Below are 71,784 nucleotides of genomic sequence, written 5' to 3'. Positions count from 1 at the left end.
TCAATCCTAAGCATTTTGGGTTTGGTCAACAAATTTGGAATTGCAATCATGACAATTGACCCCACCATAAATACAAGAATAATTTCAACCATAAATACAATAATAATTACGATCGTAAATGCAGCAATGATGAGGCCATAAAGCACGGCAATGATTACAGTGATAAGTGTGGTAATCATTAATGCCATAAAGCACAGCAATGATGACGGTCATAAAGCTCGATAGCAATTATAAGTATAAACACAGTAGTAATCACGACTTATAACCCAAGTTCTACCACACCTATAAATAAGGGGAACGATGACCATGTAAGACATCTCATTCAGTCTTATTTGATTACACTCGACTGAGAAATATACTGACTTAGGCATCAGAGGATTTTCTGCAGGTACCCCTTTTCTCTTCAAGTCGACGGTCAAACATCAATCAACGAGTAAAGGAAGCCTCTCAATCATTCTTGGTCAGCTCCCACTCCAGTCAGCATTCATTGGTGAGTCAATATCATTTTCGGAATTTTTCGTCACCAACAAGCATTTATCATCAATGTCACGCCCTGACTTGATACACATTTACGCAAGCGTACGTATCATTGTCAAGATAGGGAAATATTGTACCCAAGATTATTGTACCACGGGGATTAGTGGCTAACCCACAATCCTTGGGTGATCGGAACTAAAGTCACTAAGCAAACAAAAGAAAAAAAGAAAAAGAAAATAAATAAAAATGCTAATCTAAGGCACCAAGCAGTAGCAATGCTCGGCTTTGGTTTTCACCAAAGCCAAAACTAAGAGCCTAGTGGTGGCTATTTACAATGAGGTAGAAATTGTCATTCAAAATTGTGATTGTAATTTTCTAATAACTAAATTGCAAGAATTTAAATGAAAGCTTTAGCTAACAACTAAATTAAATAAAGAAAAGAAAAGTAAGAAATGGATATTAGGTCACGAGGATATCCTCCTAGCCAAATTCAATGCATAAATATATTCCGACAATGGTCAAACAATGTATAATGGCATCAAGAACCGTACCCAAGGCTTTTCAAGGCTCATTGGTCATTAGATTCCTTAAAGGGTATTCCTACTCCGAATCAAGGGCCGTAGAAACTCAATTGAGACAATTTGGAGCCTTGTTAGGGCCTCTAATGCACCAAAAGGCGAAGAGTCCTAGTATTAAGGTTCTCAAGCTAGCCAATACGGCAATCAAAATTGGTATTATAATTAACCATGTTCTAAACTAGTGTGCTAACCATAAATTAGAGAAGTGATTAGGTCCCCTAACTTGTTCTAGACATGCTCATCTACACATTCAAGAGTTAATCAAGCTCCTAATTATGCATCTAAGCCAAATATAATAGATTAGAACATATGCCAAACACGAAATTAAAAACCATTAAATCAAAACATATTTATTTCAATAAATCCATGCTAGGGATCAAACCCTAGTTTCCCAAAGAACTACTCACTACCCATATTTAAATACATCATCAAAAGTATAGAAAAAATATGAAAGAGATGATAAGGAAGAGAGGGGAAAATTGACTTGGTCACTCCTAGCTATATGCTAGTATGAATCAAGCAATTTCTTCACCCAACTACTCAAAATGGAGGTGTGGTGCTCTTGATGATGTCTCCTTGAAGCTTGAGTGAGTCCTTCTTGAATTCCCAAAAGAAACATAAAAGAAAAGATGAAGGATGGAGGGGAAGGAGGATGAGAGCAGCCCAAAGGCTACCCCCCTTTGGTGTGCGGCAGAAGGGGAAGAGATATGAATAATGGAGAGTGCGGCCCCGTCCGACGAAGAGGAAGAAATTGGAATGAATATATGTGTGGTTGGTCGTGAAGGAAAGAATGGATGATAAGGTGATGGTGAGGTGTCACCATCATATTGGCTTGAGGGAAAAAGTAAGAAGAGTGGTGGCAGCTAATTGTACTGCACGTGCAGCTCCTCCCCTCCTTAATAGTTTAATTAAATCAAAGTTTAATTAAACCAAATCTTGATTGCATCCTTCTTCTATATCTTTTTATTATCATCTTTTTCTTCTTTCTTCATAATCTTCTTCCCAACAAGATACAATTGCACTCATTATCTTCGGGTGATCGGGTCCGCTCTCTTGTTGACATTGACCATGGTTGACTAATGTTGACTTTTTCGTCCTTTTGTCAGAAATTTCATTTTGCTCCATTTTCCACCATTTTCTCTAGATTTCCGCTTATTTCCTACACAACAAATAAAATTGGATTAACTACATTATAATTGGCTCAAGTATTAGCTTATTTCTAGTGTTTTGGATACAATTACATGCATAAAAATGCATGTAATCACGCCCCTGATTTTTAACACAAATAAAAATCGATATATAATCTCATAATTATACATGCGTGATGGTTCAGCCATCAATAAAAAAATACCTGGAAAACTTTTTCTTTTTAAACCAAGTACATATTGATGCCCTGAACCCACAAATCAATACAGATTCGCTCCGCTGAGTCACATATTACAAAAGTTTACAAATTAAATTGCCGTAACAAAATAATAAGTAAATGCTCCTCAGAGCTTACTACAAGCGGAAGTCTTAACAATGGTAAAGTCACAAAATTGGCTTCCTACCGTAATGCTGTCAGCACTCTACCTCAGCTTCAGCCACGATTACCCTGAACTGCAGGATTAACCCCTACACCATTGAATAATGCACCGGGTTGCTACACAACATACCCGGTAAGCTTATGAAAGCTCGTATGAGTAAACTTAAAACCACAAAGCAGAAATACATTCTTAAGTCACCTCAACCTAAACACGATATGCACATATCTCACACCTACAACCATCAATTCCATATCCTTCCATATCGTGCTTACATAAGTCAACTCGTGACTCGTGACTAAAGCCTCATGCTCAGATTCTTAACCTAGCATCCAAATACACAAATTTCAGTCAAACAAGACTTCCTCAAGCAATGCTTGATGCCGTTCTAACGCCCTATGGCGAATTCCAAAATCACACTCATTCCCTCTCCACTAAAAGCCTTTGTCATCAACATGACATCAAAGGTTAAAATCAATGAATCACCTTCCTATCCTCACCACAGAGTACAATTCGTCACCATTATGGCTCTTAAGAGAAATCAACCCATTAATTAATACAATCAAGAAGAAAACAAGGCAATCACAATTCAAAACAAGCAAAATAATTCATGGTAACCCCTGCATATAGTTTAGTTCAGAAGGTCACATTAAGTCAAGCAATTCAAGTCAAAGTAGTCATTGTAACCCCACACTCTGACGTCCGTAGGTAACCCCGACTATCACAGCAGTCTTCTCAATCATTGTTAACTTAATAACAATTCAGCTCTGCTACCGAGCAGTCATCACACTGATAATCGCACAGATAGCCATCATCCTACTGTTCATCACACAGATTCCGAGGGTCATCACACATATAGCAATTGTCCAGCTGATCATCACACAGATTTTGCCGGTCATCACACAGATATCAATCATCTAGCTGCTCATCACACAGATTTCGCCGGTCATCACACAGATATCAATCATCACAAAGATTCATCACACTGATGTCAGTGATTCATTACACAGATATTCCTACACAAGCTTTACATGACAATCATCACAAAGATTCATCACACTGATTTCAACGATACTGAACTCAGTACGTCCTATGCTACCCATATCACAACAATTGCACCAATACATATATATTTCACGTAAATATATATATACGTAGTCATTCACTTATGAATGCCACTAATACCAACTATAGTCATAGTTAACCTAATAACTCTAAGACAATAGGGTAATCTTGCTCATAACGAATATCGTTAGATTTACTCACCTTTGAATCTCTCTGCGTCTTCACACGCTAACCAAAACAAGCACAATCGCCACAATCCGTTCAACAAGTCCAACTGTCCAACAAGCACCTGAACACATAGGGTCTCGATTCAGTGCACGAATCACAAAGTGATTAAAGTTTGAAACCTCGTTTTGAACTCAAATCCCAAAAGTAACTCCAATCGAGGCAGAACTACATCCGAGATCTCCCTAAGTCTCCAGAACACTTTTACGATCGATGTGACAAAACCACAAGTCGATCGGATAGTCGGATCCTCACGGATCGAATAAATCGAACGGTCCGAAACCGTAAAAATCATAACAAATTCATACGAACTCCAAAAATTGCGTATTATATATCGAAACGCTCGTATCAACGAGTAGAAGATATATAATACTAGAAACAGTCCCTTACATGGACGGAACCCCGCCAGAACGCCGCCACAGGCCAAAACTCACTATTTCACAAAACTCCCAACATCAAAGATCTTCATCTCAGCATGCTTATCAACTTTCATAACTAGCCTCAAGTCAGAATCTAAGCAAAAAGGGTCGAAAACTACCTCACAAACCGTGAATCACTGTTCAATCTGAGTTTAACCAATTTCCACGTAAATAGATCCAAACAACCACCACAGATCAATCAGGGAGGTTCCTACGAACTCACAACAGGAAGCATGAATCCACGACGTCGCCAGAACTGCGTTTTCCGACAAGGTCCGAATACACCAAATTTCGACGCTTTGTTGCGCCGTCGACGCTGAGAATCAAGGCGAGAGGATGCCACAGGGAGGAGCGCACAGAGGAGACGAGCTTATCTGGAAAGTTTCACCGCCGGAGCTCGCCAGAAAAGTCGGGTCGGAACACCGGGTTCGGGTAGGGTCAGTCGAGGTTGAGGATCCACTACGCCAATAATATGATCAGACGACAGTTTTTCACTGTCGTCTGATACCCCTCTTTGCTGTTGACTGAGTGAGAGCCGTCTGATGGAGGTATCAGACAACAGCGAGATTCTGTCGTCTGAAGAAAATTTGGACAAGAGCAAGAACTAACAAGGCTGTTGTCTGAACACTAGAAAAGACAACAGACCTCCTAAATAGCTGTTGTCCAAAGTGAATAAAGTCATCAGAATGTAAACAAAATGAACTTCTGAGGTCATTTAGGACAACATTTTTCTCATAGTAAAATGTTGTTTGTAGTCGACTCAAACAACATCTTTCTAGATTTTGCAGTTATTGAAGTTTATTTTCAACCATGATTTTGCTACTATGATGTACTGCTTGTTGAAGTGAGACAATGTTTAATTTGTACTCTATGTTGTTTTGCTTTTGGTCAAACAACAGCATATTTGTAGTTTGGGCACTATGATGTAGTGGTTAATGAAGTGAGACAACAGAATATGTACCTTTAACATTGTGTTTTACAATGTTGGGCAATAGAACCAGTGTAAAAGATGTTGTTTGTTTTGTTGTATAGACAACAGTTTTTTCACTTGAATTTTTTGTGCTCAATTGTCAGACAATGGTTTTCTGGTGAAATTGCATTGTCTAAGATTGGATAAGAAGACATACATTCTGGATATTACATCTAACAAAAACCTATCAATCAACACATTTACGAACACATCCAATATTGATACCAAAAACTTTCCATTGATTCCAACAAGATCTACAATATTCCATTAGTTCGATTCATTCCAACATCGATCAACATAGTAATCAACACCCTGATGCCTACACATATACATTAAAACCAAAAACATGTGCTTGTATAACTCTGTCCAATGCACATTCACCATAATATGCCTATACATAAAGGCCAAAAATGGCAACTAGCTAGGGTGATCAAAATACCAAAAACATTATCCCATGCATTTACCAGCTATGTGTGATACTTCATGACAAACTTAGCCCACTTTGTCCTCACAGCATCAAGATCCTTTTGGGTGTAAACCAGTTCCTTGGATGATCGCCGCTGCCACTGAAACAAATATAGTACTATCTCAACATCACAAATCACATGCAACAAGAAAATGAAGTTACAAAGCAGTTTAGGACTAAATTTCAGGCTTTACCTTTGATGCAAATTCCAGATTCCTATCCTCAACTATTTCTTTCATGAACCGCATGATGAATATGCCACAATCCTTGTCAGTTTGCTGCACCGGAATACCCTAAAAACAATACATTACAAGAGCTCAGCAGTGCACTAACCATCATATGTACCAACCAAAGTAGAAAGTGTAAACCTATAAATGAATACTAGCGCTAGACATACCGCCATGTTTTGCCACAATATTGATTTGCGGCTAGATCTATTCCTGTGATCATTGTAAATTTTGATACCACTAACAAATAAACATAAGAAAGCAATAAGTTAAAATCGATCAATTACAAAGAAACAAACATAGACTTGCAGTGCCATCATTATTGGACTTTGAATCAGGAACCCATAGAACCGTCCTAAGGTAGCTCCTCTGTAATGTTTTTGGGAAAAAATATTGATTGGCAGACTTGCGACAATCATTAGCCTCAAACTCTTATTATTTGGGATGCCATGGCTCTGTTACTCTTCTAGCACTCTGAATAATAAAATAAGTAAGAACCATACAAACATAGATTTATAGCAACCCTTTTCTGTTTTATTTACATTCACATTCAAATTAGCAGAAAGAGAAGCACTGAAGCAGAAACACTAACAAAAAAATGGTAGGGACTAAGTACTAGGAAGGTCCTACTGACCCTTCAACAAAGCACCCAATGTAATTAGCAAAAAGACAAGCTTTACCTCATCCCCTAGTTCAATTAAGCATAACGAACACCCAAAGAACAACCCCCAAAAAGTTACAAGGTTCTGCATCCGGATAGTTCGGACTTTACTACTACCCGAAGCTGACTCAGTAACTCTTCCTTGTGTCTCCCACACTTAGCATTCTGATTTTGATTTTGATTTTGATTCAACAACAACATACCAAAACCAAGTCAAAAATCACAAAACCAATCCAAGAATCCTTGCTAACAAAACAATCTCACTGGAATCAAAATCTGATTTCAAAGCAAGGTTTAAATTTCATACATGAGGCAGGAGAGGAACCCCATAGCCTGAAACTTATGCGGATTCGAAACAATTAAATCATCAAGACTAACAACAGAGGGAGTTTCCCAATCCAGAAAATCTGAAAACCCATCAAACAAACCCAATGATGGTTACCTGAGTGTTTTATGAACTTTTTGCAAGTCTGTTATCCGACAACGACGACATTCGGGTTCCCTCCGGCGAAGAACAACCACGCGCTGCACTGAGGAGGAACTTAAGCCGGCCAACTCCTTAATTGAACCCAAACCCGAATCAAATCTGTATATTCCAAAAGGCCAAAACATATGTTGATGCGTGTTCATCCCATATCTGAAAGATCAATTGGGGGTTTCAAAACGATTCCCCCAAATCTAATCCAATCTTCAAAATCCTAACCCTAGACAATTAAAAAAAGGCTCCAGAGATTGAGAAATACCTGCATTGAAGAAGGTAGAGGGGCGTAGGCTAGAGCGGAGTGGAACCTGAGCTCCTCCTTCATGAAATCGAAGAAGAGCAGAGCGAGAGTGAGCGGAGGAGAGAGAGGCAGTAGTGGCTTTGGTGTTCGTGGAAAGAGAGAGGTCCTTGGGGACTGAGAGAGAGGTCAGAGGACTGGGTTTGAGTCGAGTTCACAGTTTTAGAACTTTTTTTTTATGACAAATGTTTTAGAACATTGGTAAGAGAGTGTGAAAAGGTTTTCTATGAAAAGGGGGAAATTTAATTTTTGGTCAAAAAATGGGCGGGCAAAATGAAAGTTTTGTTAGTCATGGAGGGATTGAGTGAAAAATTTGAGTTTTGGTTAAGTATGAAAACTCACACAACATAAATTCATATCCATTGTCTGAAAAAGAGTTGCACAACAGACTATAGAAACAACAAATAATTGTTGTCTGAATCCATTTGTTTAAAGGTATTTTGCACAACAGAATAAAGCAGCAATAAACGACTGTTGTCTAAACCGAATGAGTCAGACAACATCAAAATATAGTGATTGTTTGATAATACATTGCACAATAGAAATGTAAAAAGAGTTGTCTGAATAGATTTATTCAGACGACATCAAATTTCAACCATTGTCTGAATAATAATGAAACAACATCAACAATTATTATGTTGTCTGAAACTAGCTATTTGGACAACAGCCATCTGAAAATCTGTTGTCCGTTTAAAAAATGCGGACAACATCACACCTATTTTACAATAACTGTTGTATGATTGAATCATACACGATAGAATAATTCTTGCTGTCGTCTGAATTTTTCAGACGACAGATAAAATGTGCGCAGTTGTCTGATGCATGTTGTCTGATTCAAATATTGGCGTAGTGGGAGAGAGAACGGAGAGTTTTTCTGATGTCCGGAAATGGAAAGTGAGAAAATGAAAATAGTAAGTTTCTGAAAATGGAAACTCCTATTTATAGAACTTTCCCAAAACTTCCGCAGACCATAACTTTTTCATACGAACTCCGATTAACGTGTACCGCATGTCCACGAACTCGTATTGACGCGCTCTACAACTTTCATGAAGGACGTTTTCGAAGAAATCTAATGTATAAAACGTCAACCTTTTTGCAACCTCCCTAAAACCATATTCTTCGACTAATAATTCGTTCGAAACACTTCCGCTCCGTCCACGAGCCACGAAACCGTCCAATAACCACAATTTAGATTTCGGAAAATCCTCGGAAAATAATAACGAATTTCTGGGGTACTACAATCAATCAACTCAAGCCCAAATCCGAGATATTTACCAGAAATCATAAATTATAAATTTAAACAAAAATCCAAATTGTTCATCAGAAATCATAAGTCATATGTAAAATGAACTTCAAAGAAATCGCAAATTCAAAATTAATGCTCAAATCCGATATTCTCGTTGGAAATAAGTTAAGATTTAACTGCATTTGAATTCAAACGAAACCCTAGCTTAATAATTCGTCAAAATTCTCGAAAATCTAAAATGAAGTTGCATCGGAATCGGTTAAAACTTCTAGGATTTCGTCAACTCACTAATTTAACGATCTAACGAAAAATCACGACAATTCAATGGTTGGATTATCACGAACCGATATCCGAAAATCCCAAAACAACTCAAATCCTACGACTCACCAAACGTTCACTAATGACTACAAACATCATATTAACATGTTCGTAAGGTTAAGCTCAACCTAACGAGCTAAAACACAAGGCTAGAAAAGGTAGCATACGCCACCACCAGTGGCGGTGTGTGGCCCCACTTGTCACTCCCTCAATCCCAAATCGGGGGTCGATACCTATGCCAAAATGTTCATTTCAACAAGCCTACAAACTTTTACAATTATCACACAAAGCCTAATTTCAATCGAGTGAGTCGAAATTTACCTTGGTTCAGATTCCTGAAATTTCAATTGTTTGATTTGTCCTCCTCAAGCTGAATTGGTGCACGAGGTTGATATGGGTGGAACAAGTATGCTGATGGCTTCAAAACCTGGGTAGTGGTGCGAGCTGAGGTGGCCAGGGGAGGGATCTCGTTTCGGGTCAAGGCGCACGGCCTGCCAAGGCTCTTTTTAAGTCGGTTTGCTTCACTGGGAGCCTGTTAGTGGAAGGTGAGGCCGAAAACCTCACCTGCGTGAAGAGGTACTCCGATTATGACCGGTACGGCGGTCTAGGGTAGCCTGACAGCGAAGAACCCATTGGGTTTTCAGATTTTGGTTGGGTCAGGAACTAGGTCTCTCTCTATCTCCATCTATGTACGGTCTAAGGGAAAGGAGGGGTGTCCCAAACTGCTAGGGTTCCCCTCCTTATATACTTAAGATATAAAATATCAATTTTGCCCCTATGAAAGTTTCTTAAAAACTCCAATTAAATAATTCAACTTTCGTAAACTGTATTTTATTCATACGAATTCCCTTTTTTGTGTGTTGCATGTCCATAGACTCGGTTTAACATGCTCTATATCTTTCATGAAGGAAATTTCCTTGAAAAAAATGAACCGAAGAAAAAGTCAATGTTGGAGTTCCCCCTAAATATTCAAAATGAAAGTAAAAATAAAGATTTCGATCGTTTACCATCCAAATAACCAGTAATTCAGTAAATCTAAGTACGGGGCGTAACAATTGTCAAAACATTATTAGAATATATATGAACTTTTTATCTTCTTTTTTTTCACTCTTTTCTTGTGTTGCATGCAATATGATTGAAAAAGCGGGAACACCTTGTTGAAAAATTAGGATAATATATTTGAGGCGTTTGTCAAATTTTGCAAATCATCTTCATCTACTTTCTCCACATTCTCAATAACACGGTTGTCTTATATGTTAAGAATAATCATTAAATTCTCTCATTGAATTTTGACAGAACAGCTGGAGTTACTATTAGTTCATGATGATCGTGAATTGATTATAACTATTACTAGATGAGGCATATTACATAAAAGTTTAATAAGAATTACAATGGAAATCCAAGTAGCATAATGAGAAATTTACAATTAAATGCCACTACATAAGTTGCACAATGTTAGTTAAGTGTCACTACACGATAGTGTTTACGGTTCACATTAATGATAGCATTTAGATCTCCAAAAATATCTATATAATATTTTGTAAGTTTTATAGTAGTAAATATTGTAAATCATATTGATTCAAACTATAAAAGAATAATTGTGTTTTTGGTCCATGTATTTTGGTAAGATTACAATCAGGGACGGAGGGAGGCAGGGGCCCACTGGGTCCCGTGCCCCACTCATATTTTCAGAAAAAAATTAATATATGTATATAGTTTAATATTATATTAATATCATATTTGTATTATAGATTTTTATATTATTTTTTCTCAACTTAATCTGAAGTGCTTAGGTGCTCTTTTTTTGTTTTTTATTTTTTATTTTTTTTTATGGGATTGTTTGAGGAGGCACACGTTTGAACTTTTAGTAATATTATATAATATTTTTTTTTTCTTAAATTTCTTTGACATCAATAATAGAATTTGTTACGATTAAAGATTCATATTTCTTTTTACTTACAGAATTTTAAATTCAATAAAAAATTTCTAAAAATATATAATACAAATTTGTGACATATAGTTTATACCAAAAAAGATGTGACACATATTCACCGATGTACTTACTTTTGTTGTTAGCATAGATTGTATCAGTTGCGACTGCAAGTGTAGAAATAGTATTTTCTGCTATGAACATTGTAAAGACTCGTTTACGCAGTCGAATGGGTGACAAGTTTATGAATGATTGCTTGATTTCATATATTGAGAAAGACATTTTTACTAGTATAGATAATGAGGCTATCATGCAACGATTTCAAAATATGAAATCTCGTCGAGGACAAATCATTGTAATAGATAGAAATTACATTTAAAGATTTTGTATGTTTTTATATTTTTATTTTTTTGTGTGCCCCAGTAAACCTAAATTCCTGGCTCCGCCACTGATTGCAATTATAATAACAGCCGCTAGAAGTGAATAGACTATTAGTGAGAGAGAGTACTAAAGAGAGTGATTAGTGAAGAAATTGGTGCAATGATTTTCAAAGTTTATCTGTGCAAGATCAAGTAGAGGATCAATGACCATGCCACGATGAAATTTCTCAGCAATGAGTTCCGAGAGAAGCATAGATTTCAGCTGTGGTGTCGCTATGCACGAAACAGGTAAGGATATGATTTTTTTTTTTTTTTGAAATGGGGCTGGTGCGGCTGCCCTCAAGCCTTGATTAATGAAACTACAGAATACAAGGGCGGGACATAAAGCCTGAACCCCATATTACAATAAGCATCAAGAGAACATCCCGAAATAATACCAAGAGTACGTCTCCACAAAATCTATGTATTCTAACATGCACCAATTAGCAAAGAGTGCACGATTGGATACTCCATTTGCTTTGACATAGCGGTGACATACCGGAAAGATAATTCTATTACTAAGAAGCATCATTAAAAATAGCACAGCTTTCCCACTATGTTGTCACACGGAAACATATCCGGCGACACATCGTTTCATCCTACCACTAGGAGGTTGCGTCCATTTGATCAAGTAAACGGCTCGCCGCCTAACTAGGCCAGACAAGGCACACTGAGGCACAACGCCCACGTCTCCTTACCCTAGAATGACAGGGACTTATTACCAGCATAAAGCCACCTTTAACTATAATTAAAAAATAATAATACATAACAATAAAATAGTAGGAGCCCAAAGGCAAAGCCCAGACCCAATTACCATTAATGAGTTGGCCAGCCCAACATCTAGCCTAGATAACAATAAGAAAACTCGAGCCCACAGCCCAGGCCCAACTTTGCATCAGAACCACCACCCACTACATGCCGTCGCCGCCGCCGCCACACCACGTACGCCGGTACATCACCCTCGTGGAAGGGAACCCATCGCTGTTGCACCAGCCTAGCTAGCATCTAAACCCTAGCAGAACTGGGTTGAAACACCCAACCGGCACCACGATGAGATTGAAGACGAAGCAATTGACAGACTCGCCTCACCGTTCTACCCCATCGTCTCCACCCAGATCGCCGATCACCACCCACCACAGGTAAGGATATGATAGAGATGAATAAAGCGAGGGCTTGGCTTTCTGTGCTTTCTTTATTTTTGATTTGATGTATCAGTCAGGTGTTTAATGCTTTCTAAAGTTGACTTATCTCAGAAGCACCGCATTTAATAATGATTGAGTGAGTTTGGAACAAAAAAAAATTTAAAAAATTTGCAATTATAATATTTATTTTTACAATTTTTGTAATTTTGTCATTTTCTTCACTTTAGAGTTAAAATGAACATGTTTACATATTGAGTTTTTCTGTTGGGACCTCCAAATTTTCTCACTTGACCTCCATCTCTTTTGAATTATTGAATTACATATATATCCTTTTATAAAATGACAGTTATAGACAATAAATAATAAGCAACTAAATATTTGTTTAAGGTTTGGTGGAGGATGGGAGTTTTTTTTTTTTCCCCGTTCCAGAGGTTTTGTTGATCGATGACTTTTACTTTCTTCAAAATGAATTATTATCCAAGTAGTAAGCAAGAGATAAATTATGAAAACTCCCGTAATAAGAATTGCAGTGAATAATTAGAATCTTAGACAGATCATGGTATAAATTAATGAAAAAATAAAATGCGCGCGCACACACACACACACACACACACACACACACATATATATATATATATATATATATATATACAGTCCGGCTACACTAAGGATGTCCTTAGTTTTTCTTAGGTACGAATTTCCGGTTTTCACCCACTTTCCGATCAAATTTTCACATCTTAACCGTTCAGTTTTTAGGTCCTAATGTATAGATCACCTCTGCAAAATTTCAGCCAAATTGGTGATCATTAAGGCATCCAAAACTGCAAATTACAACAATGTAAACGAACGGTTCCGGTTCGACAGATTCGGTTCGTTCGTGTAAATTGCAGTTTTGGACGCCTTAACGATCACCAAATTGGCTGAAATTTTGCAGAGGTGATCCATACATTAGGACCTAAAAACTGAACGGTTAAGATGTGAAAATGTGATCGGAAAGTGGGTGAAAACAGTAAATCCGTTCCATAAGAAAAACTAAGGACATCCTTACCTGAGAAAAATCCTATATATATATATATATATATATTTATATATATTTATATATGCTAGCTACCATTTCATGCAATTTCAAAGCTTTACTATTATATATGTTGCTCCCTTACATATATGTGAAGCCTGAATCGAAATTTTTTTTGTCAAATCGTGTGTTTCTGGTTCAATTAAATGAGAGATTTATGATTTTTTAATTCATGAACAAAATTTAGAATTTTTTTTTGGTAAAGTTTTTGAGTCTGCCTGAAAAAAAAAAAATCGAGGAATGGAGGTGTAATGAGTGAATTATAGGTATAATGAGTAATTTATTGTTTTGTGTGTGAATAATATAACTAAGGTTGCTTTAGGAATTTAAAAAGAGGTCTAGTGAGCAAACTCTTTTATTTAAAAGGAAAAATGAGGTGTAGAGAGTATGAGATGTCAAGTGAGCAAATTTGGAAATATCAATAGAAATTCTCTTACATATTCCAATAACATCGATTTCATTATGACATCAAAATAGAAGCATGATTAAAATCACAAAAATTGTAAAACACATAGACTAAAATTATAAAACTCAGAACACAATGACCAAATTATAATACATGATTATGAAACTTGTGATTGTAATCATTGTTCAAATTATACAGTAAAATCATCTTGTTTATGGATAGTAATTAGGAGCTGACAATCCTTATTGCAATAATTGTATCTCAAACTTACCAAGCTCGACCAACTACACCTGCATGTTTCCTGAAACGATAGAAGGGTGAACTAAAACGAATACAACAAGAATCGGAAACAATTATTGAATCGAGCTTCTGGTGGCAGCACATCTAGTCACAAGGATATGCTTTCCTCCGATCCCACCATTTGTGGGCTCTATGTGGTTTGACAATAGACATGGCCATGAAAATTTTATTTTATAGTGATTTCAATAGATTAGTACCACTAAAGTACGTTGTCTTCTTGCTTGTTAAATATGTGGAGTTAACAGTCCATGGCTCCTGACCACATCCCTCGTTTAGTGTTCCAGGTTCGACCACTTTCGCACTCTCATTGGCTCTTACGTATTGTTCTTGATTTTGTTCTTTCATTACGGCCACGAATCCCCACTATATAAAAACAACTTTGATTTCTTCTGCAAACTCCTCCCCTTCACTTTCTCTGTTCACTATGTCTAATAATTACTTGTGTCTGCTAGGAGCCATAGATAGTCTCTGGTTTCACCAAACCATTCTTTTCCCAGAACCCATTTCATTACTTGGCCACGAATCCACTGAAACACCTCAAGACTCCATCGCAAATAGTTCTTTCACGTACCCATCATCCAGCTTGGTCTCCTTAGCAGTTGCAGATGAAGAAGTCTCATCAAATTTCTCAACCATGTTAGAACCGGAAATCCCATCACCGGGTACACCAGATTCACCAGAAATTAGTACTCCACAGGTAAAAGTTATTTACCAGTTGGTACTCTTAGCATAGTTTCAATTTACACTGTGTGAGGAATTTTCACCTTGGTGTGCATAGCTAATTAATGTTTCTGTAAACAATGACTAGGATTATGAGAGGAAAAGACCAACAAGATTAGATATTCTGGCCAACAGATTGATGTTAATTCGCTCTCAGTCATCATCCCCAATATCAAAGGATCAGAGAAGTCCTCGAAAAAACAGAAACTCTGGCTTATTAACAAGGAAGCTGGAGAAATCCATGAGCATGAGAAGCTTGGGGGAGCTAGAACTTGAAGAACTAAAGGGGTTAATGGACCTGGGCTTCACTTTCGAGAAAGAGAACTTAAACCCACGCATGATGAGCTTAGTACCTGGATTGCAGAGACTTGGAGTTGGAGTTCATAGTAACAACAAAAGGATACAGAACTCTAGCGATAATGATGATGATCAGGTAGTTGCAGCTAAAGGTGATGATGGTGTTGTTGATGAGGATGTTGAAGTTGAGAGGCCATATTTATCGGAGGCGTGGCTTATAAAGAGGCCTGATTCGCCGCTGCTGAATCTAAGGTTGCCAACCAGAGTGTCCTCTGCTGCTGACATGAAGAAGCATCTGAAGTCCTGGGCCAGAACTGTTGCTTCTGAAATTCAACAGGAATCTTAATGTAAACTGTAAAGTATAGATACGAGGGAGGTTCAATTTGTTTTACCGGCAGATTTTCAACTGTAAAAATGTCTTTTTCACTGTCAGTTAAAATGAAATTGCGAAGATTATGAATAGACAACTGCAAAGGTAAAGGCTAAAGCACTTGGTTTTCGTTCTGGTTATTGTTTCGATCTCGGAACAAAGGATTCCGATCACAATCGGTGTTGAACTTCTTACACTTCCATCTAACTTATATGTCTATGTAAATAATATTAAATTTCAAACTCATAATGAACTTTCAATCATCTAAAGCATGGCATAATTTTGCATATATAAGAAGCTTAATATTATTTCAAGAACAATTAAGTTTACCACTCAAATTGTAAAATGACATTTGATTTAGTTTGAACGGATAAAAATTTCTTTATACATGGACGGCCCAGTTCATAAAAAATTTATCAGTGATTACATTTGGCTTGTACTATTAGAAAGTTATGGTAATTCAATATATTATATTTTATTCTGTAAAATTCTTTTAGTACAAGCGATGTGTAATTATGTGAGAGTTTTCATCCTCTTCAAGAACATACCTATGTGAAGTTTTTGTAACCTTAAGTATATGGTTACATTTCTTGAGTTTGCTAAATATGAGGTTCATTCCGCTAATTATGAGGGACACTTGCTTATGTTCTTTTAGAAATTCTTCTATGCACCGACGGTGTAAATGACCAAACACTTATAAGATGATCTCAACCCTTGATATTTATAAAAATGTATTTAATGTAATCTCACAATTCATTTATGTCGGTGCACTTATTCCTCCCCCATGTTATTGTAGTATCTACTTTTCAAACTATTTAGTTTATCAACTTATGAAGAACAAATAGTAAATGTAAACAAAGTTCAATCTCTCACAAGACTTGTTAAAATTAAGATCAATTTGAACCCTACACATCATGTAAAATAAAGACAAAAAATACGCAAAACAACCAAAAACAAATATTGTAGTTCTAGTCAAGAACATTTATTCATGTACAAAATTAAAAGGATATACTCACTTCTTTTATGGTTGAAAATAGAGAATATGCCAAATGCATATATGGGAATATAGAAAGGTAACACAGCACCTATCATAGCGTGAATTTGAGAAAGAATTTCAGCCAAAGAACAGACCCCATGAAAAAGTCTCTGTTTTAGAAAACCATGTTCAGATTTTCCAGTTCTCTGCTCTACCCATCAGCATATGGTTGTTTTTCCCTTCACGCACTATTGGGCTTGTGATTAGTTTTTGGGTTAGAGCAGCAAGTTTAATATTTGAACTCGATACGTGGCCTCTCAAACTTGACTCAAGTTTTCAAGTCAAATTTTTCTGGTTGGGACGTATCACTACACCAAAAATTGCATCACACAACGGTGAAAAAACGTCGTCTGATTTGAAGACTTACCGTCGTCTATCTCGATGTTGTCTGATGAAAAATCAGACGACGGTGAATTCACCGTTGTACAATATAAAGTCAGTTGACGTATATTCCTTAACACCGTTGTCCCAGAACTCGACAGATGCCGGACTCATCCATGCGCAGCAGTTCACACAACAGAATTTGCTTTTTTGCCGTTGTGGGTTGAGATTTTCATACAACGGTTTTGTAGTTTAGCTGTTGTGTGATTTAAAGTAAGACAACTGTGTTCTAGTATTTTCTGTTGTATGAGCTTAAAACGAGACGACGTAACTTATTGAAATCCATTGTGTGATATATATAATTGCGTTGTGTGAATACCCAAATTTTGAATGGATATAAATTAATAGTGAACAATTGGAATACAAATTGAATGCAAACCATCAAATGATCAATATTTGTACCAAAATCATTGTGATACATCAATTCATCAAATATTGAAATTAAGGAACATTGCTAAAGCATTCATACATCTCATAGACTAAAAAGCATTTAAGTTTCCTGGTTAAGTTTTACATGATGAAAGAAAATATGGCTTGCTGCATTGCTTTGTACTCCACGCTCGATCTCGGAAAGACTCTTTATACAACATTCCACCATTTAGTTCCTGGCACAATTAACAAATGCAATGAAAACAAAAGGGATAATGCCTTACTATGTACATAATATACAAGCATTTTAGAATTAAACAATTTATAATATACAAGCAAGAAAGAAACAGAGAGTGACGTTCTAGCAGTAATTAAAAGTATGATGCCATAGGTATAAATTAAATGCAAGAGCGCAATCACTTGCAACAAAGAAAAAAGTATGATGCTTATCAGAAGTGCCAATACTCTACTAATGATTTATCATATTCTGCAATTAGGAAGTAGGGTGCTGAAAGCTCCAATAAGATGGAGCATGCGACTTGCATTACTTGCTTAAATCCAAATACACATTTACCTGGGAAATTCTTCCTCAGACACTTATTAGAGCTGAAATAACAAAAAAGTTTGCAATTGGCCACTTCTACCTATACATGACTGTACATAGTTGAAGCACCATCGCTTTAATCCAGACTAATCATGTCTAAATAACCATTATCACCAGGATTATGAGTATCTCCATCAAAAATAGCAATTACAAAGTTTGTGCATAGATATCTATAAGTAATCACCAACTATAAAACGTAAGCCGTATTAACCTCTTATGCCTTGCATGTAATTATGCAAACTTTTGGAAATCAGTTGAAACCTAAGTGCTTATCGGGGGAGACATCAACCAACAGCAAAACCTCAATAAAGTACAGCAAAACTAATACTCATACAATTTAAGTAAAGGCATCAAGGCCACTGGCTTGAGAATATGAGAAAACATGAAAAGTGGTAAGCACACAGAGCTCATGTACCTTTGACTTAAAGTCATCCTCATCCCTAATAATATGTGGATGTATGAAAGGGATCACTGTGAAAAATCGATTGCTTGCATCTACAATCAAGCTATCTTTTATGGAAGAGCCACCATCACTCTTTAAGAGATTCTGTATTTCCGTTCAAACCCTGAATAAAGAAAATAGAATACCGGAAGAAAGCTGTAAAGATTTATTATGCAGATTAAATCTGAAACAGACAGTTTAATATATTGAGCTGTGCAGCAAATTAAAGGTTATGTTTTTAGTGCTTACCCTTTTGGATATTGCTTTTACTCAGTTTTCCAAGTGGCATCTCTGACATATTTATCTCAAATTCCATCATGGCAGCTCTGCAAAACTTAAGGCTTAGTCTCACATTCACACACACACACACACACAGATGTATATATAACATGTATATAAACGATTGGAGGGGGAAGGAGGGAGGGGATAGCAAACAGTTTAAACAAAATTCAATTACCTGTATGTTTCAACGTTGAAGAGCATCTTCATCAACTCTGCTAACTGAGGAAATAAATATAGAGAACTGAAACTGCAGTTAAATGATAACTCCCACAGGTACTATGAAATAAATAGACATAAAGAAAGGGAAGAAGATCATGCCATGGATTCTTTTGGTAATCCACGAAAAGAAACTTTCAAATCCGCCAAGCTTGCACCAGACTGAGATTGGCCATTAAAAGCTTGACCTCCAGGATTGTTAGATGATGGCGGTGGCAGTATTCGTGTAGGTAAATACGAATACTGCAGAAATTGATTATCCCTAAATAAGCTACATGACACAAGTAGTAGCTAAATACCTTCTGCAGAAATTGATTATCTGTATCTTCTGGGATTTTCCACTTCCCTTTACGACGTTCAGGTTCATGAGTAGAGTAAGAACACTTGCTCCATGCAGTCAGGAACCCATGGCACCTGTACATGGCTCCAGAATAGTGAAGATGACTGGAACAGAGTGGGCAAGTACTAAGTGCTCCAAACATCATTCCATCAGCGCTGAACAAGAAGTATAGCAATAAAGAGTTCATGAGGTGAAAAACTTGGGATCCACATAGAGATAGATAGTGATCAACTGATAACAACTAATTACTTAATCAAGCATAAGTAAACACTCTCAAACAAAACTAGAAAAGAAAAGAAAAATTGAATAATAGTGAACTTAAGTACCTTTCCTATGATTTCACTTCATCATTGGAAGCAATAGCTGATCTATATCAAAATCACATGCCAACACAAAAAAATTAATTAATATTAAGCATTAACATCTAAAATGGACTAACCAACCATCAACAAAAGACTACAAGGACCAAAGTCCAAACTTACAAGTTACACGAGAAGAAACAAGAAAATTGGGGAAATAAGAAACTAATAATACAAGTTACAACTGTCCTCAAATTGAATGACAAAGATCCTTACTCTATTTAAATTAAAGTCGAACTCCAAATGAGTTGCATAAATGACAATGCATTTACTAATTGCAATTCTAAGAACCTTGTGCTCAAAAACAATATTCATAAAATGATCAATGAAGACCTATAATTTGAATAAGGTGATTGAGACATAATAGGGCTCATTGTGTACCTTTCCACAAAGAAGAAACAAGCCGTCGTGGAGCTGCTATTGGTTCAAAACCTTAATCTCCAATTCACTATCTGCAAACTCAACTAAATAATATCTAATATTTCTGAAGCACCATAGGTCTCAATTTGGTTGGTTTCCAGATTAGTTTCTCTTAAAGATTCCCATGCCGGTTCAAACCACTCCCAGATTACTACTTTCATACAGGTTGCACAGAAGGAGGTTAATTCAAAATAAAGTAATAAAAAGTCATACCCTCGTATTTGTGTGTAAATCAACTAAGAAACCGTATGACTTCATATTACTAAGGTTATGCGGTAAGGCAAATCAAGTAAACACACCTTATTCAAGTTGCTTCCAGGTATACATGGCAGACATAAACAATTACATAAATTAAAGTCTAAGACTTGCTGGGAAGAACAGAGAAGACAAACCAATTTTGACAAAATCTAATCTTTAACATGATTACTCTAATTCAGAAGCGAAGCACAGAGACCCATTTCAAAATTGAGCTCAAGAAATATGCAATAAACTATGAATTTAAAATACCCACTTCAGAATCATCAATATCAATGCCAAAAATAAACATCCTACAAACAAACTCGAAGAAATTATTTGAGAAAAAAAAAAAAAAAGCAAAGTTGGTACCTTTAGAGTAGAGATATATAAGCATAATCGAATAAGAACCAGCCTATTTTTCATAAGCACTTGAGAACAACAGAAGAAGGCTATTCAAGGAAGAAAAGCTATAGATCAAAGTCAGTGATGCGCGATGGGTGATTGAGAATCAGAGCACATCGATTCGGAGAGCGACTTACCTATTTTTGTACAGAAACTTACCCATTTATATCCTTCGGCTTTGAAACGAATTCTCAATTTGCTACAGCGAATAGGGCGAGTTTTGGGATTAGGGTTTCTGGGCATATGTTGAAGAAAAGTTGGAGCGGGTAATTGAAGCTGTGAGACAAAAGGAGTAGTAAGGAGATATCTGCTATAGATGAGGATTTCCGATTTGAGTGTTCGGTGTGCTTTGGGTCTGGGTTTTTGAGAGAGAGAGAGAGAGCGAGCTATGGCTAACTGAGATACTAAGGATTGAGAGAGCTGCTAGAGATCGTGGTGCAATAGAGATGGAGAGATCTGAGCTGCTACAGATCGTGGTGCAATAGAGATGGAGAGATCTGATATTGGAACTGAGTGAGGAGAGAGAAGGGGTCGGGAGGAAAAGAAAGAGAGAGAGTTTTAGGGATTTAGTCGGCTCCCTGTAAAGGTGGAGGATTTAGGGATTTAGAGGGTTGAAATTAAGTGTGGAATTGGAAACTGGGGAGAGAGGGCCGAGAGAGGTTTCACGAGCCAGAGAGCTTTCGCGGAGGACTAAAAGATTCACGAGAGAGATCGAGGTTTCATGAGAGAGAAAGAGAGGCGTTTCGGGGAGGCTATTCGAGAGAGAGGGTTGAGAGTCTTTGTATGTCGTCCTAGGTTTTGTTTTTCTTCTCTCTTTGTTTTCTTTGCACCACAATGTGCCATGACAATTAAACCTAGAAAAAAATTGTCAAAGTTACTCACACAACAGAAACCTCACCCAACTGTCGTCTGAGTGTCGCACTAAAAATCAAAATGTGAAATCATGGAGGGAAACATGGCGCCTACATCATTTTAGCTCAAAATGTTGCCGCCCAGTTCCAAGTTCACACAACAGAAAATCTTAATTCTGTTGTATAATTTCTACAGCTTGCACTAAGCCTATCTAGGGGAAGACATTCAAGCAAGCTTCCTCAAACTTTGGTGCTCAGTTTTTCAATCATACAACAGAAATCACTATTTCCGTTGTACCTAGTACACCAAATTTCAGTGTTTCAAGAGGCAACCAAGACTCCAAAGTGGAGGGAAATCAGCCGCTAAATTTTTTAAGACTCAGACGACGGACAATACTTAATTCCGTTGTGCAATGTAGTTCTGATAAAAAAGTTATCACTTTATTGACATTCACACAACAGAACATCACTAATACCGTTGTACAATCGAGTTTACTTAAACACACAACGGATGATTTCTGTTCCGTTGTGTGATTAGTGTTGTGTGATGCAGTTTTTGGTGTAGTGTATTACCCTACTATTTGTTTATTTCACTTTATTTGTTGATCTCATTATTTGAACCAATATTTGGCAAGACTCACGTGGCAGATAGGTGGGCCCGACCCACAAGGCGTAATGAATTACCGCGGCTAATTAACCGCGGCACATTAAAGATTTACAAAGTTAATTATCAAATTTATGATAGAAGATAACGTGTTCGGAGAACCGTTACTGAGATCAAATGACTCACAAGGCTTAATGAATGACCGCGGACCCACAAGGCGTAATGAATGACCGCGGCTAAATTAAAGAGCATGATTGTCAGGAGAAACGTTACAAAAGTTTGGTTTAATCAACTTGATAAGCATTAAGGGGTTTTACTGCTAATGATCAGTTACAAGGCCTGGTTGATTCTTTCATTTGATTGCTCATGAAAGAATCAATCATTGATAACGCCAAAAATATCACAAACATGAATACTGTTCTACTTGTAATCAATGCGGTCTTAGCTGTAAAGACTGGGATGACTTCTTTTCCTTCATTCAATAGTTTAGCTTCACTATAAAAAGGACTATAGGATTCATTTTTAAAGGTCCTCGACCAAACGCTCTACGCGATTACTCAAATTTTATCTCAATATATTTCAACAATCCAGCAACACTTCTCAATATTTATGTGTTTATCTTATCATTTTGTTTACCGGTAATTATCCTTCCTGCACTTTATATTGTTGCTCTTTATATTCATGCAATTTATCTTTTTGTTGTTTACTTTGTATGCACTTTATTTCCCACGGTTTACATTCTTGTTGGTTATCTTTATTTGCTACACTTTTATTTTCTCTTGTTTACTTTACGTTATTTACTTTATACAAAATCACAAAAAAGAATCATCATTACTTCACTTTCACCTCAATCACCGATTTACACAGCACTGCGGCTAGGTAATGCCGATCCGTGCTAAAGTTCTTGCATTCAAGGCAAAGAGAACCCCGTGGTCGAGATCGATCCTTCCTCGGCCCACAATCAACTTATCATAAGTCAGATTGGCACAAGATCTACAATCTAGAACAAAACCTCGCTTGGCCTACTGGCCGCGAGTTGGCACGCCCGAACACACGTCACCACTCCAGAAGGACACGTGTAAGCCAAAAAAGCCCTCAGCCCAGTGACACGCCGGCCGAGATGATTTTTTAGCGAACATCTTTTGGCACGCCCAGTGAGACCACACTTGGTGAATGTTAGACCATTTAGTGAGACATTACATATTATGTATTTTCAATAATGAGTTATCATGAGCCGAATTTACCTGGCTCTCTTTCAATAAATGATTACAGTGACCAATATGGCCAAAATCAATTGTATGAGTTATCAGATATAGCTACGATGCGTACCAAAGTTTTGTTAATTTAAACTGCCATGCATCTTCGGATCAACAAATTCCCACAATACTACCTCAATATGGCTTTGATCACCGAAATGGCTATGGTAGCCAACATGGTTATGGGTAGGCCAACGAGCCGTATGATAATTGTGGGCAAACAGTTAATGCACCATGCAATAGTTATGATTCAAATTATCATCATAATAATCAAGACGGCTACAACCAAATAGGGCCCTACAACAATTTTGATGGCTTGAGTTGCCAGCTTGTATGGGAGACTCCACTAGCCGCGCTGCAGCCCCCGTACGATCAACAAGTTGGTCACAATCAATGGTCGAAGGAAATGTAAGCTCTTGGGGAGGTGGTGTAAAATCTTTTGAAAAAGCCATGAATGTGAACAAGATCATTAAAAAGGGGTGGCAGAAATAGCCACACAATTTTCTATTTTCAGAGAAGAGATGAAGTCACACCTGAATAAGATGAAGATGCTGAGACATCAAAAAATATTGAAGGAGGCATACCACTGTAACCGCGACCATGACTTCAAAAAAGAAGTATTTATTGATGATCATATGGAAACTCGGCCACCTGTTGTTCTTCCCTAAAAAATGGAGGCAAACATGGTAGGTCAAAATTTGCAAAATGTCAAGGAGAATGACCATCACATGGTTGAGTGTACAATTAACGAGACTATTCATATGGATATGGTTCTTGAAAAGAAAGCCGACCTCAACAATCCGCGGTAGAGGTGGCAAACGGGCCGGCCCGGCTAGGCCCATTTTAAGCAGGCATAGTCGTGCTTCGTGCCGTGCTTGGGCCGGCCCATTTATTATCGTGCCGGGCTCGTGCCGGCCTATTTACTTAAACATTAAGCCCGGTCTGGCCCATAGCCCAAACCCATATCGTGCCGGACCAATAAATGGGCCGTGCTCGTGCCTACCCACTATAAAGCACGATTTTAAAATCTTAATTTGGATAAATAAAAAATAATTTTATTTAACTATTTAGAAAATTCAAATAAATTAAGTTTTACAATGTTTTTCTCAATCTTAGCTTTTTAAGATTAGTTTTCTAATAATTTTTTATATTACACTACAAGAAAGAAAGAAAGAAAGAAAGAAAAAAATAACTCAAAATATATTGCTTTTAGTATATTATTGTGAGATTAATCTTTATTAATATAATGAAGATTTAGTATCATATTATTATTTCCTTCATTCTATAGTTGTATTATTATGAGATTAGTCTTTATTAATAAACATATATTTAATATTTAGAAAAAATAGTTTACGTCAAAACAAGGCTATAATGTTTTATTTCACTATTTTGATAACATAAAAGAAATAGCATTGGTGGAATTGTCATGAGATTTTAAATAAAGAAGTCTAATATTCAAATCTCATCATTGTGGTTTTTTAATATTTTTAAAAACAAAATGAAATTTTGTGTTTGTAACGGGCCGGCCCACAATATGTCGTGCTCTGGCCGTGCTGGGCCCATTACTGGCTCTGGCCGGGTCGGGCCAATGGGCTAATATTCCTAGGCCCAACCCGACCCGTTATTCTAACGTGCTCAGGTCGTGACGGGCCACTAACGGGCTTGGGCCGTGCCGGGCCACTTTTAAGCGTGCCGTGCTCGTGCTTAGCGGCCCGTTTGCCACCTCTAATCCGCGGCTTGATGAAGATCTTAATCTTGTAGCAAAGGAATGTCAGCTCACTGAGCATAATGTGGTCAATGGTGATGATCATCTAATTCAAGATGTCATGCATGTTGATATGATTATTGGAAATAAAGCTGACTTGGAGAAGCCATGGTCAGATAAAGTGGAACCGATTACATTTGAAGAACATATAATTTCGGCTCACATGAAAGTGGAAAAGAAAACAAATTGCAATCATTCCCTTTGGTCAATAAAGATCGTCCTTGAAAAATTCAAAATCCATGCCGAGAATACAAAATGTTCAAAACTTGGGGTGAAACATTGTTGGCCACCTCCATAACGGTACACAAGATTTTTACATTTTATTTTCTTGCTTTAGTTTCTATAAAAAATAAAATAAAATAAAATCAGTAAAAAGTTGTGTTTCTAGGAGCCGTTTAATTACTCGATAGACATGAAACTGTAAGGCTGAAATATTTATATGATTACGGCTAGAAAATATTTTGATGTCATTCGACAATGAGGTCGACTTTGTTTACCAGTTCTTTCACCACTCAGCTCGAGCCGAGGCTCAAGGAATTAGGGGAGGGCTACATATATATCACGAACTTAATGACTAGCCGCATAGCAAAGGACAGCAGTTGAACGGCCGTGTTTAGCGAAGGGCCACGATTAAATGGCTGTGGCTGGCAAATAAAGGTAGATGAACGGCTGTGGCGAAATAAAGGATTGCGGTTGAACAGTTGAATGACTGCATCTAGTGAACAGCCGTGGCTAGAGAAGGCTACGGTTGAACGACTATGGTTGGCGAAGGGGTGCAATCAAGTGGCCGTAGCAAGCGAAGGACCACGGCTAGCGAGTAACAACAGATGCATGGCCACGACATAACTAAAGACCATGTTTGAATTGAACCATGGTTAAATGGCCATGGAGTAATGAGCTTAGAAACATGCCAAATATTGAGAGATGTCAGCAACATTAGGTAAGAAGCGTATAGAGTATACCTTGCCAATTAAGCCTATAATATTATCCTTTAGTCTCTTCACCACTCGGCATCTATGCCGAAGCTTAAGGGATTGGGGCAAGCACTGTTTGAATTCAAATTTTGCAAGCCCTACATGGAAGACAGGTGGGTAGGGCCCACAACGAATTTGGCATAGAACCGCGGTTAAACGGTTGAATAGCCGCGTCATAACAAAAAACCACGGTGAGTGACCGCGGCATGATGAATGTTAGCAACACTTATAATAGAGTGTGTTCCTTGCCAAGTGAATTTTTTGGAAATAGTCTTTTAGTCCCTTAACCATTCGGCGTCTATGTCGAAGCTCAAGGGACTAGGAGGGACTCTGTTTGAACCTAAAATTGGCAATGCCCACATGGCACACAGGTGGGTAGGGCCCGCAAGAAATTTGGCTTAGGACCGCACTTGAACGGTTGAATAGCTGCGGCGTAACGAAAAGCCGCAGTGAGTGGCTGCTGCGTAAAGAATGTCAATAACGCTTATAATAGAGCGTGTGCCTTGCCAAGAGAATTTTCTAGAAATAATCTTTTAGTCCCTTAACCACTCGGCCTCTATGCCGAAGCTCAAGGGACTAGGAGGGCTCTGTTTGAACCAATATTTGGCAAGACTCACGTGGCAGATAGGTGGGCCCGACCCACAAGGCGTAATGAATGACCGCGGCTCGGCACATTAAAGATTTACAAAGTTGATTATCAAATTAGCCGCGGCACATTAAAGATTTACAAAGTTAATTATCAAATTTATGGTAGAAGATAACGTGTTCGGAGAACCGTTACTGAGATCAAATGACTCACAAGGCTTAATGAATGACCGCGGACCCACAAGGCGTAATGAATGACCGCGGCTAATTAGCCGCGGCACATTAAAGAGCATGATTGTCAGGAGAAACGTTACAAAAGTTTGGTTTAATCAACTTGATAAGCATTAAGGGGTTTTACTGCTAATCATCAGTTACAAGGCCTGATTGATTGCTCATGAAAGAATCAATCATTGATAACGTCAAAAATATCACAAACATGAATACTGTTCTATTTGTAATAAATGCGGTCTTAGCTGTAAAGACTGGGATTGCTTCTTTTCCTTCATTCAGTAGTTTAGCTTCATTATAAAAAGGACTATAGGATTCATTCAGCAACACTTATCAATATTTACGTGTTTATCTTATCATTTTGTTTACCGGTATTTATCTTTCCTGCACTTTATATTGTTGCTCTTTATATTCATGCAATTTATCTTTTCGTTGTTTACTTTGTATGCACTTTATTTCCCACGGTTTACATTCTTGTTGGTTATCTTTATTTGCTACACTTTTATTTTCTCTTGTTTACTTTATACAAAATCACAAAAAAAATCATCATTACTTCACTTTCACCTCAATCACCGAGTTACACAGCACTGCGGCTAGGTAAGGCCGATCCGTGCTAAAGTCCTTGCATTCAAGGCAAAAAGAACCCCACGGCCGAGATCGATCCTTCCTCGGCCCACAATCAATTTATCATAAGTCAGATTGGTGCAAGATTTACAATCTATAACAAAACCTCGCTTGGCCTACTGGCCGCGAGTTGGCACGCCCGAACACACGTCACCACTCCAGAAGGACACGTGTAAGCCAAAGAAGCCCTCGACCCAGTGACACGCGGGTCGAGATGATTTTTTAGCGAACACTCACCTTACAACAATTTTGAAGTTGACTCATTTAAACTTTTTAAGCTTCCCAAAACATCCTCGTTAATGTAGAAAAATCTTTTTTTTTCTTTTTTTCAAGAACCATTTCTCAAATTTCAGTCTAAATGAGATCCAATTATAAGTAAAAGAAGCTTTCCAAGTGTTGGAGAAATTACTTCAATTAGATTTCAGACATTATTACACTAATTTTTCTGTTTTCTTGGAACATGTTCTATTTCTAGGTTTCATTAGAGAATTTACAGAGAAAAAGGAATTCTATTAGTGAAAAATGAGGTTCTGATTACATGAGGGAAATGAGAGAGAGATGCAGATACTTATACTATGAGCTAGGTGTACAGATCAATGACACGTGGCAAACAGCTGTAGGCCACTTATGTAACTAACCACACACAGCCTAATTCAGCAAAACTAACCATGTAACTAGTTTATCTAATTATAAGAACTGCAGCTACTTGATAATGCTAACACCCCCCCCCCCCTCAGCTTGATGATTGGATACAATCTTCAAGCTGACACAAAGATATAGATGTCGAGGTGAGCACATATAGGCTTTTGGTGAAGATATTAAACCAAGTTCTTTAACCAGGAGAAATAAGTGGCATGGAAGAACAAGAACTTGGTTGACCAACAATGGAAGCAGACTTGGGTTGAGAGAAGTTGTGTGACTGCTGTTTATATGTGCAAATTTTGGCAATGTGTCCAAACATCCTGCATATTTGGCATTCCACATATGATTTCAAAGCATTATTCTGAGGCTGAGAGTTTCTATGGTGACATCTTTGTGCAGTGTGTCCATGTTTTCCACATATTTGACATACAATAGAGTTTGAGCAGCCTTGATTAAGGTGAAAATTCTTATTGTTGTTGAAAAGGTCACCATCTTGAGAAGAGATATTAGTTTGCCGCTTTATGAACCCTCCATTGTGCTGAAAACCATTGTTTTGCTGCACTTGCTGAGAACTGTGATAACTACCTTCATTTGGATCCTGTGAGTAAGGCTCATAGTTAGCATCTTTTGAGTTGAGATTTCCATTGCTAATTACATTGCCCTGTAGGTGTTGTGAACCATTATAGCTTTGTGCTCCATTGCTAATTCCAATACCATGTGACCTTTGCATTCCTTCATTTTGTGCAACGAAACTAGTAGGTTGAGAGAAACAACCATAACCATTTTGTTGTGTGGTACTATTGTATGATGCAGAAGGTTGTGAAAAACTAGGTTGCTGCCATAATCTTGAAGTCTGAGGAGAAAACAGTCATTGTGCACTTGTGATATTCCACCATTGGTTGCGTGACAAGGAGTGAATGTAGAGAGAGTTACACGATGCAATAAGTAACTATTGGTTTGCATTTGAGGCATATGAGCACCAAATCGTTGAAGCATACCACTATTGTTATGAGCAAAGAAATCAGTAGGTTGGGTGAGACATGTATTTGCACTTGGTTGAGAAAATCTCATATGAGCACTTGGCTGCAAATAATCAACAAGAGTGGGAGTACAAGGCAATGAAGCATTTGTCATGTATAGAGGTTGAGGTCCAAGACTAGTAGTAGATTGTGAAGGACTAGAAAATTGATGTACAAAGCCTCCTTGACACACATTGTTCAGCACAATATTTGCAACATCTATAGAATCCATTTTTGGAATAGATGCAGTGGCAGAATATATTCCATTAGACACATCAATATGAGCATTAGGAGCATCACTCATCATATGCCTTGAATTAGACATGGAAGGCACAGTATATCCAATAGAAGAGGCAACACTACTTGTAGGCATCATAGGATTAGCATCATTTATGGCATTTGTAATAAGAGTTGGTGCAGGAGCATACTTTCTGGTGCTAAAATTTCAGTCTTGGAAGGCAAGGATATAGACCTACGAGCTTCTTCAACTTCAGCTTCAGCAATGAGCAAAAGCGACCTCAATTCTTGTGTTGAAGGGTTATGCTTGGCCCTGATTATAGTTTTCATGGTAGTATAGTCTGATGGCAAACCAAGAAGAACAGAGACAATTATGTCTTCATCAGTCATATGAATTCCAACATTGGTCAACTAATCACAAGCCATCTTCACCCGATCCAAGTACTTGCCAATAGAATCTGAACATTTTTGGAGTTTGTAAAAGTTGCTCTTTGTTAAACCATGAAGTAGAAGCAAATCTCTCCTTCAGCAAACACCAAAGTTCTCTAGAAGTATTACTTCCAACAACAAAAGAGAGAACATCACTAGATAGAGTAGCAGCAAGCAAAGTCATAACAGCATAATCGTTTTGCTTCCAAGTAATGTACTCTGTTGTCATTTCAGATGTAACACCATCTTCTTCTTTGATAATGTATTGTGAAGGACAAGGAAGCAATCCATCGATATATTTCATTAGGCCACAACCTTTTAACATTGTTTCTAACAAGAATTTCCATGTGACATAGTTAGTACCATCTAAGCAGACTGGAATCAAATTGCATAAATTGGATAGCAGATAGGTTCTCAGGTCAAAGTTGTTATTCATAATGGTAGGTAACACGGTAACACAAAATGATGTCTTGAATGAATATAGATAGAGACCAACACTTAACTTTCACCACGAATAAATTCCAATGTGTATTTGATGAACAAAATCAATCTCTAAACTTGTAGTGGCTTGAGCAGCTAGCAGAAGGAGTAGGTCGAGCCATATAAAGTAAGACCTTCAGATAAAGGTAGATGCAAATATGAAACTAGTGCAAAATTGGAGTATGAACAAGTAGACCTGAGAGCTTGAATCAAATTGTAGCCAAAAAGTGAACTAGATTCTATAGCAAGAAGGAATGAGTAAACTTGAGGAAGTATCCGAATGTGAACGGGAAGGATCTGAGAGCATGAACAAGAACAATTATCACTTGCTGAAAAGAACAAATCTGAAAATCTGAGTCTTGAACTTCTTGTACCACAGTTAGGGTTTCAATTCTATTTCAACCTGCAACAATCACCATGAATCACTATGAATCTTGTACTAAAACTGTAGCATAATACTTCAAACACAAATCCGAGGCTTCAAAACCAGAATTTATCAACAAATTTCAACTTTCATAATTCCAAATTGGGAAAATTTCACAAACAGTACACCAAATAAAGGCCACTAATAATTTTTATACATAAACTTCTAAACCGATCATTTTGGTACACGAAATCTGAAACCCGACCCACTATCCATACATGACGTTAATGACACCGTGAGAACCTCTGCCACCTGGCATAATTTGAGGGGTAAATTGGTCTCTCCCTCTCTCTTGCTCTGGCCACCCATCTATTTCTCTCTCTCTCTTACTTTGGCCACCTCTCTCTCTCTCTCTCACACCCATATCTTACGTTGTCCACCTTCTCCTCCACCTACCACGACTACGTCTCCACCATCTGCTCTACCGTCGACGTCATCGCTGTCTCCGTCGAGTGCGGCCTCTTCCCGACCCGGTCCATACCCACTTGCTACGAGGACTCCTAGGCCTCTCTCCAATGGGTCGCCACCCATGCGAACGAAACCAGGCCGGATCAATGGCTAAACGAGTACGCCGACTTGAACCGCGTCTTCGTCGGCGGCGACAGCACGGGAGGGACCGACAATGAGATGTGGCTTTACATAAACAAGGAGAATGGAGGGTTGCAGGATAGGAGGTCGATCCATGTGTAAGAAGGTGTTGGTGTTTGGTGGCGGAGAAAGACCATTTGAATGGAGTGGGGAGGAGATATGTGGAGGAGCTGAAGAAGAGTGGTGGAAGCGTCAGGGATTGGGGGCTTAGGGTTGTGAAGAGCGGAAGAGGCGGTGGTTTGGGGGTTTTGAGAGTTCTGGGTGTACTGAACTTGGAAGGCTGAGGCTGAGCTTTCGAGTTCGATTTTCGAGACGAAGCGGTGGAAGAAGAAGAATTGGGTTTCTTTCTAGGAGCCATGAATTGGTAGCAGGATTTGAAAGGTGGAAACCCTAATTAAACCCCCAAATTTGAAGTGGATTAGAAGAGATGAGACTGGGGAAAGAAGGAGAGAGATTGATGAGTCTTGTTCGAATGAAGTGGAATGGGTTGTGGTGGAATTAGAAGTGGGATTGAGTTTGATGGGTGTGGATTTGGAAGGTGGAGGAGGAGATGCGGTGGTCGCCGAAGAGTTTTCTGGGTTTGGGTGTGTGGAGAGAGAGAGAGAGAGTCAGAAAGAGAAGATCCTTTTTTTTTTGTTTTTTTTTTTTGTTTTGACCAAAACGAAGAGTTAGAGTGAGAGAGTACTAAATTACCCCTTGATAAATGAAATATTACATAAAGTTAACGGCGTCATTAACGTCGTGTATGGATAGTGGGTCGGGTTTTAGATTTCGTGTACCAAAATGATCGGTTAAGAAGTTTATGTATAAAAATTATTAGTGGTTTTTATTTGGTGTACTGTTTGTGAAATTTTCCCTTCCAAATTTAGAAGAGGAACTTATCTCAAACTTGAATCTTTCTCTAATATGGCTGAATCAAAAACCAGAAACGAATAGAAATGAGCAATAGCTTGATGAACCTCAAGCAGCTAGGCCTCCAATATCGAACTCTGATCCCGATCGAACCTGGCTCTTGTTGCCATGAAAGCTTTGTAGGAAGAACAGAGAATTTACAGAGAAAAATGAATTCTATTAGTGAAAAATGAGGCTCTGATTACATGAGGGAAATGAGAGAGAGATGAATATACCTATACTATGAACTAGGTGTACAGATCAATGACACGTGGCAAACAGTTGTAGGTCTTCACTTATGTAACTAACCACACACATAGCCTAATTAAGCAAAACTAACCATGTAACTAGTTTATCTAATTATAAGAACTGCAGCTGCTTGATAATGCTAACAGTAATAAAGTACATTATTAAGTCATATAAGACTATTACACATCCAAACATGAAAATCAAGAATCACAAGCGCATGTTTAGCCACTAAGATCTGGATTCTTTCCTTGGCACCTAACTGTCCTTAGTTATCCTTAGCTTTATATCCCGGCTGTCACAATAACTCATCATCCTTAGCCATTCAATGTCTCAAAACATGACAAATCAGCAAAAAACTTTGAAGATAAGACGACGTTAAACAAAAAGAGCTTAAGGGCGTAGAAATAATTTTCATTATATTTCGTCCGAAGACTACTTTTTCTCTTTCTTCAGTTATCTTTTGGATTTATACTCTAATTCATGGCTGCAGACATGCAAACACAAAAAGAGGCATCTCATCTATCTCTTGCTCACCTCCTTCAGATGTCTACCAATATATTGAAATCTCATAGCTAATTTCATTTTACCTCTCTAAAATTTACATATTAAATCAATTGTAGGCTTGTAGCCCTGCACTTTTAATTTCACCACATGTACCACTATCCTCTTCAATTTAATCAATCATGTCCAATAATTCATTTTTTTGTCAAGTACTTTGTAAATTGAAAATGTGGCTCTAATGAACTTCTTTGTATGATGACGGTTCACTAATGTGGCATGCAAAATTATATCATATGTGACTACAATTCAAATACATAACACAATAGTTGGCAAAAAAATCAAGGAATAGACAATATTGATTGAGATTGATAAGTACAGAAGCACGCATGATGAAATTAAAAGTGCAGGGGCACAAATAATTTATGGTGTAAAGATCATAGAGGTAAAATGAAATTTACTCAAAATCTCTCAAGTAGATGCAAATCATGCAATCAAAATCCATATGGATCCCTTGCCATAATCCCAATCATCTCTCTTCTTTCCCTGCAAATCCCTAACCCTATCTATACTTGTCTTGATTTTATTCCCAATTGGAGAGACCAGCCATTTCCAACACCTTGAGGATTGGTACAAAGGTGTTGATTTGCATCTATGGGCTTTTTGCAGCAAAAGGAAATGATATATGGACTTCCAGATCAACCGATAGCAGAAGAAATCCAACATTGATTCATGAGAAAATGCACCAACAGTCCCTCAACTCTTGTGCACCGACCAGTTTGATACCCAGACTCACAAAGCTATCAATGTGATACCTAAAGTCTTATATTGCTATCAACGACATACTTCCGTTAAATTTTCGTAACGGTTCCGTTAAAGAGCTGACGTGGCAAGCACGTGGAGAAAACAGAGATGGCAAATGACCAAAATAACCTCAACTTCTACCAACAATTTAATTCTTTAATTAAATAATTGTTTTATAATTTTCTCTCTCCTCTTCTTCTTTCCGTTGTTACTGCGATGAACCCAGCCATGGACTTGTAGGGGAAGAGGAGGGAGTTGAGGTCGTGCTCGTTTTGGGTGGCACGGATTGAGGCGGTGAGATCGTCCATGTCGATGCTGTGGTCCAGGAAGGTGGTGCCTTGGAGCTTGCGGCGGTGGCGGAATGGTTCGGATGGTTGGGACGGCGTCTTTTTGGGGTGGGGTGTTCTTCTCCAGACATCTTTGGAAGCGGAGGAGATAAGGGGGAAGCGGAGTCTGGGTTTGTGGGTGGTGAAGAAAGAAAATTCATCAAATTTATAGCTGGTAGAGCTCCGATTGACGAAGAATTACGAGAGTAGATCCCAAATTTGTTTTCTGTCTCATCAAATCTGCTTCTCCCTTGATGAATTAAAACCAGATGTAAAATCATTTGGGTTATGGCTGTGAAGAAGATGATAGATGAAGGCCGGTGTGGACTGTGGAGAGAGTCAGATGAATTAAACCCAGATGATAGTCGTTTGGTACTTTGGTGCAACTCGTATGCTGTTGCGTTGCATTCTTTCTGCAGTTGAAAAGTAATAGTCATTTTTCCGTAGTAGAATCAATTGTTAATTTGTTTTGATGGCATACTTGAATGAATTACTATTATGGATGTCAACTCTAAAGTTGACAAAGAAAGAAAAACGTCGCTTACTTTGTTTGGATGAAATGATTCTACATCTGTGTGATATTGCTAAAAGGTTTGTTTAATTTCTTGGGAATCATTAGCAAACACGATGAATAATGAAACCCAAGATCTCAGTCTTCTGGACCCTGTTTGCAGTTATAATGTTACTAATGAAGATGGGTATCCATTTCAAGAAAAAGAGTGCAGCGAAGATGATGACAGTGACGAAGAGTATGCTAGCATTCAGAGACCTACCTGATCTGCATGAAGAGGGCCGATTTCGGGTCACGTTTTGCTTAAATAGGGCCGATTTCAGGTCTACTTTGGACAACTGTGTGATTCTGGGTGCTTCCTCTGTCAGTCAACCTGGACCTAACAAGCATTCACCTGCAATGACGTCGTCTCCGGCGGAGGGCTTGACGACTCCTTCATACAAGCCCTTTATTTATTTATTTATATTTCTGTCAATAAAAAAAAACCAATTAGGTCTGCCATTTGGGTAAAAAGACATATTTGTCCTTTTTATTTTCTCCACGTGTTTGCCACGTCAGCCCTTTAACGGAACAGTTACGAAAATTTAACGGAAGTATGTCGTTGATAGCAATATAAGACTTTAGGTATTACATTGATAGCTTTGTGAGTCTGGATATCAAACTGGCCGGTGCACAATAATTGAGGCACTGTTGGTACATTTTTCTCTTGATTCATTGAATATGATCGATCAACTTCACACTAGAGATTGTGAAGACATTTAAAATCCAATTAATCATAATTGTAGATTATGGCTTTTTGGTTGTTGCTTATGAATGGAAAGAGATGGGTGGTCGGGTGGAGACTTACATGGATCATGGATGCTTCTGCTGGAAAATGAGATTGTTTTTTTTATTCGTTGAATGAGAGAGTTGGTGAGGAAGAAGAAAGAGAGCTGCTCGTCAATTAATATTTTATGAGTATTTAATGTTTTTTTGCTGAGTTGTCATGCTCGTCAATTCTTCTTTTCCAAAAATGCTCCTGCTTCCTAAATGTACAATACCCAAAAGACCCCCCTGCTAGGCAGTGATTGGTCTGCCGCATTGCCACGTAGTGCGGGTGCCCCGCGCAAGTCTTTCTCTTGAGACATTGGATTTTATTCTTACGGCAATATCTAAATTGTTATCCACAGTTAGTGCCAAGAAATGGATCCGGATCCTAGCCACTAAATGCTCTGGCTGATGACCTTGCTGATGACATTGAAAAATAACATATTAAATAAAAGAATAAAAAGCAAAAATAAGTTTTAGACTTTTAGCTAATTCAAGAAGAGCACCATAACCTCCGTCTTTAGCAAGTTGCAAACCCAAGCAAGCTGTATACAATTCAGTAGCTCTTGGATGTTGGGCATTTGTATGTATGTTTTATTAATTATTGGTAGTTTTTTTTTATTTTTTTTTATTAGCTTATTGTCTCAATTGTTATATCACTAGTTAATGTGATTTCTTTCGTCGTTCATTAATTATATATAGTTACTGATTATCTCTGTTTGTAAAGCCATGTACGGTAGAATTTTCCGCAGATTGTAATGCTGGATACATTTTGGGTTACGGCAGCAATATTCTTTACCACTCAAATAGAAAGTCAATTACTTATCTGAAAGAATTGGTGGGCTGAAAGAATTGGTGGGCAACTGGATCATCAGTAGAATAGAAAAGAAAAAATCGATCACTAACCATATATAAACAATCGCCGTCTCCCACCTACAACTTCTGCTTTTGTTAATCCTATGTAAGCTTTCCATTGGAAGATTATTTTCCAACTATCCATCATGATCATGAAACGTGATTTAGTGGCTAAGAAATATTAAGTGGCGTATTGAACCTCATCCCTGATTTAGTGGCCACGTACTATAGCATCTGATGATTGATCGCCAACCCAAATTTAGAGGCTAATATTAATTAACCTTCAGTGTGATTACAACATGACGACTTATAAATTCATTTATATTTCTTTCATATTTCATATCTGGTTACTGAGCTTCCTCATCTTAAAAGCTACTAATCAAATTTGGCACCACTAAACCCTAAACTTGCACTCTCGCATATATGTATGTGCATGCACTGAAAAGTAAAGTCGGTATATTCATAAATAGCTTTACGTAAGAGGAGTAAAGTCCATGAAATATACTGCTTCATTTTTCACCTGGTTCAAATGTATATATCAAAGTCCATGAGTTACCTGTCATAATTCTGCATATGATACTTATTCGCGAGTTGTTACAAAATCAGATATAGCAACCCAGCTGATTCTTCCATTATCTCAGTTTTCCTATACGCAATACTCGAAATCCTTCTTTTCCTTTCTTTTGCTGGACATTTTCTATTGCTTCAATTTATATTTTGCTACGGTTTGGTAGTTGAACCCTTGAGATCACCAGAGACAAAATTTCTGCACTGTATGCATCATAGTGCTTCTTTAGAGGGCGCAATATCAGCTTTAAGGACTTTGCATTTCCACGCCTCAGCCAAATCTTCTGCAACTTCTGGTAATCTTCTTCTTGTTATTTTATTCGTAAGGCTTTATCTGTAGCACGCCCGTCTTCAAGTGTTTGACATATTGTCAGATTCTCCACGTATCTTACAAGCTACTCGATCTATATATTATCTATTAGGTTGCCGCCCCAAAAGAAAAATATACGTTCTTCAACCGTCCATTCTCATGCATTATCTATTATTGAACGGAAATTCTGTGATGTCAAGAGTCATTCATTTCTGAATTTAATATGATAAAAACATGTATGTGTGTGTTCAAAAAATTTAAGCAATAATGTGTTAAATAGCAATAAAGCATATTCACCAAAACTTAATAACTAACAAGTCAAAACCCAATCCATTGGTCACTAATTGCAGGCCAGACTATGTACACAGAGAATGCTCATTACAATAATGTGTCTAATTAGAAATGTAAAATGATGTTCACTAAAAGATTACGGACTGCTTCGTAAGTGAGGTTTATGTCTCTTAATCTCCAGAAAACTCATAGTCTGTCCTACCGAAAGGAGCCTCTCTTCTGTGTGCCCTAAAGATCAAGGGATCAACATTATTAATTTTCTTTACCTCTCCGCTACTTCCTGTAATCTCATCCAACATCTTCCCTCGACCGTAGACATAAAAGCAGAATCATGTACGTCCTTTGCATTTGTGTTCTATAATTGGACGAACATATCTGATGCAGTAGATCAAGTGGTATTGCTTTCATTGACCATAATTTTGTTTCACATATGATACGTTATTGGTACCTGATAAATATATTTGACTAATTCTAGAATTTGAACGATCAAAATATGAAAAATTCTTCTACGCACCGGGGATGTAAGTGAACCAGCAATTCTAACAAATCTGAGTAGTTGATATTTATAGACAATTTTTTTTTTAATAACAGAAAATATACTTAATGTTATCCAACCGTCAATTTCTATTAGTGCAAGTACACATCGGTGCATTGAATACTCTCTCGAATATAAATAATTCCGATTTATAGGACCGTTCCAACTCACAAATTAATTAAGTGGTATTATAATTATATGTTTACTGACCATTGACATATTATTATTTTTTGGTAATCATATTCCAGATAAATGTGTTTGCTTAATATAATTTTTGAGTGGCTCAACTCTCGCGCGTGGATATTTTGTCGAAAGGTCAAAGAAAATGGCTCGGTGGAGAGGCTCTGAATCCTTCCAAGGCACTGAGGCAGCTTGGGATCCTATATAAAGGTCATAGTTGATAGTTTATCCAAGAAGCCGAAGAAGAACTTGAAGCTGACGAAAGATAAATGGCTTCCTATAAATATAAGCAGCACTCTTTGGTTTTAAGCTTCGTGATCACGTTATTTCTGTTGCTCTTGCAATTTCAAGTTGGTATGTAACTCTTTCCTGACTTATAATCAGTACTATTTCTATGTCACCGAGTTCAGCTTCGATCTCTCTGCTTAGCTTCTCAAATCGTATATGCACTGATAAATTGTCGTTTACCAAATACTTTCTGAATCTGAAGTTCTGAACTAATGATCATATAGTACTTCGATCTGTACATTCAGAATATCTAACAATAGTACGCTATCACGAAGAAATGCATACAAAAACGGTAACGGTAATTATTTGGTTGGTTCAAATATATACAGGTATAAGTGAGCTGCAACAGAACTATTATTCCCAGAGTTGCCCTAAAGCTGAAGAAATCATCAAGCAAGAGGTCACTAACCTTTACGAGGAACATGGAAATACCGCCGTCTCCTGGATCAGAAATCTCTTCCACGATTGCATTGTTGAGGTATTAATTGATCAAGCTATATATTTTGTGCCTTTGTATACCATAATTAATTAGTTAAGTAAGTACAACTCGCAGTAAAATTTGTTTTGAATTATGTGCCCGGGCTGCATGCAGGGATGTGATGCGTCTCTGTTGTTAGAAGCGGCAGACGGCATGGAGTCAGAGATAGCGTCGGATCGGAGCTTTGGGATGAGAAATTTTAAGTACGTGAACACCATCAAACAGGCCCTAGAGAAGGAATGTCCTCTTACAGTTTCTTGCGCTGATGTTATAACTCTTTCTGCAAGAGATGGCATTGTCATGGTCTGACTGCATTCTTTTTTCTATATATCAACCTTATTAAAACCTTACATGATTAATACTAATTAATATTGGTTCAAATATGTTAAATATACTTGGTTGCAGTTAGGAGGGCCTCGGATTGAAATGAAAACGGGAAGGAGAGACAGCAAGGAGAGTCATGCAAGAGTGGTGGATGAGTCTATACCTAATCACAATGATTCCATCTCCTTAGTGCTCTCTCGATTTCAATCGATCGGCATCGATGTTGAAGGCATGGTTGCCCTTTTAGGTACGTACGAGTGTAATAGAATTCGTATCAGCCTAGCTAATTGTTGATGACATTTATAATCAAAGGAATAATTATTTGTACCATAGATACCAATCACATTTCTCCATGTCACTTTTCTTCATGCAGGAGCTCACTCCGTGGGTCGAGTTCACTGCCTGAATCTTGTGCACAGACTCTACCCTACTGTTGATCCAACTTTGGATCCCGACCATGCTGCGTACCTCAAAGTTCGCTGCCCGACTCCAATTCCTGACCCGAAAGCAGTGCAGTATTCAAGATTCGACCGCGAAACACCCATGATTCTGGATAACATGTACTACAAGAACGTCTTGAACCACAAGGGTTTGCTCATAATCGATCAACAACTGAGTTCTGACCCAGAGACATTGCCTTTTGTGGAGAAGATGGCTTCCGATAATGGATACTTCTACGAGCAGTTTTCGAGAGCTGCAATTCTTTTGTCGGAGAACAATCCACTTACTGGAGACCAAGGAGAGATCAGAAAGGATTGCCGCTATGTGAACGGCAGTTAGTTATGTGATGTATAAGATCACTGTACTACTGTAAAGTAGTACCAGTGTATGTGAAATATATAACGTACCAGTCTTTTTGTATTGGTAAATAAGACCAACTTCTGTTCTTCTGTTCTTTTTGTTTTCTTTTTTCTTTTTGGTCTTCAAAGTTTGTTGGTAACCCAACTTCTTTTGTGTGCTTGCAATTACAATTCCATTGACTAATAAAGAAAGGTATTGTATAAATTGGTTTTGACAGGTTCTTCAACACAAGTTTGGTCCAAATTAATTTCATACGTACAAAAGGAGAAATCTAGATTTAGTTCACTACTACGCCCTTAGTGGATTTGGTACTACCTCTCAGTATGTTCTGGAAAGCATTTTGCGCCACCACCAAGGAAAATAGCTAGCAAAGATGCTACAATTTAATTAAGTCACTGAATCGTAGCCTCCAACAGAATTTATTTTTCTTAATCTAATTAATTAGAGATATGTTTTTTTTTTTTTTTTTTGATCGGGTTAGTTGTTAGTAACTCACACACCCATGCAGTGGTATCCCAGCGCCAGGACACCTGCACCGACATTGCGGCGAAAGCCTGGTAAAGCCAGACTAATCCACTGCACCGCAGACGCACGAACCCAAAGGGTCCCTCAAATCTACTGGCCACGGGATGGAGCTGGGATTCGAACGCTAGACCTGGGGGTTCCAGACTAGGCCATTCGACCAACACACCACACCACGTGGTTTAAATATTAGAGATATGTTAAATGTTATTTTTGAATGAGAAACAAATTACATAATATATGTTTTCTATAGTGATGTTCATCTATCTGCTCACTAACTTAATAAGAAAGTTATGGTCAGTTAATGTTAAAAGTACAAAAATATATATCACTTTGCCATTGAGATTATTTAACTATTTTCAGTGGTAGAAATGTAATTAACATCTTTTCCATCCTTTGAACTTTCAGGAGTCCATTAGCATTCATCTAAAGGTAAGAAACCTAGTCGTTTGACCCTGAACCGCCAGATCTCATTCAAAATTGAGCAAGGCAGAAAAATTAATCTAGAACCCAAGAGAGGAACTATATTTAAACCCAACAGAATACCTCTCACCAGCTACAACGTTACCATAAATCCACCAAGAGACTAAATTTTTACTTAAATCTTGTTTGGAAAGGAAAATTTTTCCTTGATCGATCTTTCTCATGGGATAGGAAACAAAAATTCCCATAAATTGTCTTTTTTGGTTTCCAACACACTTGGGAACTTGTCAAAAAAAAAAATTGCTAGACAATTTATAAAATTAATGAAATAAAGTAGTGACAAGTTAATGTAAGGAAAGAGTGAGGGAAAATGAATCCCTTGATGTTATTGGAGGATTTACTTCCCCCCACCTTTTCCCTTCCTCCGGAAAACATGTTCATGCATGTTCTTGTGCTTACCAATCACAGGAAATGAACTTTTTCACTCTCAAATCCACGAAACAACACACAACCACGCTTGGTTTGCAGAAAGAAACATAATTTACTTGTCTTTTTCATGGGATGAGAAATTAAATTTTCGATTAACTTCTCATTCTGGTGTTTGGTAATATAAGAAAAGTTATCAAGAAAGCTGTTAAAATGTTTGTAATTAATACAATAAATAATGAGAAGTGAGTAATAAATGCAAGGAAAGAATGAAGTAAAATGAATCCCTTGTATGGAAGGAACCACTATGTCACCCATATTTTTCTTCTTTCAGGAAAATGTTTTCTTTCCTTTTACGGGATCCCTCCTTTTACATCCCAAACAGAAGAAAATGAATGAAGTTTCTTTTCCCAATACTCAAATTCCGCGAACCAAACGAGATTGTAACTCATTTAGCTGAAGTTTTAATTTTATTTTCTATATTTTTGTAACCGATTTTTTTCTTCCTCGAGAGAAACCCTAAAACCCAAAAGTCCGGTCTTTTCCATCTTGAGTATTCGACCTTGTCCGGCGGCTCCCCGAACGGTGATGGCCTCAGGCCTCGCCGTCGTCTTGGGGTTTGCTGCCGAACGAGTATTCGATCGATATGGTCTGAGGGTCTTCCTTGGGTGGTTGCGCTCGGGATTGTTCTAGATGGCTCGGGCTTGGTTTTTTCAGGCCGCATCTCAACCGGCGTTGGGTTGTGCTGATCAAGACCGGTGAGATTCCAGATGGCGTGTAAACGACGTGAGTTGTGGCGGCGTGGAGCCCGGCGGTTTGGGTTGAAGCGACGAGAGGTCGCGAAGGCATGGATCACAGCAGTATGGATCGTGGCAGAGCGGGTCGAGCAGCGCCACTGGGCTTGTGGCATATGGCATGTCGTCAGGGGCACTGAGCTTGTGGCGTACGACATGTCGTCGGGGATGATGGGCTGAGATCAGGCTAGCTTGATGGGCTCTGGAGTTGGGCTATTCCTTTGGATGCTCTTGGGTCTACTATGTTGGACTAGGGTTGATGCCCTAGGTCTTTACTATGTTTTAGCTTTGTCTTTTACAATAAATTCCTTGTATTTAGGAACCTAAGCACTAAGGTGCACCCAATATCTCTCTAGCGTCTCTAGAGTAGTACCGAAGGAGGATATCCGCTATCTCTAAGTATTTAAATGTCTAATGAGTATGACCATATGTACGTACCACTGTTGGGTACTATCACTAGCTTCTTGTCTGTCTATGCCCTTAAATGATACTGGAAGGATATGTAACGGCCTATTCTGGCTTGTAATGAATATATTATCTCTTTAACTCAATTTTTTTAAAATTTTCTATATGTTTAAAATTAAATAAAAAATTAGACAATATTATCTTTTTAAAAGCCATTGTTATAGGATACAAGATTTTCCATTTTTCCTTCTTTTGTTAAGCTTATTAACTTACTGTTACGTCTGGGTTATTTTTCTTAAATGCTAGGGATACAAAAACCATTAATGTAGTACACGCAAGAAGAAATAAAATAAGAACTGAAAAAGAATTGCTAAACCCGTTATCTTCTTGTAGGGACAAACAATTAGAATAGCTGTTTGTCGAAAGAAAAAAATCATTAGAATAGTTGATCACACAAAATGCAAAAGATTCTCTCCAAATTACATACAGTTTTTTTTTTTTGATACGACTCCAAATTATTTACAGTTGTGATTTAACTAGAATATAACAGTGAGATACCGAAAAAAGAGAAATATCTTACCAAATGACATTCCTCCAAGCATGCATCATTGGTTTTACACTGAGAAAACTACAAACTTTGATGCTACCCTGCATGTTGAATTGTTGTTTACTCCCAGAAATTTCGTCATCTGCACATGATCGAGCACATGCCTGAACTGAGAAACCAGCACGGTTTTCTTATACGCACGCAATAAACAAAAGGGAAAAAGTCAGGAATGGTCACTGAGTTTTGACATATTCGACACTTAACTCACTGTATTTTCAACAATATCACATAACTCACTCAATTTTAAAACCGTCTATCACATAACTCACTACCGTCTACATGGTCATATTTTAAAGGGTATTTTCGTCTCTTCACTATCTTAAACCTTTATCTTATTTTTTTCTTCTCTCTCTCTTTTCTTTCTTATCTTCTTCTTCCCTCTCTCTCCTCCCACCTTTTCTCTCTCTCAAACTCCTTCACTTTCTCTCTCTAAAACTCATCCTCACTCTCCGGAAGGTTCTACACCTCCCACTCCTCCTCCACCGACTTCGCCTCCTCCACTTCCAACTTCTCCACCCCCTCCGCCGGCGATTTCTTCACACGCGTCGCCTCTCCCCCGCACGTGAGCCTCGCCAGATCCTCCCCGTCGGCTCAGTCCGTCCGGCTCTCTCTCCACGACCGCCCTACCTCCCCCAGCCGCTCCATCTCCGTCTCGCCCCACACCCACAACAATATACTTGTCTAATGAATCTGTTGTAATTTGGTGCACAACAACCATACCCAGAAAGCATGAATAAGGGAGGGGGCGGGGGAAAGAAAGAAGAAGATCTGAGGACACAACACCCAAAGGAAAAAAAAAAAAAAAAAAACAAACAAACAAACAAACAAACAAACAGTGATTTAACGGAAAATTAACCCAAAAAAAAAAAAAAAAAAAAAACACAACACCCAAACAGTGATTTAACGGATAATAAACGTTATTAGACGATAGTGAGTTATGTGATAGACGGTTTCAAAATTGAGTGAGTTATGTGATATTGTTGAAAATACAGTGAGTTAAGTGTCGAAAATGTCAAAACTCAGTGACCATTCTTGATATTTTCCCTAAACAAAAACAATAGGAATGAGCAAGCCAGACGACTATGTCAGGCACGAGAACAGATGCAGTGAAACTGTGAAAGGCACTCAAACTCAGAGAAGACTAAAGGCTGTAGCTGCCAAACTTCAATGGTCCTCAAGCCCCCACTGACATTAGCTCACCCGGACCTTGCAATGGAACCAGAACATATCAAAATGATTAGATATCTCATTCATCTCCACCTAACTATGGGTCCCCGTACACATATACATAAACAAACGCCACTCCAATCCAAGTACCCAAGTATATATATCACTCAACTTGCAAAATCTTATTCGAAACCTAAAATCTGTGCGATCGGATGTTTATGATTGGACAGTATTTAGGAGTTCATAAATTGACCAAAGAATTATTAGTGTGAGTTTATTAGACTTCGACAGAGGGGAGAATCGGTAGGGAAAAGTTGAAATGGGGATGAGTTGCTCCTATATATAAGATGTTTTCGAATATTTAGAATTAGCTAGAATAACAATGCATGGATAAGTGTTTTCAAGTATTTTAAAAAATATGGTAAAAATTTAGTAGGAGAGTTTACATTTGTACGGAGTATGTATTTGATCCATGAATTCCTAACACTGTTATTATGAGTCTGAAATTTCATCTAAATGATATGACAAGTTGTAGGGTTTAGGGCATTATCCAAGTCAACTATCAATTGCTGTAACAAAGAGATGGATGGGATTCCATTCCTTACCGAGTTGGTGCAACTTTGGAGTTGGAAGGGAATGGAATTATGGAGCAACCCTGAAAGCCACGCAATAAGTGTAAAAGCGTGCTGGGTGATGATTGATACTTGTGCTTATGTGGAAGCAAAAGCAAGGTGGCGTGAGGTGGATGTGCTTCTGGTGCTTAACTACATTATACCATTAGCGGCAATAATTTATGTTCTCACTGTTTTATTCATGAGCAAGGAAAAAATTGTCATTTCCATTATCTTCATCACTGGCCTAGAAAGTACTGATCAAACTTTAGATTGAAGAAAAACTCGAAGTTAGGGATTATAAAGGTTAGTGGGGCAAATTTAATAGACAAAGATGTCTATATACTAGTAAAAATTTGACAAATAGGTAAAATACTTGTAAAATAAGCTAATAACGTGGGATGATCCTTAAGCCTGTTGCCTTCATTAGAGGTGTTAAACAAACCGACCTAATAACGTGGTTAAGAAAATCTACTTGCTCATACCTAAAAGATCATGCATGTAGATTCAACATATATTCCATCCCAATCCCATTCATTAGCATTAAAACTTTTACTTGATTACTACTCATTCAGGAGTACAACCCTTCACTATCGCCGTAATGGTGAACTACCAACGTCGCTGCCATGACTATCAGTCTCCAACCGCCACCGTCGTCCACACCAATCTCCACAACCCTAATTAATTCCCTCTGATTAACATCACTAATTGACAATTTAGCAGCCACATTAGACCTTGGATTAAAGCAAAACGGATCAAAAGGAGCGTGAGAAGCACGCGCTAGTCGTTATCGTTATAGCCAGTTAGCCACGTGCGAGAAGAGACTGGACACATTGTGCATGAGACTGTGAACCGAAAAAGTAAAAGAAAGCTGGCTTTTCCATACCACTGAAAAAAAATAACCGTTAGGACCGGACACGTGGCGCAATGCCGACCCACCTGTCACCTTTGGATTCTGTATCCCACCCCCTCTATACTCTATTCCTTGTCTCTTCCCCTCCGCCTTCTTCTGTTTTAAGCCAAAACAAATACAACCCCACTCCTTACACACACTCTCGTGATTACATTCTCATCTTCATCATCTTCTTCTTCTTCTTCTTCAACTCTCCAGAACCCACCACTAAATGGGTCTTCGTCTTCTTCGCCACTACTGACAATGTCCCAACGGATTCGCTCCGTCATCTTTACTACTGTACTTCACCTTTACCTCTGCTTTTCCAACTTCCTCATTACGTCAGCCGTAACCGAATTCGACTTCGGAACCCTCACCCTCAGCAGCCTCAAGCTCCTCGGCGACGCCCACTTGAACAATGGCAGCGTGAGTCTCACTCGCGACCTCGCCGTCCCCAACTCCGGCGCCGGCAGAGTGCTGTACTCGAAGCCCGTCCGCTTCAAGCAACCCTCCACTCCGTTTCCGGCCAGCTTCTCCACATTCTTCACGTTCTCCGTCAGCAATTTGAACCCCTCCTCGATCGGCGGCGGGCTGGCTTTTATCATCTCGCCGGACGATGAGGTTGTCGGAGACGCCGGCGGGTTCTTGGGGCTCCAGAGCGTGGAGGACCCGGGTTCGGGTTCCGGGTCGAGCTTCGTGGCGGTGGAGTTCGACACGCTCATGGACGTGGAGTTCAGGGACATTAATAGCAACCACGTGGGCCTGGATCTCAACTCCATGGTTTCGTCACAGGTCGGCGATCTTGGCGCTGCGGATATTGATCTCAAGAGCGGGGACCTCGTGAATTGCTGGATCGAATTCGGCGGGTCGAGTCGGGTCTTCAACATATCCGTTTCGTATTCGAATCTCAAACCCAGAGACCCGCTCCTCTCCTTCCCTCTCGATCTTGATCAGTACGTCAACGACTTCATGTACGTCGGGTTTTCCGGGTCGACCCAGGGAAGCACCGAAATCCACAGCGTTGACTGGTGGAGCTTCAGCTCGTCTTTCGATTCAACTCCCTCAACAGGCTCAGCAGCACCGCCCCCTCCGACGACTACTCTGATGAACCCAACCGCCAACTCAGTCAAATCTCCACCGCCTTCTTTGCCTCCAACTGGGTCGGCTTCAGCTTCTAGTACTAGTACTACACAGAAGAACAGTAAGTCTTCTTGCCATAACCAGCTTTGCAAGCAAGGTCCGGGAGCTGTTGCTGGTGTGGTCACAGCTGGGGCTTTCGTTTTGGCTCTGTTTGCCGGTGTTTTAGTTTGGGTTTACAACAAGAAGATTAGACATGTTAAGAAATCAGAGTCTAGTTTTGCTTCGGATGTGATTAAAATGCCCAAGGAGTTTAGTTATAGGGAGCTCAAGGCAGCTACGAAGTGCTTCAATGCGAATCGGGTTATTGGGCATGGTGCATTTGGGATTGTTTACAAGGGAATATTATCAGAGACGGGTGACATTGTTGCAGTGAAGAGATGTAGTCATAGTACTCAGGGGAAGAACGAGTTTTTGTCCGAGTTGTCTATTATCGGAACTCTTAGGCATCGAAATCTTGTTAGGCTTCAAGGTTGGTGCCATGAGAAGGGTGAGATTTTGTTAGTCTATGACTTGATGCCTAATGGTAGTCTTGACAAGGCATTGTTTGAGGCGAGAATGCCATTGCCGTGGCCTCATAGGCGAAAAATTCTATTAGGGGTTGCTTCGGCATTGGCCTATTTGCATCAAGAATGTGAGAATCAGGTGATCCATAGGGATGTTAAGGCCAGCAACATTATGCTGGATGAAGGGTTCAATGCGCGGTTAGGGGATTTCGGGTTGGCTAGGCAAATTGAGCATGACAAGTCGCCGGACGCCACGGCAGCGGCTGGGACAATGGGGTATTTGGCGCCAGAGTACTTGTTAACGGGCAGAGCTACTGAAAAAACGGATGTGTTTAGTTATGGAGCAGTGGTGCTTGAGGTGGCTAGTGGGAGGAGGCCAATTGAGAAGGAAGTCAGTGGAGTAGGGAAAACGGCTGCTTGTAGCAATCTGGTTGAGTGGGTTTGGAGCTTGCACAGAGATGAAAGGCTGTTAACGGCAGCTGATCCAAGGCTAGAGAGTCAATTCGACGAGGCTGAAATGAGGAAAGTGCTACTAGTTGGACTCGCTTGCTCTCAGCCTGACCCAAATGTTAGACCTACAATGAGAGCTGTGGTGCAAATGCTAGTGGGTGAAGCCGAAGTCCCAATTGTCCCAAAAACAAAACCCACCGCAACTTTTAGCACTTCACATCTCTTGTTGAGCTTGCAGGACAGTGTTTCCGATTGCAATGGCATGATCACCATCTCCACCTCCTCCTCCGAAAACAGCTTCAACGGTATCGGTGATGATCATATCGTCTGATCAAACGTCTAGATTCATTTCATTTGTTTCTGTATGTATCACACAATAACATCCGAGGTTAGCTTACGCAGCAAAGTTTTCCCTGTTAATTTAAATTATTAATCATACATTATACTCTATCTCCATTGTACGAGTGAAAGTGGGTCTTATTTTGATGGAGAAGACGATGGCCATAAAGAAATGGGTTGGGGTCATTTTCTTTGTTTGATTGGTGGGAAATGGAATCGTGGGCAACTGGTTTCTTTCACAAGCAATCTCAGCAAAAGCAGACATGTATGAGTAGCGTTTTGGTAAAGTATTGTACCATAGGAAGAAAAAATATGCATATTTATCATTAACCTTTTTGGAAACTTCTCTGATTTGTTTGTTATTGGTGGAGGTGGGTGTAACGGCAAGAAATGATCATATATAATTGAAGTGGGATGATTTTTCCTTTCAACAAAGTTGTAATTTCATCGAAGGCTCTTCTTGTTTCTCTCTTGTTTTCTTCTCCAGCTTTGAGCTGGCGTTTACCTTCTAATCTCTCTGCAATCGGGTATTTTCTTATCATTTACTCTGGACTCAATCATGAAGGTCTATTAGATCACTTTTGCAATAGGGCTGTTGAAATATCTAGTATTCACCCATGTAATCTTATCCATATACCTAGCATGATGTTACTCCAAAATGATATTCGACAAAGTAGTTTATAAAATGCAGCTTCACCTTTATACTTTCCTTCAGGCTTTCCCATTACTTTAAGGAAAAAAAATATGGAAAAAGAACATTTGGGAATAAAGGGAAGGTTAACTTTTGAAAGTTCAAAGGATAAAACATGTTCATAGATAAGACTAGGATTTATGACACGTTTACTTACTTGGAATGGAAAAGAATCATGAATCGGAGACAAGTGGAATGGGAGAAGAAATGAATCGTTATTGATTCCGGAGGAATGATTCCTAAACCCATCTCTCCCCCTTCGTAATCGAATTCCTGAGTATTCAGAAATCGATTCCTGATAAGGAGGTGGGACCTACATCCATTCCGATTCATTCATGTGTTAGTAAACGCATGAATTCTTTTACCCGAAATCATTCCGATTCCTTTATGTGTTAGTAAACGCAGGAATGTTTTTACCCCGTAATCATTCCCTTTCCTTCCAAGTAAGTAAACGTGCCCTTAGAGTTTTAGGTTTAGCCACTGTCGGTGATAAAAAAAACTAAACTCGCACTCATTAACGGTTCATAATTGATCACGCACATTGTTCTTGAAAATAATAAATCTGGCTCACAAGACATTGTTGAAATAGATTTTATAGTGCAAAATATATATCATACGAATGTTGTTTAATCATTGGAAATAAAAACTTACTGAAAAAAATCTAGTTGATGATATCCAAGACATACAAAACCTTGCATTATTAGAACTTCTATGAACTTATCCAGACATAAAAGAAAGAATTTCTAACTTCAACTAGTACTATACTATATTCAAGAAGATCTTCAATGAACTAAAAATCAACTTCTCAACTAGTTAGAGTACAGGACATTGAAGACAAGTTTTCCTAAAGTGCTCCATGTTAGGCTCCCTGGTCAATGGGCCCAGATCCAGCACACCATGTCGTCGGTACCACATCCAATTGAATGGCTAAACTCCTTCGACGTCCCTCTATAAATGTTCTTAAAGTCCATGGCTCCATGCCCTTGATAAAAAAGAGGCTATATTTCTACTTTTGAGGCTGCATAGTCGTACGTAGTTGTACACTTGCACCTAAATATCAACAAACTCTCTGTGGAGCTCTCTAACTATAGACATCAAACTTATCGGTGAGTGAAAAACAGTTTGTAGAAGTTTAATTTTCCGACTCAAATGTCAAAATAATGGAGATCAGGTTTGAAAGAAAATGAATGGCAAAATTACTAACTTATTTCACACTTTGATTTAGAAAAATGTATGGAGATTTCAATGAGTTATCTTTACAAGATGAAGAGTACGTAGTCGTACACTTGTCATTGTTGTCAATATATTATTGACAAGTGATCCTTACATGTGATTTGATATTTTTCAGACAAGATGCTGTTTTTCTTACTGTTGACTATGAGGTGTTATGGAAAATATTGATATTACCCGGTCTCACAATAGCTTATAAAAAAAGTTGAGTTGCGTGGTTAGAATTTAGACTAATCAGCTAATCTAACCATCTTTCTTTACAGCTTGATCTATATTTCTTTCTGATATGTGGATGTGTCCAATTTGAAATCCGATTCGCATCAAAATTTCATATTTCCTTTCAAGAGTGGAACTTTTTTGGGCCATGAGAATCACAATGGCAAAACTAATTTGCTGAGGTGGCATTTTCCTATTGGATGATCAAGTACCATTTAAAAACTGATATATTCTTTCAAAGCCCAGAATCTTATATATAGTGAAGTGTGCCTGCGACCGTATTATAAACGACCGTTTTCTTCTGGCACGGGACCATTGTAGCTTTGTAAGGTTTACAAACATGTGTAGTTGAGAATATCTTGTCTCCAAACCAAGTAATGAACTAAAATACATGAAAAATGATTAATATACATTACACATTGGCACAATATTAGCCTATTAGGTAAGGAAAAATCAAATGTCAATTGGTCCATGACAGCTACTTTTTTTTTTTTTTTTTTTTTTGAGAATGGACAACTACTTAACTATTGGGCATACTTAGAAAAAGAAAACCATTATCAAGGCCTTCGTACTTAGCATTATAACCACTTTGATGCTAAGAGTTGAGAAATAAATGGGGCAGCCATGTTTATTTAGGCCATGGCAACCCATGTGGCTACTATTCTCCTAGACTTGTTTGGCCTCCTTAACGCTAAAGAATATTTTGAGTTTGATATATGACTGGAGAGAATTTCAATGGTATTTATGAATGACTTGGTAAACATGGTTTGGTTCAGGTTTTGACAAGAAGTGAAAAAAAAAAATGAAAAAAAAGAAGTTATTGTGTGCAGAGGATTTTTTTAACAAGATGTATGAGACTAGGATCCGGCTCCTCTAAAGTGAGGAGACTGTGAATTTACGTAAATTTCATTAAATATGTACTCTCTGTCTAATTAATCTAAGGGTCAATACAATTGGCACATCACTCTTCCATCAATTTTTAATTTTTCATTTAAACCCCCAGTTAACTTTGCCTTTTAACTCTTACAAAAAAAATTGGGGATTTTGATAACTAGCTTAAACAAACTTTATGTAAATTCACAACCTCCATGAGATTGAAACCTACAATAACAAGTTTTGTGTAAACAAGACAAATGAGATTGAAACACACTCAACAATAACAACTAGATATCTCATACAACCAATCACTTTAATATCTTGCTTAATGATAAGCCCATGCTACAAGACTAGGCAATATAAAACTTTAGCTTGAAATCTTATAAATCAGTCTATCACTCAACATGTTTCCGAAATGAGATTAAAAATTGTCATTCTCTAAAACAAAGCTGCATATAACAATAGTATAGGTTTTACAATAGTCCCAGGCTACTATTTCCCAACTTTGATAGAACTCCTATCCAAGGACTAAAATATCGAGTTTCGAGGAAATTTCGATGGTCCCGGAAACGGAAATTTCGACGGAAATATCGATTTCGATAAAAAATCAAGAAAAATGATGGAAATTTGAAGAAAAATATGGAAATTTTAAGTGAAACTTTTGGATATGTTTGTTTTATCAGTTGTCTACTATATATGAAAAGAAAACCTTGAATAAACATTATTATATAGTAATTTGTTATAATTTAACATAAAACGGTAAATGCTGAATCGCCGACAACTCTGAAATTTTTTGAAATAAACATCTAATTTTTTTTTTATGGCTAGAAACCCAATGGGAGGCTAGGCCATCACGCCTTATATACATTCTTTATACATATCATACATTACACCTTGAATTACATGAGTAACTTAGAACCACGTAGAAGACCTATGAGGTACAAAATCTTCACTATCTTCATCATCTCTATATGTAGAGTCTTGAGTGTATTGTGAAGAATAGTCATTAAATGATCCTCCCCTCTGTAGTTTTGCATGTATTGACTTACATGCCAACCATATGGGTCCGGGGGGATTGGCTGCGGGTTTTGGTGCTGGTAGTTATAGTAGGGATCATGCATTGCTCGACTCTGGCCATAACCATAATCATTTGAAGATTGTCCTTCAGATTGTGTCCATGAGTTGTCACTTGATTGCATCCCATAAGGCGTCATATACGCTGGGTAAGGCATTGCCAAGTTTTGCCCATAAGAGTAAGGTCCATAATTGCTTCCTCCCACACCAAATGAGTCAAAAGTGGGAGATAAAGAATCATCTTCATGCCTTGACATGCTTCCTTGACCTCTTTCCTTTGGTGTATAGTGTTTTCCTATAGCACCAATACCTAATCCTGCTCTCCTACTCCCATGATCTTCATCTTGTGTTGCATGTGTGAAGTTTGGCTCACCAGTAAATGGGCTCATGTGACCAATTTGACTTCCATTATAACCTCCAACTCTATCATCACCTCCACCTCCGCTGTAACTTCCACTATCTCCACCTCTGATGCTTGATGAGCCTCCTGATCTTGTGCTAGAGCTATCATTTGTCCTTGAAGGAATATGTGAGCCATGAGACTCTCTGCGAGAGGATCGAGGTAAAAAATTAGATCGGCCCACTAACGCTTCAATAGATTCTCTATCAGGTCCTATAACCTCTTCTTGAATTACTTGCTCTACATTTATTCCTTCTGCACGTGCTTGTTCAGCAACTCTGGGAGATGGATTGCGTTCATCGTCATCCAAATGAAGTGGCCTGATCCATTCATAAAGTTGATCACTCTCTTCGTCATCTAACTCAATACCAATATCAAAGACATCCAATGGATCTTTTTGTTCCACCTGAGAATGCGCAGCTTCTCTGTCTCGAATTTTAAGCCTCATGTTGTAATAGCAGAATACCAATTTCTCTAGCCTACCATATCCCAACTTGTTTCTTTGCTTAGTATGAATTAGTGCAAATGTGCTCCAATTCCTTTCACAGGCAGATGCTGATGCTGTTTGTGATAATACTTTAATAGCTAGCTTTCTCACAGTAGGTGCACTACTTCCATACATAACCCACCAATCGGCTATCATAAAAATTCATTTGCATAAGTTAGACATCTTAGCATAGTAATTATGTGGACTCATATGAAAATATGAAATATTTTAATATATACTTACTAGGAGACATCTCTGTTCTGGCTGCAATTGCCGTTGGCGTGCCAAAATTTAGTTTTGCATCTTTAAAATAGGTAAGCTGAACATCACACAAAAACAAAAACAAAACCAAAAACAGAACAATTTTGACTCTTAAAACAAACTAACAAGTAACAACCTAAATAATAACAGAATTGTAAATATCTTTAGACGGTGGGAATCAAACCTCTTTTCCGAATTGACCTATTGTTGGAGAGTTAGGGTCCAATTTAGAAAAAACTTTATGCACAGCTTCAATAAGCATACAATCATCTCCGACGCCTGATCTATAATTGTATCGAGGATTCAAGTAATTACCTATATTAAAGAAATGTATATAACAATTAGTAAATTACATCTACATTTAATAATTATAGTTTGCTAAATAATAGGTGTAGTATGTACCTGCTGAATGCAAATCGTGCCATAATGTTTTGAACCACCGATCATTGATAATTTTTACTACCCATTTTGCTCCATGCTTTCTTTCTAACTCTTGCTTCACTACACGCAACAGCTCATAAACAGCACCCATGGTTGGATAGACTTCTGTGTCGACAACGCGTAATACTTTATAAAGGGGCTCAGAAATTTGACACACATTTTCTGCTTGATTCCAAAATGCTTGATCAAATATAATAGCTTCAACAATGCGACCATGATCAGTGCGACTAAAATTACTGTTTATCCACCAATCACTTGAAAACAATTGCTTCAATCCTGACTTCTTCTTGACCAAGCTTTCCAATGAAATGAAGTTGGTTGCAAATCGAGTTGGTGCGGCACGAATAATTTCTCCTTTACAAAAATCCCGCATCTTGCTCAACAACAAATTATGATTGTAAATGTATTTTGAAATAATTTTACCTTTGTCAATCACCTTTGCAATTTGTTCTTTCTTCCCCATTTCTTCAAACATGAGATCAATGCAGTGAGCTGCACAAGAAGTCCAATAAATATTATGGTGTTTCATCAACTTCTTACCAGCTTTAACATAATTAGCAGCATTGTCAGTCACCACTTGAACCACATTGTGCTCTCCAACCTCTCTGACAACTTCCTTCAAGAGTTTGTATATATAGTGATGCTTTTTTTTCTCACCAGAAGAATCAACTGACTTGAGAAAAACAGTGGTACCTTTGGAGTAGACCATGGAATTTATGATGGACAATCTAGTTGGCCCTGACCATCCATCGCACATGATCGTGCATCCACAAGTCTCCCATGTTGCCCTCAAGGTGTTGACATATTCAGAAATGTCTTTGAACTCCATATCCAAATACTTGTTCCTTATCTCATAAGGTGTGGGGGGTTGAACTCCTTCTCCTGCGCGCTCTTTGGATTCCGATCACCATATTTTGATAATGAGGACATGCTGCTTTCTCTGCAGGAATATTACCATGGATGAAAAACTTTGCGATCAAACGACCCATTACCTCCTTTACTGAACCTTTTGAAAAGAGATTTTTAATACTCTTTTGGCGGGCTTGGAAGGATTTGCTAAGATTTGGTGCCAACGGTTGCATTGGTTGTGATTATCTGGAACTTGATGCTCGTTGCATATGTGTGCCTCTACTAGACCCAGAAGATTGTCCTCTGTTAGGAACTTTGTGGAGGTGTTCCCTTTCCCATTGTGCTTGTTTGGAGTTACGAATTGCTTGTCGGAATGCTGCTCGTTCCTCAGGACCCATGTCATCATCATCATACACCTCATCGTCGCTATCATCTTGTGAGCCAATTATGTCTCCACGAAGCTCTGCTCGAATCTCTTCCATTGTATGTGCTTTTTGTGCTTCATTTTTTTTGTTTATTCATCAATAAGGTTTTGATGAAATTCTTCACTTCTGTTGGGACGGCCTCACATCGTTGCACATTGTTTCCTGGATCAAGTCCACTGAGATGGTATTTAAGACGTGTCACTCCACCACTTTTCATCGTAACCCCACAATATTTGCATATGCTGCCATTTTTGTTATCAGGGATTCGTTCTCCGTGCTCCCATGCAGGATCACGTCCACTTCCGCCACTAACCATTGTATTTTCTTATCAAAATTCCTGCACGTAAATTAAGTAAAGTTAAACCCTAAACCCAAATAAGGTATGCAATTAAGTATTGATAATTTGATATGCAATTAGGTATGCAAATTTCGGTATGCAAATTAAGTAAATTAAGGAATGTATTAAGATACCAAATATTAAAAGTAGTAAATGTCAATTAATTAGAAAAATAAAATAAACAATAAGAACTAAATGGTTAGGTTAATAATATTAATTTATTACTTACCAAAATTATAGAGTGAAGAAAATAGTAAAAGAAAGAAGAAAGAAGAAAGAAACTTATTAACCTAACCAAAATTTCGGGAAAGATGATTGGTATGTTACGGATATATCGACCCCTCAAAAAAAAGAAATTTTCGACGAAATTTCGCCGAAAGTTTCGATTTTTCAGTCCTTGCTCCTATCCTCCCAAAGTTTTCTAAGAAATAGCAAGATAGAGTTGTTCTGTTATACCCAGAAACCTTCACAGAGGAGCTCAACGTCAAACCCAAGCCCATAACGAGTCAATTCCGTAACGAGTTATAAAAGCCCATATATGGAATACTCAAATCCATATGTGGCGGGTGATAGGGCCCAAAGTTATATCCGATTCATATTTATACGTTACTGGTGTGACTAGATCTGGCTCTTAATTGTGTTCTCCAATCTTCACTCTGGTCCAGTTGACGCAGCGACCCCGGATCTCTCAAATCTCAGGCTCAGAGCGACAGCCATGGCGGACGATTTCTCGGACAAGGTCCCTCCCTCTTTCGACGCCGCGGTATGATCCACCGCCTTCAATTTGCTCTCTGATTTCAGATGTTGTATTCGTGAATCGGAAATTTTAGATTTCCGATTTTTAGCTGGTTGCGGGTTTCTGTTCGTCAATGTCTTGCATGCATGGATAAATCTATTGGAATTTTACGTGTATCGGTTTGTGTTTGGTTGATCTGATCGAAATTGTTTCGTCGAAAATTAATTTCCGTGATCTGTGAATTGGTTGAAGATTCAAGATGCAACTGATTTTTTTTTTTTTTTTTGATAATTTTGTCTTAATCTTCTTTAAAGCACTAAGATCCCCCTGTTTTTGTCATTATATATGAGCTCAATGCATGATCAAGAATTCTGGCGTATTTATTTCATCTTGTCTTCATGATTTCGGTAGTTATGGTGCTTGTATTTAGATTTTGATTGTGATTATTTGAGCTTGAAATGCATGTAATTTGGTGGAACCTATGTGCATGAGTGTGTTTGTAGATTTATGCAGAAATCGGTGTTATGTTGATTGTGAGATAGTTTTCTAATGCAATCCGTCATATTTTCATTTGTGAATTTGGGGTAACATCAGTAGGTTGTCTTGGTGGGTTAACCATTAACTACTTTATCCCGCTAAACTGATATAGTGGGTCAGGATGAGAGTGAGTTTGGATTTCGTCCCTGGCATGCCTGAGTTCTTCCTTTCAGCTGATTGTCAGTGCTTGTGAATTCGGGATTCTACCATATCCTTTGAGCTATGTTCAGCTTACCCCAAAAAAAGAGAAGTGTATTTAGTTTGGTTGATTTTTCAAGTACAAAGATTTCTCAGACTTTAGGATTCACTTTACGTATCAGTGTGAAGTTTGTGCACGGATGCTTTCTAGTCAATCTGATATGTATTTCGTTACCTGCATTTCCTAAGCCAAGATTGGTATTGGCTCTCCTTCTTTAAATGTATTGGCTCTGTTCAAATCTGACTTGTCGAATAACATGGAAAATATGGAACACCACTTAACTCGCTAGTTTTCCTTTCAAATAAATCTTATGCAACTTATTTGTTCGTTTGTCACATTTAAGCAGTTAGTGCAGGCTTGTTATGTAGAGTGAGACCTTTTTGGATGCAGGTTCATGCTTTTAAATGGTTGTTCCTTGGTTGGTTCTTTTCCTTTGGATGCTGTTCTCTTTTTGCTTTTTCAACTAATGGCAAGACAGCTAAATGGCTTTGCATGTGTAATTTCTAAGCCTTGTAACCATAGTAGTGTTGTAGTATAATCAGTTTGCAATTAATGAAAGAAAAAAAAAAGATTGTTACGGATGCATAAGGGAAATATAGCTTGGGGTTGCAGCAGACTTTTGATTTTCATCCATCTGATTATTGGTGTGAAAATATAACTTACTGTGTTGGTTATGCAGGGGACAAAAGGGTTCAACCCTGGATTGATTGTTTTGCTTGTTGTTGTTGGGTTACTGGTGACTTTTCTTGTTGGAAACTATGCACTTTATGTGTATGCTCAGAGAACTATTCCTCCAAAAAAGAAGAAGCCGGTGTCCAAGAAGAAGCTGAAGAAGGAGAGGCTGAAGCAAGGCGTCTCTGCTCCAGGGGAGTAAATGGAAGAAAGATTGCAGCTATCCATGTTGAAGTCATGTTGAGAAGTTGGTTCTTTCATTTCCCTTAATACTAGATGGAATTGAACTTAGTAATTGGAAGTAACCCTGTATCGGCATAGCCACCAGGGAGTGAGAATGCTGTTTCTAAGACAGTTTTTATCTCTTAAATTTACCATCTGTACTTGACTTTCCTTTCTTAAACAATTAGTCAGAACTTAGAGAGAGTTACTTTGCCAAATCTATTTGGTTGTCTATGCTTTGGTTCGAGTTTTCAGGAATATTGAGTAGATTGTGCATTGTGGAATATGTTTGGGATACTAATAGACACAGGGAAAAACTTGGGTCGGACTTGTTGCGAAATATATGGTAAAGTGACGGATTGCGGTTGCCAAAAGAGGTTGAGGTGCTGTGGCGGCTGGTCAGCCAGTTCGGCGGGTGGAATTGGAGGGTCATCACCTTGGCAATTCCGGGCAGTCCGGCTGTGTAGTCAGCTCTATCCCGCTTCAGGGGCCTTTGTATAGACTGTTCGCTTATTCGAGGATCCCACCAATTCTGATGAAGAAATATGCCGTGCACGCTGAAATGCCAACCAGTGATCCGACTTTGTGCGGAATGCTCTGTACTCCCTCAACCTCAGCATTTGAAAAAAAAAAAAAAAACTGATAAAATATGCTTGTGTTTTGTGAAAGTTGATATTAACTATCATGGGATTCAGTGAGACAGTGAGTGGGCGAGGGCATCAAGTTTTATGAATCGGTGACCACAGAATTTTTGATCGCCTAGTGATTTTGTGATCATCTTGAATAAATAGGTATCATCTGCGTAGTGCTTCAAGTTGATACGCTTACTTTTGTAAATGTGTCTTACAAATCAAAATAAAGTAAACTTTTTAAAGATGTAATCTAATTTGTTAGATCATAATTAATATGGAAATCTAACTTTGCTATTAGCGAAATTAAACACATTTAAATGTGAGCCAAATCATGAACTATAAAACGTGAGACCATGATAAGGATTCTATTATACATACCCTCAACCGTCTAAAAACAATCATGGGTTGGTTTGCAAGAAATGTATCACTGGCAATCATGCTTGCACTATTCCTAACTATATGTGATGCTGCTACTAATGCATAAGTGAATGTTAACATCACTATGATGTAGTTATGGGTGGAGCTACCACTGTCAACATTCATTGTAAAACACAGAAGCATGACTTTGGTGGTTTGGCGATCCCCTATGGATTGCACTATGAATTTGTTTTTTCAAAATACATATTTCCTAGGAATACAAGATTGGACTGCAATGTCGAATGGAATAGTATAGTTCACAGGTTTCATGCATACAAACAAAAGAGTCCAGTAGGTAAACAAGTAATGTAGATCAGGAATTTGTTTGTGAAAGTTAAGAACATCGATGTGTGTAGGTTTAACTACGATACAAGTGATTATGATTGCTATCCGTGGGAATTCCATAATTGATGTTGTTGAATTCTCTATGTACTTCATCTTGAATCATAAGCACTGAAAGAACTTCATTGTTCTTATATAGGGCTAAATACTAGTTAGTACCCTGTGGTTTATGTCTCAAATCAATTCAGTCCCTGGACTTCTAATTTCATCAAAAACACCCCTGCACTTTCAATTTTGATCTAATAGATCCAATCCGTTAATATTCTTTCAAATAGTTGGATTATTTGTTGAAAAAATATTTATTTTTAATAGTAGGACTCACTCCTAAATTGACAATGCAGACCACCTTGACACCACATCATAAAACATAGGCCATATATGATCCACATTAACAAGTTAAATAACTCAACTGTCGAAAAACTAACAAATTGGACCTATTAGATCAAAATTGAAAGTGCAGGGGTGTTTTTGATGAAATTAGAAGTTCAGGGACTGAATTGATTTTGGACCTAAACCACAGGGTAGTAATTTGTATTTAGCCCTTCTTTTAATTTATGATTTGGATTCCATAGTTTACATGCAATGCATTATTGTACATGTAAAATTAAATTTGCTTCTCGATCTATTACATCGGTCAATAGCTACTCAATCCCTATTTAGTAAACTTAAAACAGTTGGTAGACTGTAGACATTAGCTCTTTTTGTGGTCTGTATATCTAATAGTAAGAGTAGAGTTCATAGCATAAAAGAAACATGACTTGGTGATATAATCGGTCTCTAAGAAGGCCATCTCAATCACTTCCTACTATTATCAAATTCTATATCTGATCTTTATATTGTGGTCAGCTGCTTGGGTCCCTTTATCATATCAGCTGTTCCAGTGCTTATGCACCTAATATATCGCCTATCATGTCTGATGAGGTGATTTTAGGATATGGTTGTTGATGTCTAATTTGTTTCTCTTTATTCTAGTCGCTATGGAAGCATGTCTTGGTAATTGCAAGGACTATTCACTTCAAAAATATATAGTAATCTTTGCAAATGAGTTACAGAAGAACGCATAGGTCATGTAATACCCTGCAAACTTGTGATACAAACTATATAATTAGCTAATCTATGTAAGCCCCGGGAAAATAATTCTTGAGATTAATTTTATTATCTCAATAATTATTAAAGACGTGTAGGACAAAATTTCTGAAATTTTGATGACTAGTAATGTCCAATTTGAGGACTTGGTAAGCCGGTATTAAAGTTCGTATTGAGATGAGTCTGTGGAAATTTACGTGAAATTTTTCAGATACTCAAGCTATTTATTATGATTTTTTTTTTTTAAAAAATTGAGAATTAAGAAATTTTATTTGAAATAAAGGAAATTTAAGTGATTGAATCTAGATCGTTGTTTACCACCGCATCATCTTGACCGTGAATTTAAGTCTATATAAGTTTAGACTAGTTGGGGGAGACGGAGCAGGGAAGAATTCTCTCGTTGTATCTAGAACTCTCTCTCCCTCTCTCCTCTCATCTCGCTGTTGTCAGACCAGTTTCGGTGTTCTTAATCTGATTTATTGTTCGATGATGTGATCCTATCGCTCACCCTCTGTTTATGAGATCACCGATTACGATGAAATCAAGGTCGGGGGGAGGGGGGATCTATTAGTTTCAAAGGTTTCCTGTACTTTTCAATCGACTTAGGTATCATGTTCAATCTAGACAACAAGATCTATATGATGATGTGATTTAATTTCATCTTGATATATTGTTGAACAATATGGTTTTTGGGTCAAATATTCCAATTCACCCTTAATCCGAATTCATTTCGATTAATCCGGGTTGGGGTGTTACAAACAATGACCACTAACGACTCTTGTCATCGAGATCGAGAGAGAGAGAGAGAGAGAGAGAGAGAGAGAGAGAGAGAGAGAGTCTCATGAAATAAGAGGTGGCAATTTTGTAATTAGATAACTGATGTTATTACAAAATCGTCATTCCATTTCTGGGCCAAGGATCCTAAATAAAGATAGACAGTAATATTCACACTGTCACAAATGTGATTCAATCAAGGATTTTGTGGTAATATCATTGGATTTGATATCAAGGGTTAAGTATAAAAGAATCAATTTTAGGTGTTTTAATCTCAACCATTCAAATTAAATTTAAGGATCGGTGACTATAAAAATTTTCATCTCCTGGTGAGCGTGTGACCATCACTGAATAAATAGATATCATCCGCGTAGTGCTTAAGTTGATACGTCTAATTTTGGAAATGTCTCTTATAAATCAAATTCAGCACCATCATGGTACCAGTCTACCAGATAACAAGTCTCCGAGTCCAAATCTAGAGTTGGAGTAGTTGTGGTTGCTCTTGCGACACAGATTTTGATGACATGCATCTAATAAATAAGCGAGGAGCCATGTCGACTGCTCTATAGTTTCTTGTGAGTTGTAATGGCAGCCGATATCCTAAATGGAATGTAACGACGTAGGGATCCATATGTAAACGTAGCACCTATTTAGATGCACTTGAATAACCCCTTGTAATGTATAAGTACCCAGAAGTTCTCTAGTAAACTTTCGAGCTAGAAAAGTAATGCCATCAGCTCGAATATTTCTTGTCAGATGATCTGTTGAGTGTCTTGCACAACCAGATTTCAGTACTGCCAACTCATGTGACTTGAGATTATTGGTGTGGAATGCTCTGTACTCCCTCAACCTCAGCAGTGAAAAAACATTGACAAAATATGCCCGCTTCTTCCTCCATAACTCCAAAGCACCATTGCATAATCCCATTATGCTTCAAGAAAGGCTTGGGTAGAACCTGTTAACAAACAAAACTTTCCTGCATAATTGTGCTGCCTATAATCTAACAAGATAATACACAAAATTCATGTATTCAGGTGTCCTTAATTCATGTAGGGTATATAAACACACATTTCATCATAAGGTCACAAACTCACAATTGTCTAACACGATGACATTGTTTAATAAGGTTACAAACTCACAAGATGACATTGTTTAACATTAATTTCACATTTCATATAATAAGGTCACAAACTCACAATTATCTGTCAAACAAGTGTCTCCAGGATCTATTTTTCACAAGCCAAAACCAAAACAAAAATCTACTTGTGCATTTTATACAGCTACATTCAAAAAGTTCAAGAAAGGCCATGTAGCAGCTGATGGAATTCTCGTGCTCGGGTATTTGTTTTAAATATATATACAAGTACACGTGCTGACGTCTATGCGTAGCTTTTTCAAAATCTCCGGTACAAGTTGCTCTGGTGCAATCCAGCGTGTGTCCCTATTACAACTTGTTGATCAAGAAACTTGTTGCTCACGAATCCGGAGTTCCAGACTAAAAAGATACTTGTTGATCACGAAGTATCTGTAGTATATATAAGTAGAGTATGTCTGTTAGTCTTCGGACCTAGACCGTTGTCTCTTCTAGCCAGAAATTAATCAAGAAGCTAGCTGAAATTCAGAGCGATGGAGAAAATTGCCTGGCTGATATTGGTGTTCTTGATTGGCAAATGTTACATCAACTCATCAGAGATAAAAGTTTTGCAGGTTCAAGTCCACCAAATGAAGGAGGATACGATTTCGAAGCTGATGGAGACTCTTAAGCAAAATCAGCTTGATATGGAAAAGAGAATCAACGAGAAATGTGATCCTGTTAAGTTGATCCGGAGTCAATTGGATGTAGCCAAGGCGCTTAACGGAATCGCCAATGGTTCTAAATAAGTAATTTTAGTGTGGATCGATCCAAATTTTTGGAAAATGTCATTGTAATAATCACTCAAGTTTAGAAGTTCTTTTTCCAAACTAAACATATCATTTGGTGAACAAATTAGAAATGGCGTAGCTAAGTAGAGATTCTTTCTTCACCAGGTGGATATTAAAATTGTGTTGATGATGATGTAGATTGACCCGGAAAAATACAAAAGCGTTATCTCTGGATTTGGAGTTATGTTCAGGGAGCAAGGAATTAGAGGTTTCTTTAGGGGTTGGGCGCCCACTTTGATTGGTTACAGTGCTCAGGGTGCCGGCAAGTACGGCCTCTACGAGTTCTTTAAGAAGCACTATGCAGATATTGCAGGACCTGAGCATGCAACCAAGTACAAAACCTTGATCTATCTCGCAGGTTCTGCATCTGCTGAAGTGTTTGCTGATGTTGCCCTCTGTCCTATGGAAGCTGTCAAAGTTCGAGTCCAGACTCAGCCAGGGTTCGCCAGAGGTTTGTCAGATGGGCTACCAAAGTTTATCAAATCCGGAGGCGCTCTCGGGTATGAATATATAATGTTACTCAGAATTGGCACTAGCTTGTTGTATGTAGTAATTAATATATATGGAATGCAAGAACTTTGGTTTGATAATTACTGCTTTGATTGTCTTACAGGTTGTACAAAGGGATTGTTCCTCTTTGGGGACGCCAAATTCCTTGTAAGTTATGCTTCTCTATCCGTCACGTACAGTCTAGCAACATAACATGATCATGCTTGTTAAGATTCATTATCTTCTGGAGTTATTGCTGATAACAATTACTTGGTGGGTTTTGTACAGATACAATGATGAAATTTTCAACTTTCGAGAAATTTGTCGAGCTCACTTACAAGCATGTGATCCCAACACCGAAAGAGCAGTGCAGCACACCCTTGCAGCTCGGAGTGAGCTTTGCGTGTGGATATGTGGCTGGTGTGTTCTGTGCTGTTGTTTCACACCCTGATGATAACTTGGTGTCTTTCCTCAACTATGCCAAGGGGGCAACTGTTAGTGATGTGAGTCCAGTTAATGCTCATATATATAAGCATTAAGTAGCCTCATAGTTGTACTTGGTCATCTTTTGTTAATGACTTGATGTGCCAATTTTAATTGATGTATGTTGCAGGCTGTGAAGAACCTAGGAGTGTGGGGTCTTTTCACCCGGGGTCTTCCTCTTCGTATAGTCATGATCGGAACCCTTACCGGAAGCCAATGGGGTATCTATGATGCCTGCAAAGTTTTCATGGGCGTGTAAGCTTTCGATCCCTTCATTTTTTGCCGCGTCTCTTCTATGTTATTTCCTGATCTTATGCTTTCAAGACTTCATATTTATGGGGCATAATTGTTCTATTTCAGAACAACTACTGGCGGCGCCGCTCCTGCTGCCACTGAGCTTGCCAATGCTTGAATCCAAAACTGATGGATGTCAAACCCCATTCTTTTAGTTCAAGGAATTACAAACTATCAAAAGACTTCATAGTTCATACTATCAATTCTACCGGTAGTCATTTTTTATTTTTTGTTACTTTTTTTGTAAAATTATCATCTCAGTTGGTCAAAAACAGAGAAGGCAGCAGATTATATTTATCAGGGATTATGCGGAAAGCCGAGTTTCTGACTTCTGAGGTTGGCATCAAGAGCTTTAGGCTCTCTTCTGTTCTGCCATAGGGAAGGCATGCTGGAACAACATGTTCAGTTCCTGGTTTGCCTTTTCCCAAAGAATTATGTTCTCATGAGGAGTTTGAGTGCAACGTAGCCGGCAACTTCTTAACCAGAAGAAAAGATATTGTCAAATAAAACCTTCATATATTAGAAGTTATAAAACTCAACTCATTACTACATTATGTTCTTTCAATCACAATAACAACCCTTCCACATGCATTGCAATCCACTACATTACATCAATCAATCCAGCAACATGGCCACTGCTAATAGTTATATGTTCGATCTTATTGTTAGTTTAAACTAACTTTGACTAATTAGGCTAATCTTTTATAACAATCCCATAAATAACAACAATTCACATCAACAAAGCTTGAAGCCTTCTCTCCACATTAAGCATATCTTTCCTCATTTTTAAGCGACTGACAATAGTTGCAGGATTCACATTTTCAACATAACACCTTCCAACGACCATTCTGACCACCTTTACATGCTCAAGTGAAGTTCCCGCAGCAGTCACAGTGTTTCCCTGTTCATTGGCACATGTTAAAAATCTTTAAATTCATAGTATAGACAAGAAAAATAAGTGCACAATGTATAATGTATCAGAATCACACAGGAATTGTAACCTTACGTTAACATACAGATGACAACTCATCAGGCATGCAAGGTCCTGCATCCAAATTATATTGTTAGCAGAGAGAATTAACCATGGTAAGTACCTACTAAAAAGTGAAGATAAGGAATGCCTATTTATCCTTTCATTCTTTATTCCATTTGTCTAGAAGATCGAAAGACATAATATAGGACTTTATGTACCTTTAAGTTTTCCAAGAACCTGGTCCTCCGTTTATCAAATCGCTCCTGAAAAGAAAAAAAGAAAGAAAAAAAAGTAGCTAGAGATTAGAAGATGAGAGAGCTTCTATTACGGAGAGAAGAAGAGTAGTTATGCAGCAGAGCAACTATGTGAAGGCTCATATAGCTCATGTTATTTCCATTCTAACCTGTTTCACTAAACGATAACTCAACTCTAAACCTTTTAAATCACCAAACTAATTACATTTTAAAAATTAAAAGGCATCACGAATGCACAACTAGAGGAAAGGCTTAAATGTTACTTTATTAAGTTCGGCAAAAAATTTCAAAGACAGCAGCTAAGAAGAATGCAATACCCACCTTCTTGATCCCATGTATTGCGGCAAGCCCACCTTCTTGATACCCAGTTTTGATGTGGTCATGATGCATATCGCCATTCAATATATCAATTACCTGAAATAAAAACGTTATGCACTCTAATCAGAAAAAGAAAAATGTGCAGTTTGCTATGCAAGAGAGCAACATAAACATAATTTCTTATTTCAAATGCTTAAATTAATGTGTTGAATCAACCAAAAACAAATACAGGCGTGATTACTATTCACCCTGAAAATACTGCTTATATGCTGTTGGCCTCTTAGATTGAAGATTGCAGTCAATGTTGAATCAACCAAAAACAAATACATGTGTGATTACTATTCGCCCTGAAAATACTGCTTATATGCTGTTGCCCTCTTAGATTAAAGATTGCAGTCAATGAACGAGAATAAACACCTTATTCAAAACAATGTAAATATCTACAGGTTTGGGGAATAAATATAACGTCGATAAAACAAGCTACCAAAAGCTGGCTGTTGTCAATAGAAAACCAATTGCAACACATACTGGCTTTTCAATTTGTTCACTAAATACCTAGAACTGCAGGGGAGAAGGTTTATATTCTGTTGTTAAATAAAACTGGAAGAAAGTTAGAAGTAGTCAAGTAGAAGACGACCACGTCTTAGAGAAACTGTAATTATTCTGCATTTTTAATTCTATACACTACATTCGGATGACTTGAACAAGTTATGCACTCGAATCCCTAAAAAAAACACCAAATGGTGAACAATAAAGAAAAAAAAAATCAATTGTAAAAGAAATGCCTGTAAACATAGACACATGATATTTTAATTAAAGATGCAAAACATTATTTACAGGCTATTGCCAAAGAATTAGAGTGAGAGAAACAAAAATAAAAACGCTAATTATAGAATAAAAGGATGTGTGAATTCAATTGTACCACATATGTCGGAACAGTAGTTTTGGACAGAAGCACAATAATCTCCCTAGCCCTGTGAATGATGTCTGGATCTTTGGTCCTTGGGGTGGTTGAGACAGTCATGTAAAGCTCAGCCTGTCATAATTTGACATAAACCACTGATTAATGTAATGTAAACCAGATCGAACAAAGCCAGGTAGGTAGGTGTAGAAAGAACAAATTTCTTATGCATACCAGATTGAGTGTGTAAGAAATTCCATGCTCTTGTAAAGCCGATTCCACCTGCGGCCAAGCATCTTTCAACTTTGGTACTGCACAAAACAATTTACTAACTTGTGTAAGTCTTTAAGGAAAGTTGATTAGCTATGATCGTCGAATTACTGTACGTGACTCAACTGTGGTATTTGGAGAATGACTCGGTGAAGGAGGTCACTTCAGACTTTTCCGACTCCATGTGGTCGGAGTTTGGGCACGGCATCTTCGATTTGTGACCGGCGCCGATCTCCATCGTCACTCTCAGAGTTCTCTCTCTCTCTCTCTCTCTCTCTCTCTCTGCGCTTTTGTTTCGGCTTATTTTTCTTCACCGCCGTTTGAGGGGGATTTATATACATCTGTAAGTGGGCTGTTTGGGCCTTGGGAAAGAGATATATATGATGGAGATCAAAAATATTTTGAGCCAAAAGTTCGATTTTGAACTACTGCTCTTGCAGTGCCTGTGACTATAACATAGCTAGGGTACATATTTCAGGATCTTTGCTTTTAGTAACAGCTATCTCTGACAATTCTCAGATGCCGAAAGCTAGGCAAGAGGTTAAGTTCAGTACTACTTTTGCAGGCATTCATAAATGGAATAAGGTTCTATATTATTGCTTCCCATTTCAAGCACGAACCTTGTGGACATAAAATAACAGTACGTAGAAAAAACTTAACCATAACGATTAGTTGATAACCATACTTATACTTCTTGTGTTAACATGATTCCATATATAGATCAGTGCTAAAAATCGGGGTAATAAATTTAATATTGATCGTGCTAAAAATCTATGGAGAAGACCATACACAAAGTATCTTTCAATTCATAAACATATATAAATCCTAAGACTTATATATAATCCGATCGCAATTTTTTAGTTTTGAAGAATCAGTTTATAATTCTTGATAAGAGCTGCAGGCTAGGGATTGATGCAGCCAGTGTCCCATTGTACATCCCACAATATAACCAATATTAGAAATTATATATTACCTTTGAAGGTTCTTGTATTCCACTTATGTTCTATACAATGCATTACAAATTTGCTGTGTATTAGGGCCCATTATTTGACTCTGATCTCGAATTGAATGATATTGACGTACTCTCGAACCAACTTAATTTGTGCATAAAAGCTCAGCAAGAATTTTGAAAGTAGCTAGGTTGGTAGGTGGTAGATGGTGAATTAACAAGAGTGGCAGGGTATTGTTGTAGGGTGGACTAGCTAGTGTGATGAAGTGGACTGGCATAGGTTGTTAATGCCCAAGACTATTTCATTTTCACCGACCTGACCATTCTGCTACGTCTTCATCTTCACAATATCTAGTTTAGGTGTTCGGGCCTTCTGTTTTGGGTCTCGCGTGGGAAGTAGTAACTAGTGACTAGTGAGTACCGGTGTTATATCTTTAGGTCCACGGATTAATTTCATTTCCATAGTAGAATTCTTTGTTTTAAACAAAAGCCAGAGAAACCCACACCTCATGTTACTGTTCAGATAAACAAAGCTTCTCAAGCTTGTTCTGTACCTGGAGCCCATCATGCATCACGTACTCTTAAGCGCTTGACAAAGAGTTGCATGATAGGGGCTGGCCTAATTGGGACTGATGTTATACGACGATCCAGTCAGTGGCGGATCCAGGATCTGAGAGTTGTCTAGGCTAATTAGAAGTACACTAATTTTTTTTTTTTTAGGTTTGGAACTCAGTGGGAGGCTCATTCTCACGCCTTTATTATTTTCAATCAAAACATACAACAGAGGGGACATAAAACCAAACTCCGTAAATTAAAAACTACAAGCATACATTTGGGTTTCCGGTGATCTGTCATTAGTACTTTTACCTATAATATTATATAGATACCACCATTAGAATTATACATATATATGTACATTTCAGACATAATACAACTACAACTAATTATACATTACTATTAGTTACTAACTTGCAGCAGACTTTAATGTCTAATTATGTGTATAAAACAGGCTAAAGAATATAAAGTTAGTAACACTAACCAGATGGAAAGGGCATCAACACTCAACAACATTCAATTAAGTCCGAAACGCTGCGATAAGGATCAAACTCAGGAGTTGAGCATTAGTTAGCCTCAAAATATTAAATAGCTCCCCTTCTTTCTATCGTGGCCTCTGAGTCTCTGACAGTTCAGCCTCATATTATCTACACAAACACTATACACAAGCAAGACAGATTTAAAAGAGATAGCCGACTAAGCCGAGTGAAACAAACCCAAAACCGATATCCCCTAAACAAATCCAACAATCCCAATCATCAACTTATACCCAAAACTCAAAATCCCAACTCACAATTACATGGAGGGCCAGAACTCTTCCAGAAACCCATGCAATCACTCGGTCACTCCACTCTAGTCTGCAAGAAGCCAAGAATCTCTGCAAATCTGCAAGTGAAATGGACTATACCCAGAATCAAAACATAAGTGGTCAAGTGGCTCTGAGAGTCTGAGGTTAAATTTGGTTCTTAAATCAGTGAGATAGCATAAAGATGCAAATGATTAATAAAAAAGTGGAGCAACCCAGTGAACCCACATTAAGAAAATCAAACAAGATAAGAAATTGGCTTAAAGGAGAGTCAGAGAAACCTTGGGCTGTTGGGCAGTTGGGCATTAGATCGGGCAATGGAAGGGAGAGGTGGAGCCGTGGAGAAGAAAAGGCGGAGCCGCGGAGGGTCTGATATTTCCATTGAGTGAAAAATAGGCGAGGAGGCGATTCAGGCGAAGAGAGGAGAAAAGCAGTGAAGCACTCGAGTGACTCGACGTCTCGACCACAGAGGAGAGAAGTGAGCTGCTGTGGGTGGGGGAGAACGCGACTTTTACCCCCCTATTCTTTTTTCTTCTTTTTTTCTTTGGGTATGGGCTGAAATTAGATAGATATATATATATATATATACTTGGTCCTTTTTTGCCCCAAAAGCTGTCTAGGCTTAAGCCCATATAGCCCACCACATAGATCCGCCCCTGGATCCAGTCGATAACGTAAAATAATTCAGGTACACAAAGCCTGAAGCTTTCCCTCCACTTCAATCTCCTCTTTCCCCATTTTTAAGTACCTGACAAGAGTTGCAGGATTCACATTTTCAACAAAGCACCTCTCCACAGCCCTTCTTGCCACCTTTACATGCCTAAGTGAAGTCCCCGCAACATAACAGAGTTTCCCTGTTGATCCATTTACTGGAAAATATTAAAAATCACTAACTTCATAGTATTAGTCTCGTCAATAGGTTCGTGACCAGAATAAGAAAATGTACAGTGTATAACATCGGAATCACAAAGGAATTCTGTAAACCTTACGTTAACATACAGATTACAACTCTAACAGGTTTGCAAGGTCCTGCACGCATCCCAAATATGTACGTTGTTAGCAGAAAGAACTGATTGTACTTATCTAAATACATAGAATGTGAATGTGAAGATAAAAAATCTGCCTGTTAATTATCTATATATTCCTTGCATGTTTCTTTTGAGTTGGAAGATCAGTGAGCTAGGCACAATTTAAATCATTTTACGTACTCACCGTTAAATTTTGCAGGAATCTGTTCCTCTGTTTAGCAAATCGCTTCTGCCAAAGAAAAAAACAAAGGTCGAGATTAGACAAGATGAAAATTGATCGCTTTTACAACATTTCCATTATCAATTTCTGAGAGGTCTTGGATTTTCACATAGTAGCTATGCACCAGAGGGCCCACATGAAGGCTTATATATTACATATGTTATCCCCAACTATCAATTCCTGTTTTACTAAAGTAACCCAGCTCTAAACCTTTTTATTAACCAAATTGCATACAATGCTACTAGTAAAGGTTAACAAAAACATAAACATTACCCGATAAATTTTTATGCACTCATATGTAAGTTATCACATTCATAATTTTAATTAAAATGTAATGTACCTACCTCCTTGATCCCATGTATTGCGCACAGCCCGGCCACCTTCTTGGTGCCCAGTCCTGATGTACTCATGATGCAGATTGCCATTCAGTATTTTAATTGCCTGAAACACAAATGTTATGCACTGAAATCAGAAACACCATAGTAAGTAGCTCAAATTAATAAAAACTTGCAGTCTGCAAGTAAAAGGAAAGTGCAATACAAACAAAAATTCAGAGGTTTACAATAAGATGATGAATATTGAAACGAAAAGGTAAAAGCATATGTGAGAACTATTCACCCTGAAAATACTATTGCCCTAACAAATTAAGAACTGCAGTAATCAACGAGAAAATTGACACCTTGCTCAAAATATAACAAGCAAAGCTACCATGCATGGGTCATTAATTCTTCTAGTACTTATTAAACTGGCATGTATAGCATTGCTCAACCATATTAAACCACCAAATTGTGCAACACACCATGAGAAAGATGCCTTTTGATCTGCTAGAGTAAGTGCGAAATTTAGCATTCCATTCCCAGACTTGGATATTCTTCACATTTTCAATTCTATACACTCCATTCCCATGATTTTCAACATGTTGTGCACTCAAATCGGAAAGAATTGTAAAAGAAACACATAAACTGAACCTGAGTTTTGATTAAGAGACAAGTATATTGTGGCCTAGTAACCATATAT

The 71,784-nt window shown here is 38.0% G+C and overlaps 6 protein-coding genes and 1 long non-coding RNA gene across 9 annotated transcripts; 5 read left to right on the top strand and 2 right to left on the bottom strand.

Annotated features, from left to right (window-relative positions):
* The first annotated feature begins 14,599 nt into the window (after window positions 1-14,599).
* On the top strand, window positions 14,600-15,747 carry LOC133721756 (uncharacterized). Its single transcript, XM_062148466.1, has 2 exons — window positions 14,600-14,923; window positions 15,035-15,747. The coding sequence occupies exons 1-2, from the start codon at window positions 14,651-14,653 to the stop codon at window positions 15,587-15,589; spliced, it is 828 nt and encodes a 275-aa protein (XP_062004450.1). The 5' UTR covers window positions 14,600-14,650; the 3' UTR covers window positions 15,590-15,747.
* A 17,880-nt stretch (window positions 15,748-33,627) lies between these two features.
* Window positions 33,628-35,240, bottom strand: LOC133723680 (uncharacterized). Its single transcript, XR_009853195.1, has 3 exons — window positions 34,949-35,240; window positions 34,721-34,839; window positions 33,628-34,588 (listed from the first exon to the last, which is right to left on the bottom strand). It is a non-coding gene; the product is annotated as an uncharacterized LOC133723680 (long non-coding RNA).
* A 3,192-nt stretch (window positions 35,241-38,432) lies between these two features.
* LOC133722138 (peroxidase 21) lies at window positions 38,433-40,216 on the top strand. The gene is made up of 5 exons (XM_062148961.1): window positions 38,433-38,585; window positions 38,849-38,997; window positions 39,112-39,300; window positions 39,403-39,568; window positions 39,695-40,216. The coding sequence occupies exons 1-5, from the start codon at window positions 38,501-38,503 to the stop codon at window positions 40,099-40,101; spliced, it is 996 nt and encodes a 331-aa protein (XP_062004945.1). The 5' UTR covers window positions 38,433-38,500; the 3' UTR covers window positions 40,102-40,216.
* Window positions 40,217-46,091: 5,875 nt separating this feature from the next.
* Window positions 46,092-48,745, top strand: LOC133721069 (L-type lectin-domain containing receptor kinase VIII.1). Its single transcript, XM_062147586.1, has one exon. The coding sequence runs from the start codon at window positions 46,234-46,236 to the stop codon at window positions 48,391-48,393; it is 2,160 nt and encodes a 719-aa protein (XP_062003570.1). The 5' UTR covers window positions 46,092-46,233; the 3' UTR covers window positions 48,394-48,745.
* Window positions 48,746-56,292: 7,547 nt separating this feature from the next.
* LOC133723378 (DNA-binding protein S1FA-like) lies at window positions 56,293-58,274 on the top strand. Its single transcript, XM_062150206.1, has 2 exons — window positions 56,293-56,451; window positions 57,840-58,274. Exons 1-2 carry the CDS (start codon window positions 56,404-56,406, stop codon window positions 58,032-58,034), a joined length of 243 nt encoding a protein of 80 aa, XP_062006190.1. The 5' UTR covers window positions 56,293-56,403; the 3' UTR covers window positions 58,035-58,274.
* Window positions 58,275-62,757: 4,483 nt separating this feature from the next.
* Window positions 62,758-64,961, top strand: LOC133723649 (mitochondrial phosphate carrier protein 2, mitochondrial-like). The gene is made up of 5 exons (XM_062150540.1): window positions 62,758-63,728; window positions 63,842-63,885; window positions 64,006-64,220; window positions 64,331-64,455; window positions 64,561-64,961. The coding sequence occupies exons 1-5, from the start codon at window positions 63,412-63,414 to the stop codon at window positions 64,610-64,612; spliced, it is 753 nt and encodes a 250-aa protein (XP_062006524.1). The 5' UTR covers window positions 62,758-63,411; the 3' UTR covers window positions 64,613-64,961.
* Window positions 64,962-64,988: 27 nt separating this feature from the next.
* Window positions 64,989-67,529, bottom strand: LOC133723650 (uncharacterized). 3 transcript variants are annotated; one of them, XM_062150541.1, is made up of 7 exons: window positions 67,337-67,529; window positions 67,175-67,251; window positions 66,962-67,075; window positions 66,043-66,135; window positions 65,686-65,730; window positions 65,496-65,539; window positions 64,989-65,420 (listed from the first exon to the last, which is right to left on the bottom strand). In XM_062150541.1, the coding sequence occupies exons 1-7, from the start codon at window positions 67,446-67,448 to the stop codon at window positions 65,225-65,227; spliced, it is 681 nt and encodes a 226-aa protein (XP_062006525.1). In that variant the 5' UTR covers window positions 67,449-67,529; the 3' UTR covers window positions 64,989-65,224. The 3 variants fall into 3 exon arrangements, with proteins under 3 accessions (XP_062006525.1, XP_062006526.1, XP_062006527.1); XM_062150542.1 differs by having other exon boundaries at window positions 64,989-65,395; window positions 65,501-65,539; window positions 67,337-67,528; XM_062150543.1 differs by having other exon boundaries at window positions 65,202-65,395; window positions 67,337-67,528.
* Between the last annotated feature and the right edge of the window lie 4,255 nt (window positions 67,530-71,784).

The sequence above is a fragment of the Rosa rugosa genome, chromosome 7 (assembly GCF_958449725.1).
Source record: "Rosa rugosa chromosome 7, drRosRugo1.1, whole genome shotgun sequence".
Taxonomy (NCBI): domain Eukaryota; kingdom Viridiplantae; phylum Streptophyta; class Magnoliopsida; order Rosales; family Rosaceae; genus Rosa; species Rosa rugosa.
Note: the sequence above shows the minus strand (reverse complement) of the source record. Positions and strands in the feature narration are given on the sequence as shown.

Bases quoted from the DNA above. Each gene is read 5' to 3' on its own strand.
- LOC133722138 (XM_062148961.1), top strand. From the start codon at position 38,501: ATGGCTTCCTATAAATATAAGCAGCACTCTTTGGTTTTAAGCTTCGTG. The intron at 38,998-39,111 runs GTATTAATTGAT...GGCTGCATGCAG, and splicing joins TCCACGATTGCATTGTTGAG to GGATGTGATGCGTCTCTGTT. The intron at 39,301-39,402 runs GTCTGACTGCAT...ACTTGGTTGCAG, and splicing joins CAAGAGATGGCATTGTCATG to TTAGGAGGGCCTCGGATTGA.
- LOC133721069 (XM_062147586.1), top strand. From the start codon at position 46,234: ATGTCCCAACGGATTCGCTCCGTCATCTTTACTACTGTACTTCACCTT.
- LOC133723378 (XM_062150206.1), top strand. From the start codon at position 56,404: ATGGCGGACGATTTCTCGGACAAGGTCCCTCCCTCTTTCGACGCCGCG. The intron at 56,452-57,839 runs GTATGATCCACC...TTGGTTATGCAG, and splicing joins CTCCCTCTTTCGACGCCGCG to GGGACAAAAGGGTTCAACCC.
- LOC133723649 (XM_062150540.1), top strand. From the start codon at position 63,412: ATGTTCAGGGAGCAAGGAATTAGAGGTTTCTTTAGGGGTTGGGCGCCC. The intron at 63,729-63,841 runs GTATGAATATAT...ATTGTCTTACAG, and splicing joins AAATCCGGAGGCGCTCTCGG to GTTGTACAAAGGGATTGTTC. The intron at 64,221-64,330 runs GTGAGTCCAGTT...TGTATGTTGCAG, and splicing joins AGGGGGCAACTGTTAGTGAT to GCTGTGAAGAACCTAGGAGT.
- LOC133723650 (XM_062150541.1), bottom strand. From the start codon at position 67,448: ATGGAGATCGGCGCCGGTCACAAATCGAAGATGCCGTGCCCAAACTCC. The intron at 66,136-66,961 runs GTACAATTGAAT...TTTTTATTTCAG, and splicing joins CTACTGTTCCGACATATGTG to GTAATTGATATATTGAATGG. The intron at 65,421-65,495 runs GTTACAATTCCT...ATGAATTTAAAG, and splicing joins CATCTGTATGTTAACGTAAG to ATTTTTAACATGTGCCAATG.
- LOC133721756 (XM_062148466.1), top strand. From the start codon at position 14,651: ATGTCTAATAATTACTTGTGTCTGCTAGGAGCCATAGATAGTCTCTGG. The intron at 14,924-15,034 runs GTAAAAGTTATT...AACAATGACTAG, and splicing joins CAGAAATTAGTACTCCACAG to GATTATGAGAGGAAAAGACC.